General features: G+C 35.1%; 2 protein-coding genes and 1 long non-coding RNA gene across 5 annotated transcripts; 1 reads left to right on the forward strand and 2 right to left on the reverse strand.

Annotated features, from left to right (window-relative positions):
- Nucleotides 1-22519: 22519 nt before the first annotated feature.
- On the reverse strand, nt 22520-27339 carry LOC120071251 (uncharacterized). Its single transcript, XM_039023411.2, has 9 exons — nt 27136-27339; nt 26972-27027; nt 26833-26893; nt 24683-24722; nt 24072-24334; nt 23933-23996; nt 23389-23480; nt 23055-23288; nt 22520-22944 (listed from the first exon to the last, which is right to left on the reverse strand). Exons 1-9 carry the CDS (start codon nt 27169-27171, stop codon nt 22792-22794), a joined length of 999 nt encoding a protein of 332 aa, XP_038879339.1. The 5' UTR covers nt 27172-27339; the 3' UTR covers nt 22520-22791.
- Nucleotides 27340-32967: 5628 nt separating this feature from the next.
- LOC120082034 (splicing factor-like protein) lies at nt 32968-36880 on the reverse strand. The gene is made up of 2 exons (XM_039037252.2): nt 34370-36880; nt 32968-33304 (listed from the first exon to the last, which is right to left on the reverse strand). Exon 1 carries the CDS (start codon nt 36771-36773, stop codon nt 34407-34409), a length of 2367 nt encoding a protein of 788 aa, XP_038893180.1. The 5' UTR covers nt 36774-36880; the 3' UTR covers nt 32968-33304; nt 34370-34406.
- An 852-nt stretch (nt 36881-37732) lies between these two features.
- On the forward strand, nt 37733-39452 carry LOC120067489 (uncharacterized). 3 transcript variants are annotated; one of them, XR_005478989.2, is made up of 3 exons: nt 37733-38078; nt 38162-38241; nt 39229-39452. It is a non-coding gene; the product is annotated as an uncharacterized LOC120067489 (long non-coding RNA). The 3 variants fall into 3 exon arrangements; XR_016525165.1 differs by having other exon boundaries at nt 37750-38078; nt 38162-39105; XR_016525164.1 differs by having other exon boundaries at nt 37750-38078; nt 38162-39452.
- Nucleotides 39453-72089: the final 32637 nt, after the last annotated feature.

The raw sequence follows: 72089 nt of genomic DNA on the forward strand, positions 1-72089 counted from the left end.
TTATCCATTACAAGAATTTGCATTGTTCTGAATCCTATGATCAGGCCCTCCGAAGGAATATTCGTTCCAGGTTGACACACAGGTAGACCATAGGAATCTCACGGTGCGACCTAATGGAGAAGACTGTAGGATATGTTTCCATGTATCCTTCCCCCACTTATTATGAACACTTTCCCTATTCACTCTGGTATTGGCCCATGCAAACACTTTTCGAATGAAGGTCGCGCTTAGGTGACACGAAGTCGAGCATGGATCTCACAGTGTGAACTCTTAAAGACGTGAGAGCTAAAAATTGATATATCTCATATACAATTTTTATCCCATTAAAGTATTCTACTATTTTAGGGTTTTATTCTACTTAGTTAAATTCCGAAAAATGAATCTATCTAAGTCTATGTCCATTATAACTCTTATAATAAGGTCTTTAATATATGTTCTAAGTGAATTAAACCATTTAATTAACCTAGTGACATTGCATGCTAACAGGATTGAGGTTAATTCAACTCAAATACTGGGTCAGTTCCCAGGTAAGAAGTGTTCTGTAAACAAATCTTATGAACCATCAACCTACACAGAACTTCATCGTTAGAGTTCCCTTATTTGTCCTATTAGTCATATTTTAAATCTATTAAAACAAATAGGACGAAATTCCAATCTTATTAGAATTAATGTGATCTAAGGTCTAAATTAATTTTAAACATTTTAAAAACTAAATCCAATTCCCTAAGATCCTAAGTTTGCATACAACTCTTTATTATAGGTGACGGTTACTAAATATTAATTTTATAACTATTACAAAATTAATTATTAACCCTATAATCATGCTTTCTATGGTTTACTTGAGTAACAATCAAATTCTAACTAACAAGAAAACCTTATTACATACATTTCATGACTTTAATTTAACAATTATATTAAATTATGGATGTGTCATGCTCAATGCAAATTGATTTTCAATTTTATTAATATAACACTAATATTATACAACTCGTGAAAATTTACCAAGCATATACAAGACATTAACAAATATAACTCTTTATATTTGCCTAAGTAATGTCATGCATCATGCTTTTCCAATTTAATATATTTAACATATCATAATACATTAAATAACTCATGAAATCACATCCACATCATGTATTAAAATCATACATTATAACACTTATAACATATTAAAAATGCATGATCATGCTTAACCTATGGTAGGATTTATCTAAATGACATATATAAAGTATTTAAATAGCAAATGAACCGATAATTTTTGCCCTTAGGATAAAATAAAGCAATAAAATACAATAATATTGCTAATTTTATATTAAAATAAGCTTCTGCCGCTCCAAAATCAGACCAAACCAACTTGAACTAACCAGAACAGCTTCGAATTAGACCCCAAGACTACGAACCGAACCAAGCCAACCCAAGGTTAAACCAAACCAAACCACTTTGAATCGACCGAACATGACCGAACCACCCTGGATCGCTGCTGTAACAACCCAACCCCCTAGGACTCAGCTAGACCATTACTAAACACATGCATGCATTAAAGTTAAAACGACATCCTTTTTATAATGAAATAAATGCTAAATAAATAAGGTAGCTTAAAAGATGTTCATTAAATCCAAATAATAAATTCAAATGATAGAGTACCCAAAAGTCAAATAAATAAGTCTAAAAATAAATCTTAACAGCAAGTTCCAAATACCAAAACTGAAAGTGAATAAAAACATAAAGAAAATCTTAAAACATGAGCAGAACTTAAAACTGATCCCCTCAAATTAAATTAATTCTTGACATTCAATTCAATTTAAATTTGGGCGACATAAATTTCCAAAATTACACTTAAATTTCCAACATTTCAAAAATGCCCTCAATTAATATAAATTACTGAAATTACGTTACAACAAAATTTTGGGGTGTTACAGCTGCTAAGCTGCATGCAATGCAAACCTAGCGTTGCATTGTCGTAGTGTTGTAACACCATGAGCAGAGTTGCAATGCTGTGACACCAGGTTGTGTTTCTGGGCAAAATCTGCGACTTTTCTTCATTTTGGCCAAAAAGGGTTTCGATCTTCATCAATCACAACCCTAATTCTAGACGCAAATTTACAGAATACATCGAATTTCATGATAAATGCCCAAAATGTAAGGGTCTTGAAAGTTTTTTATCAAATCAAAACATGAAAATCTATGGCCATAAAAATTATTGTAAACATTCATTCGTAAAAATTAACATTCATGCAATTTAAACCTATCGAAAACCTGCAAATTTCAGACACCTAAATTACTATAATGAGATGACTCTGATACCAATTGTAGAGATGAAAGCCCTAACACAGCAGCAATCACAGAACAAAAACGTTATTAATTTGAGGTTTCTAAAATATCCATACACTGGGTAATTCATAAATAATACAGAGACCAAATTAAACAAAAAATTAGTCTATTGTAAAATTAGAACCTAGGTTAAGCATGTTTAAAAATAAATTTAGAGAAAGGGAGAGGAAATCTTTACCTTTGTAGAATCCAACCAAAATCAATTCTCCAATTAATTTCACGAAATCAATACCACCATAAGTGTCACCTCCCTATCCTCTGGGAATTCTTTGAGGGCTTTAGTTTGTAGGAACCAATTGAATTGAGAAAAGTAAAAAGAAGAATTTTTTAGATAAAAACAAAAGTCAAGAACTCTTATGTAGAATCTCACTTCTCTGTGATCAAAAGGCAATGCTTTTGATCAACACAGTGAGAGAGGAACGTGGGATCATCCATGTTACAGTCAACCATAAAAATTTAATTAATTTAATAATTAATTAATCATTAATTAAATCTAATTTAATTATTGATTTCATTTAAATCATATTAAATGAAACATCTCTTACATAATCTATAATTTTAATACAATTAATTTAATTAAATCAAATTAAATAATTACTTAATTCTCAAATTAAATAATTGCCAAATTAAATATCAAATATTTAATTTAATCTACATTTGAATCATATTTAATTGTATTTCTTAGCTTTAATATGAATCCAATTCACATTAAATTAATATTTGAACTCTTTCAAATATTTAATTCTCTCATAAATTATTTTTGAAACATACCCAAAAATTAACTTTATATTACAAAGGTCAATTAAAATATAAACTTTATATTATAATGTATCATTCTTTTCATTCGTTCTTTTGCGCTAATAGTTTAGCAGCTATGATGACTTGTATGTAAACACTTAATGAATCTCATTACCATCGCATGCTTCTTTTGATCTTAGAACCTTCTTCATTACTTATCAGTTTTACCTTATTTTTGCACAAGCCTCTACTCAAACTTTTTTTTTCTTTAAATTTGGACTAAGTCAGTTTCCTTTTTTCTTTTAGCAGTGCAATAAGAACCTTGCACCTCTACAAATTTGGGGGTGAGAGAGGTCTGAGCAGATGCGTTCAATCAAGAACATGTGTTATCCTCTCAAAATAAAAAGAGAAAAAGAGAAAAATGATAATAATAAAGCTCCAGTATCAGTGCAAAGGAAAAATCCTAACCTGATATGAGTTAACTTGAAAAAGGAACTTGCCCGTAGTTGGATATTTCACATGACACCCGTACAGATAAGCCAAAACAAAGGTAGGTTACAAGGATCAACGCAATTCAAATAATGAAACAAAGATAACTCCACTGTCTAGTAAAAGTCAAGACTTAGCTAAGAGAGTTGAGTTGAGTCTGGAACACAACCATAGTTGGATATCAATTGAAGGAACTCGTTTTACAGAGATCCTTGAGCGAAAACTGATTGTCCAAATTCCATTTTGATTGAAAAACTCAATTTACAGTAAACATGCAAGATATGCATTTTATATATAAATTACAACATTTTTTTTTATAAAGAAAAAGGGTTCAAGAGATATTACCTTTGAAAAACTTTTCTTCTTGTAAATCCCTCGAATGGTTACGAACTCGAACACATTAACCCTTGAAGACTTTCTTCAAGAACTTCATGAACCAAAATAGATATTGTCATATGGAGCCTTTGGTATTCTCAGGATGAGAGTCCAGGAGAGGTGGACTTTGACTATTTTTATTTGGAGGGTTTGTTTGAGTTTGAAGGAAGAAGATTGAAGAAGACAAAACGTTTTTGTTCACTCTATCATATAGAAAACTTCAATCGTGTAGGTTCTCACGTAAGTCTGTAAGGAAGAATAGAAATCAAATTCTTTTATTTCATTTGCCATATTCGATTCCTATCTACTGTCGGTGTTAAAGGGAGAACTGCGAGGAGCCAACCCTAGTGTTAGCGTAACAAGAATGAATTTCTTGATTGTGGTGCCCCTTCCACCAACAGGAACCCTATCATCAACCAATAGGCCAGGAGCGGAAACGGAAGCCGGGGAGCTCTCATAAGAATCCAACTAGAAAGCGGTTCTTATCTCAGAATTGAGAAATTCTATGGCTCGAATCTTTAGTATTCTCTTATTTATTACCTGTGTCTATGCTTTGGGTACTACGGACCCTTTGTCATCCATTGCAGCGGAGCCGTTTCATGGCCCACTAAGGTGGTTAGAGAGAAATTAGGAATTATTATCCAAAATAATAAAATTAATATAAATAAATATGATAACTAACTTATCATATCTTATTTATATTAAACTATTTGTTATATCAAATATAACACATAAACTATAATTTTAATATTGTATCATATACAATATAAACTATAGTTCTTTTTCTCTATTTTATGACATTTAATATAAATCATATTTATATTAAATTTAACAACTATGAATCACATTCATAGAAAATATATTTGAATCTCATTCAAATATTTATTTCCTCTAATGAAACAATAATGTATTAAATAAATTATGACAATTATATCATATATAGTTGAATCAATTTAATTATATCATATATAATTAAATTCTCTCTAATAAATTTGAACAATTCAAATTAACCCAAAAATTGATTTTCAACTAAATCCTTTTGAGCTACCAAGGGGACCTTATGGACCTGTAACTTGAAGCTCCAATGGTACGTGAATAATTAATTAAACTTTTTAATTACATTATCCACCATCCATTAATTGTCTGGCACTCTACTAAAGACCGATAATTGCACTCTTTGCACTACATATATATTTCTGTGTCCATTGGATATAACCAGTCAATAGTACGATGACCTTTCACAAATTGCTTATAAGTACAGTTGGGCCAAATTATCGTTCTGCCCCTGTAGTTACATCTAACTCCTTAAGTACCACTGATCCCTCTAATGAATCATAGTCCTACTATGACTAAACCCTTTTTGGGCCAAGAGAGGGTGTGGCGCTACATTGTTCAAGACCTGGAATCAGCTTTTAAGGGAGCAATTTATCTACTTACCCCTACTTTGGAGGAAGGAGTGAATTTCATCTTGTGTAGTTATGCCCAATCAGTTGAATCCCCAAAATGGTAGGCTTGTTGAGTCAACGATCTGGCCACTCTCACTCATACAAATCAAAGGACCGCTTTCATACAGTGGAAGCAGTGAATTCCATCTTGGGCAGGATTAAGGTCATATTACCTATGGTCATTCTGATGAAATGAAAGTCTCTATTATGAACAGTGTTATATAATGAGACTAAACATTTTGTGGTCTGGTCTTATACAAACTCCTTTGTATAAAATGTCCCTGCTCGCATGTCTAATACATGAATAATTAGGATCAGATCATTTATAGCACTTTATAACACTTGTAACACCTACAAAGCGGGCATACTCGTAATGTCATCAGGATAAGGTACCCAGCCTTATCCATATACTTCAGATCATTTAGATTATCACTTAAACATGATCCACCTGTATATCTCCACATACATGTTTAAGTTACAACGATAACCTTGGATGTTAGTTTATTGGTTTGTGGTTAATGCAACTAAAATATCACATATTTTATAGACAAAGTGAATAAAAATATCATATATTATTAATCACATAAGAGTTTATTCATACAAAGTTTACAAACTATAGGACCCTACGAGATTTAAGGCATCAATCCCAACAAGCATGACACTCATGGAGGCAAGCCAAAACGAAAAGTGTAACCAAGCCCAGCGTTCTTTAAATCAAAACGCAAACCAAGCTCCTTTGTAAGTAACGCATAGTGTTTTAAAAAAAAAAAGGACGCAAAAGAATTGTCTAAATCAAGAAAAGGACTTTTGAGCAGAAGTTTGTTGAATTTAAGACTAAAAAAGATTTACTTGAAGAAGCAACCATGTGTTGGAACAAATGATTTTAAAGAGATTATGTAAAATTGAACATTCTGAGCAGCTAATTGGCGCATTATGATGATTTAAGTGAGTTTGAATTTCTTTAGTATAAGATATGCTTGAGGACAAGCATAATTCTAAATTTAGGGGTGTGATAACTGGTAGAAATACAAGCTATTTATGCCTTTTTCTTAGAAATATGCGACAATAAAAAGGAAGAAAATGCGCCAATTATGGTGAATTTATATAAGAAAATCAAAATTATGCTAAGGTACTTAAAACACACCCACTAACCACATTTTATGGTCAAAGTGCACCAAAGTTTATGTTTTTGTAGGAAAACAAGAATCATCGCATGCGTTAATCCTTCAAGGAAAAATGCAATCAACGCATGCCTCGAGATTTCTAAAATAGTACAACAGATATTCTGACGTACTCCCTGATCGTTGACCATGATGTAGCACTGACGTTCTCACCTACCTTGACAAATGATAACAACCAATCAAAGCATGAATTCCAAAGTAGAACAGCACAAGTCTCTATAAATAGAGCCTCAACACATTAAATGAAAGGATTAGAAGGCTGACAATCGGAGAGAACATTCTATTCCAAAATTCCATTCCTTTCTAGGAGGCTCACCGGAGAAAGATATTGGGCTTCCACCACTCCATCCATCACATCAAGTCGGCAGTCATTACCACCATCATATCATATCAAGAGATTGATATTGATAGTGAATCCATTTCATACCTTTTATATTAACGAGTTGTAGAACTTGCTTGATTGATTTCGCGAACAACTTGTATTCAAGTGATTCTCTTATCTTAATATTATCACTATGTTCATCTTTACTTTATTACATGTTCATGCATTTTTCATTTCTTCTTTCATGAATCACTAAACCCTTAGGGTAAGGGGGAAGGTCACTTTTATGATTTAGATCACTTCACAAGATACTACCACGTTTGCTTAACATATGTTGAAAGATACTTACCTACGAAAGTAATTGAGTTATACAATCAACTCCATGAAAGAGAACAGTTGATAGAACTTGTTAAGCGAAACAAGAGGTATTTCTAGAGATAGAAACAACCTTGCCTTCTATAGCATTCCCATTTATATCTCATATAAAAATGACCATTGAGGCAACCACCGAAAGGTATGCGCCAATCGAGAACAAGAACTGTGGTAGTATCTATAATGAGATTTATTGATTCTTTAGTTTCTTCCCTCTAGCCCTTCCTTCTCCATGTAGTCCCTTGTTTAGTCTGCGACATTACTCACCGATCTCCATCTCCTGAATATTAGGCTCTCGGTTACTTAGAATTTCATTATTTGCATTTATTTTATCATTATCGCAACAAACAACGCATATTTACACCATTGCATGATTCACTTTATTTCAACAACATCGCATCAAATCACCGTGTTCGACCTCGGATCATCTCAAGAAACATACGATCTCGTTATACTTGATGAGAGAGTGAGAAAACTTGTGATAGGAATGCTTGATCATCGCATACACACTTGACGCATAATGCATACTCTTCAAACCATCGCAAGATCATCGCATGACAATTAACGCATATCAACAAACTAATTTATTCTCAACAGAAGTCAAATAAAAAAATGGTTGGTGGCTGATAAGAAAGCTTCACGACAGAACCAATAAACTTCTGACGCGCAGCAAGTGGCACATCAAGATATGGCATTTAATATGCCTTATCAGCACAATCATTAGTTAGAGAAAAGAAGGTGCTTCTGGATGCCTATATACTCCACAAAAATGCCATGCAAAAAAGGAAAAGAATTGAAAGAGAACTAGGAAATTGGAAGAAACTGAAGGAAATCTGACATGAGGATTTCCATGAGCAGCCGAATGATCGTTCCAAATTTCATTCGTATTTGAACATACACAATTACAATCAAGAAACGAAAACTTATAGGCTATGCACAATACGAAATTACAGCATGCTTTACCAGATAATCAAGGGAAGAATATCATACCTTTGAAGACTCATCTTCAATCTCCCTTGATCATGAACGCTTGTTCATTCTCTAAGACTGCAACTCATGAATGCTCGAACCCAGCGACCGCAACACAGCATGAACACCACGAACACAATGAACGGCCTTCAAAAACCTCGAACTATGTTGAGTTGAGTATGACACCACCACAATGGCTACCTTGGTATTATGAATCCAGAAGTGTGGGCTCTGTGTGAACTTGGTTAGAGGACAAGACTAGAGGAATCACAATCGTGTAAACGATTGAACAAGTGGGAGATGACAAAGGTCTATCGTATAGATGATGCCCAATCGTTTAAAAAATGTTATGCGATCATTTAGCAAAAGCTCCATGATCGTTTAGCTAAAGGCTAGCTGAGTGAATTATCGTCTAGTGTCACTCCACGATCGTTTGGTCTCTCTTCAGCTATCGTTTAGTGAATTCTATTCACTTGACAGCCAACCGTGAGTAATTTCGAGAATGGAAAATCTCAATTCAACAACTACTAAATTTAGGAAAACATTTTTCCTTTTATGTCAAAATTACCATGAAACCACCAATAACCTCTCACTCAATTGGTTATTAGAGAAAAAGATATAACTATCCAATAATTAATATTATTATAAATAAATATGATAGCCAACTTACCATATTATATTTATAATCTATACTTTTAATATTTCATCTTATGAAACATATAAACCATAGTTCTTTTTCTATCTCATGGTACTTAATGTAAATCTCATTTACATTAATCCTCCACTTGATGTATCTCATACATCACACCGATCATATCATATATAATCGAATTTTCTCTTGTAAATTTGAACATTTCAAATCAACACCATGAACTGATTCTCAACTTGAATCCATTGAGCTACCAAGGGAACCTTATGAACCTGTAGCTTGAAGCTTCAACGATACATGAATAACTAACTAAACTCTTTAGTCACAAGATCCACCATCCGTTAATTGTCAGGCACTCCACTAAAGACCAACAACTGAACTCTCCTTACTACAGATATATTATGTGTTCATCTTAACCAATCAATAGTGCAATAACCCTTCACAGATCGCTCGTAAGTACACCTCAGCCAATAACCGTTATGCCCCTGTAGTTACATCTGACTTCTTAAGTACCACTGATTTCTCTAATGAACATAAGTCATAGTCCTACTATGACTGAGTCCTCTCTTCCAAAGAGAAGTTGTGGCCACTATGTTCAAGATCCGAAATCAGCCCTTAAGGGAGCAATCTATCTATTTACCCTACTTCGGGGAAGGAGTGAATTCCATCTTGTGTAACTGAGTTCCTAGTTCCCAAATCAGACAAGTCCCCAAAAAGGTAGGCACGTTGAGTTAGCAATCTGGCCATTCTCACCATACTAATCAAAGAACTGCCCTCAAAGGCAGGCGTTCCCAAAACACTCAGAATTGAAGTCATGTCACCTATAGTCGTTTAGGTGAGATGTAAGTTTCCAGTATCAACAGCGTTATATACAGAGACTAGTCATCTTGTGGTCCGGTCTTATACAAACTCTTTGTATAGGACACCCCGTTCGTATGTCTCCACATGAATGGTCAGGATCTACCATCTGTAGTAGTTCACAACACTTGCAAACCTCTACAAAGTGGGTTGTATCCGTAGTGTCACCAGGATTAGATATCCCTCCTTAATCCTTATACTACATACCTTTTTAGGTTATCACTTAAGGTATGATCTACTTATATATCTCATATACATGCTTAAGGTTACATACAATAACCATGGAGCTTTGTTTATTGGATATGAGTAAATGTCAGATAAAATAACTCTTATTTTATTCATAACAATGTATACAAATTACAAACTACAAGACTCCAGAGAATTAGGACACCAATCCCGACAATCCCCCACTTGTCCTAATGCCTTGGGAGACTAATGTACAATACATGAAAAATTACAAGTACAATATACAATAAATTAGGGCATACTCTATATCCAGTATCATCTCTCACTTGCCCTAGACAAGATGTCGCATGTCCTGCAGACTCAGACTCTCCAGGTGACCCTCGAACACTTTAGCCATGAGAGCCTTTGTAAATGGATCAATAACGTTGTGCTCCGATGCGATCTTCGTAACTATCACATCACTGCGATGCACAATCTCCTTGATCAAGTGGTATTTCCACTTTATATGCTTGCCTCGACGATGACTCTGAGGTTCCTTCGAATTTTCCACAGCCCCATTGTTATCACAATAAAGAGTGATTGGCAAATCCATATTTGGAACAACTTCCAAATCTGTAAGGAATTTCCTCAGCCAAATAGCCTCCTTAGCTGCTTCACAAGCAGCTACGTATTCAGCTTCCATAGTAGAGTCAACGATGCATCCTTGCTTGATGCTTCACCACACTACAGCCCCTTCATTCAAAGTGAACATTAACCCCGATGTCGATTTGCGAGAATCTCTATCGGTCTAAAAGTCAGGGTCTATGTATCCTGTAAGGATCAAATCCTTATCTCTACACGAGTATGTAGTCCCTCGTTCTCCGAAGATCCTTGAGGATTGTCTTGACCGTCGTCTAGTGATCAAATCCTAGATTGGACTGATAACGACTGACAATCCCTACTGCATAGAAAATGTCGGGTCTGGTACACAACATTGCATACATTAAGCTTCCTACAGCTAAAGCATAAGGAATCTGTCTCATCTCCTCAACTTCTTGAGGTGTTTTAGGACATTGATCCTTAGACAAACCGATTGTATGCCTAAAGGGTAACAAACCTCTCTTGGAATCCTACATCATGTAACTGTTCAATATTTCGATGTACGATGCCTGAGACAAGGCTAACCTCTTGTTCTTACGATCCCGAATGTTTTAGATCCCTACATACTGTGTCTCACCCAAATCTTTCATTTGGAATTGGGCAGCTAGCCACTTTTTAATGTCAATAAAAAAAAACCTACATCGTTCCCAATGAGTAAGATATCATCCACATACAGTGCCAGGAAAGCTACTGAGTTATTGATATTCTTCTTGTAAACACAAGGCTCATCAACGTTCTGATCAAAGCTAAACGATTTGACCGTACTGTCAAATCTAATGTCCATGATCTAGACGTTTGTTACTATCTCCAAAATAACTCATATTCCGATAGTCATTTAGCTACCACTTTTGGTCAGAAATTAATAACACTTTTATAATTCTGTAAGTGTAACCCTCCGTTTTCAGACGCCAAAGGTCGGCCCCAACTATGCTACTGAAATGGAGATTCAAGGTTGGGAATGGACCTAAGAAATCCTATCTATTTCTGGAGTTTGAGTAGTTCCGAATCCTATATCACAACCCTCCATGGGGATACTCGTTGTTAAACGACTAGCAAACGGTCGTTTAAAACAAACCAGCAGATGCTACGTAGGAATCTCACAGTCTAAACTAATGGAAGAGACTGCAGGATATGTTGACACATATCCTTCACCCACTTACTATAAATAACTTCCCCCGTTTACCTTGTTATTGACTCATACATACACTTTCCGTATGGAAATCACTCCCAGGGTGACATGAAGTGTCATAAGAATCTCATGGTGTAAACTATGTGAGGACGTGGCAGTTGAAATCTATTATCACATAATTGATTTATGTTTGAACCACTTCCCTTTATTCACCAAAATCTATATTACATAAAAAATACTTTTCGTATGGAGGTCACTCCCAGGGTGACACGAAGTAGCGCTTAAATCTGGATTGTGAACTCTTAAAGACGTGAGAGCTAAAAATAACATATCATATATGTTATTAATCTCCCACTAAAGTGTTCTAATAACTTTATCATATAGAAGTTATTGAACTCCCACTGACGTGTTCTATTAATTGGGTAAATTTATACTTAGGTTCCTTCCAGCTAATAAAAATAACCCTAAGTCTAAGTGGTTTATCCAAGTATAACACTTATAAATGGATTTAAACCTATGATGTCTAGGTGATAAACCGTTTTATTACCTCACATCGCTCACGTATGCTTATAAAATTGGTTAACAATACTCAATAATTCAGCCATAATCCCCAAATAGAAGGTGTTCCGTAGACCGTCAACTTAAGTACCCCCATCCTTAGACAGGATTATATACCGATTGAGTTTGTTACTCGAGTGGTTAACCTACGTGAGCCTGCAGCTGTTCTTTGTTATGGATTTTAAATGTCTAACTCAATTTTATAACAACTTACAAAATTTTAGACATGCTAAACATCCACAACATACATCAAAGGTATTCAATATTTAATACAACAATAATATTAAATACAAGAAACCCTAACATGCATACTATATATTATAACATATTATAACATACTTTCAATGCATGTAACATGCTTCCTATGGTGGGATTTTAAATCTACATGGCATACTGTATGCACATTGTTTACATACCATGAGTTTTAGGATATAAAACCCAACAAACTCCCACTTTGACCAAAACTCCAGTGGTAACTTTACATCTGATACATAAGACTGAGTTCCTGAGTTTTATAGAGAAATACAATAAACTAGGGTATCTCATACCTATCTTTTACCATTCGGTATCTATATACCCGCTATTTCTCCCACTTGCCCTAGGTTATTTGGTATTCCTAGTCCTACTAAGTAATTCTCAAACACTTTAGCCGAGAGAATTATTGTAAACATTTTAGTATACAATAGGCTTTAGATAAAACTATAAGAGGATTGCATCTTAATCTCAATAATGGCCAGGAAGCACACTTTCCTCCCACTACATTAAGGTACTCTCAACTCTTTGAGCAAGATGCATCTGACCAGTCTCAACAACTCTTTGTTAACAGTCAGATCTAGAAATCTTTAAACTTTCTATACTTTGATCTAGCCTTTTAAATATCTGAATATCTACAAATGGCATTTAACAATTTGATTCTCAACAGAGGTTGCTAAAACAAACATAATTTTTTAAAATGAACATTTCATTTATCCCAAAAATATATATAATTTTTTCTATATAAGTTTTAACAATTAAAAACAAGTAGCAACTTCTCCCACTAGATGAGCTGAGCAAATGGTCCCAGGGTCAAGTTAGCCCGCTTACCTTTTCTCTGCTCTCTTCTCGACAAGATATTGAGGGCAGTATCTCCTCCAGTGCCCTTCTTCATTGCAGTGGAAACATTTCCCTTTGCATTGGTATCCTTGCCTTTCAATCCAGTAGGCTTCCTCTTCCCTTTCCCTTTGCCTTTCTTCATAAGAATACTCTTATTCTTTGAAGAGGAAGCAACTTCAGGCTTGGAGGACATTCCTCATTTCTTAGCAGTAGTAACATTTACTTTTAGCACCAGACCCTTTGTTCTCAACATTATCTGGTAAGCCTGTAGCTCATTGAGTAGAGTAGTCAAATTTTATTCATTAATGCATTCAAAATTGCAAAAACAAAAACTCTTCAGAAGAGATTTTAGAATAAAACCAACTTGACTTCTCTCATCCATGACAGTACCGTTTACTTCTGTCATAGGAAAGTGGACCATCATGTCCAGGACATATTCACAAATATTGGTCCCCACTTTAATGTAACTGTTGTAAAGGTGTTTAATGGCATCCTTCGCAGAGATTCTATAATCTCTTTGGCAGTACTCATATTCTCATGCTTCTTTTTTCAACACATCAGATAAGCTGGCGAGGATATAAGAATAGGCTATATCATTAGCCTTAAACCATCTGTCATATACATCCCGAACATTTCGGTTTGTGTTAGAGCGAGGAATGGAAGGACAGTCCTCAGTTAAGACAAACCACAAATTGTCTATCATAAGTATCGTGTTCAAATTTGATTTTCAATTCACATAATTATCCCCAATAAATTTATCTGACGCCAACACTTGTATTATTGAACTTGTCATTCTGAAATTAAATATCCAATCAAGTTTTAGCAATTTTAATATACCCAAGATTATTCTTTTGCAACGATACTACATCAAGACATTCTTGACTAAATACTACTTCCAGAATAACTCATATTCTGATAGTCATTTAGGTATCGCTTTTGGTCAGACATTATTAATACTTAATAATTCTGTAAGTGTAGACCCGCCATTTTCGGATCTTATAGAACGGTATGAGTATCGCTCCGAAATGGAAAACAATACCCAAGACAGAACTATAAAACCCTATTCATTTTATTGAAGCCTGGGTTGTTCCGAATCCTATGTTACAACCCTCTGTGGGGATAGCCGTTGTTAAGCGACTAGCAAAGGGCCACTTAAAGCTAACCAGCAGGCGCGACATAAGAATCTCACGGTTCAGACTAATGGAGGAGACCATAAGATATGTTGACACATTTCCTTCACCCACTTACTATGAACTACTTCCTTTGTTCACCTTGGTATTGACGCATACATTCGCTCTCCATAGGGAGATCACTTCGAGGGTGACACGAAGTACCACTTAAATCCAGACTGTGAACTCTTAGGGACGCAAGAGCTAAGAATAACATACTGAGTAGGTTATTAATCTCCCACTAAATTTTTCTAATAACTCTATCATATAGAATTTATTCACTACCACTGAAGTGTTCTAATATTTGGGTAACTACATACTTAGGTTCTTTTTCGGCTAATTAAAAATAACTCTAAGTCTATGTGGTTTATCCATGTATAACTCTTATAAATAGACTTAAACCTACGATGTCTAGGTGATAAACCCTTTTATTACCTCACATCGCTCACAGATACACATAAAACTGGTTACCAACGCTCAATTATTCAGCCATAATCCCCAGGTAGGAGGTGTTCCATAGATCGTCAACTTAAATACTCCCAACCTTCGACAGGATTATATATCGATTGAGTTTGTAACCCTAGTTTTACAAGTTTAACAACCTATTTTAACTTATTAAAAGAAGTAGTTAACCTACGTGAGCATGCAGCTATTCTTCGTTATGGATCTTAAATGTCTAACCCAATTTTATAACAGTTTATAAAACTTTAAACATGCTAAACATCCACAACATACAGACATTCAATATCTAATATAACACTTATATTAAATATAAGAAATCCTAACATGCATACTATATATTATAACTAATTATAACATACTTTCAATGCATGTTGCATGCTTCCTATGGTGGGATTTTAAATCTAAATGGCATATTATATGCATACACCAGATTTATTTAATTATGACATACATCCAATGCATAAATAATTAAACACGTACTGATATGGTTTTAGTTTTGGCAAAAACCAGCAAGCAAAAGCCTAACTATTACAAAAACAGCTTCAACACCACTCGAACCGCTCCAAAATCGCTTGAATCGGACCAGCAGAGACTGAACCGAACCAACCACAAACCATTTGAAGTTGAACCGGACCAAACTTCAAGAGAATCGGCCAAACCGGTTTCTCTTACTCTCGCCCAAAATCTTTCTAAGTCAAATCGTTTAGCAATGATAACCATCGTCATGCATTTGGCTTGATCGTTTAGTGTTTTCTTGATCGTTTAGCAACCAATGCCTATCATTTAACAAAGCTACACAATCGTATAGTGTTCGCCATCTATCGTATAGAGTCATCGTCTAGCGCCGGAGGATGCTACATGATCACTCAGTGTCAAACACTATTGCATAGCTCTTCGCCTCATCACTTAACTCTCGATCAAAGGTAAACGATCATGTAAGCGATCGCTCAGTTCCATCGCATAGCTCTTCGCCTCATCCCTTAGCTCCCACCCGAAGCTACACGATCGTGTATTGCCATCGCATAGCAAAACAACGCATCGCTTAGCTCCAGAGGTAGACGATCTTCTAATGCATAACGCCTAAACGATTAACGCCTAAAGCTACACGATCGTTTAGCTTTTCCTTCATATCATCTAATGTATGAAGCTAAACAATCGTTTATCTACTGAAGCTTAACGACGATATGAACAGAGGCTAATCGTCTGGAATCTGCAACTTGGCCCCTTCGCTCGTTTCTTCGAATTACAACTTAATTTCAACTCTAGTGACTCCAAATAAATTACAGACTCTTAGGAAGGCATTAAAGCTCATCAAGTAAGAGCCAATTACAAATTTAAACGGCAAATCAAAGAGAAATTAAAGGCCAAATCTCAAAAAACAATATCATTACAGCAGTTTCATATTTTCATACAAAACACCCACCAAACCAAAATTAATCCGAACTGAATGCTTATAAGATGCTCTGATACCAATTGTTGGATCGACACCATCACGTAGCGGAAGGGAACAGGATCCATAAGCATTCTAATTCATTAATTTTGGTTGAAAAGAAACATGCTAAAACAGAGTATAATGGGTTTCAAGAACATACATTGGCCGAATCAACGAAATCTCCATTTCCAGCTACAAAATCCTTTGAATCCTTGTGTAGACCACCACAAGATCTTCAGTACTATCCTCTTGGTGCTCTAGATTGAGTTGTGGGACTCAAAATAAGCTAGAATAAAATGGAATATGGAGAAAGCTCACTGAACAGAACCCATTGAAGAACACCTTCTTTATCCGAATTTTTCAGCAAAAATTCAGTCAGTCCATCATCTTTTCTTCACTCCAATCTCTACAATATATTGCAGACTATCATGCAAAGAGATGTGCTGCATAGGATGCAGCTCATGCTTGGAGTAAACCAAAGAAGAAGATGGGTTCCTTGTAAGCTAGTTGAAGATGAAAAACCCATTTTCAATTTTGTGTAATTTTTCAATTTTCTAAAACTATTTTGATTTTAAAATCATATTTTATTTCTAAAATTAAAATTTATTAATTTTATAAATTAATTTTCTAATAAAATTAATAAATAATTATTTAAACAATTTAAATAATTCTAATTAATTTAATATCCAATATTAAATTAATTTTTACACTAATTCATCTTCATATATTTAAATCATATTTAAATATATTTTCTCCAATTCCGTTTGATTCTAATTTGAACATTTCAAATTAACTTATCATGCTACTCTAGAGCTAATCCATTTTCGAGCTAGTAGGGGGACCTCATGGACCTACAGATCATGGGCTCCAATGATCCGAGATTAATCAGCTAAACTCATTAGATCTATCTAACCCCCATTCGTTATAGGTCACTCCACTAAAGTCCATAGTTGAACTCCCCTCACTGTAGATATATTATGTCCACTTGATATAACCATGATTAGTAAGTTAACCCTTCACAGGTTGTTCGTAATAACGGTTGGGTCAAATCTCTGTTTTACCCCCGAAATTACCTCTTGTTCCTTAAGTCCCCATTGATCCCCTAATGAACAATTGTTTTGTGATCCAATCATAAAACCAAGTCCCTCTCATACCAAATAAGAGGGCGGGATCCCTAGTTTAAGCCCCAGAATCAGCACTTAAGGGAACAACCTCTCTACTATCCCTAAAGCAAGTAGGAGTGAATTCCCTCTTGTACCCTATGTCCCCAGCTATCTATCTAGTCTTACCCCTGAAATGGTAGTCATATTGAGGCGGCGCTGTTGAGCCAACCCTCACCTATGCAAATCTAAGGGCAATGCCAGATAAATAGAAGTTCATAGTTAGCTCAGGATTAAGGTCAAGTTACCTAGTTCATTGCTTTGAAATAGTCAGTCTTAAATAGTAAACAGCGTTATAAAGTAAGAGTGACTCATTTCGTGGTCCGATCTTGTACAAACTCTTTTACACAAGGACACCCCCACTCCTCATGTTCAACATGAACGAATTAGGATCACTTCGTTTGTAGTACTTTACAACTCCTTGTAACAACTACAGAGCAGCCCGTATCCAATAGTGTTACCAGAATAAGGTGCCTAACCTTATCCATGTATTGTAGATCATTTTGACTATTTACTTGAACCTGATCCACCTTTATATCTTCACATAAAGTTCAAGTACTCATCCAATAGTCAAGGAACTTTTAGATTTATTGGATTTCTATTCAAGCAATAGATTTATTCAATAACACCTTTATTGAATTATCAGAATAAGCTCCATTGTTTACATACCACGAGTTTTAGGATATAAAATCCAACACTGATATGGTTTTAGTTTTGGCATAAACAAGCAAACAAAAGCCTAATTATTACAAAACAGCTTCAAAACCGCTTCCGAACTGCTCGAAACACTTCAAACCAAACCCAAACAACTTGAACCGAACCAGAAAAGTTTGAACCGGACCAGCCAAAAACCTTTTGAGGCTGAACCAGACAGGACCTCAAGAAAATTGATCGAACCGGCTGCTCTCGCTCCATGCTCGAAATCTCGCTAAGGCTCATCGTGTAGCACTAATGTCTATCGTCTAGCGTCTGCCTAATCTTGAAGCACCATCATATAGCGCCTTTCGCCATCATCTAGCGCTCGCACAAAGCTACACGATCGTGTAGTGCTATCGTATAGCTCCTCTACACATCGTTCATCGCCCGCACAAAGTTACACGATCATGTAGTGCTATTAAAGCACCTCTTCACATCGTTCAACGCACACGCAAAGCTACACGATCGTGTAGTGCTATCGTATAGCATCAGGCAAAGCTACACGATCGTGTAGTGTTATCGTATAGCTCCTCTACACATCGTTTAGCGCACACCACTACATGATCGTCTAGCGCTCAACACTTCAACGACCAGTGCTCATAGCTACAAAATCGTCTAGCATTTCTTCTCATTGTTTAGCATCCATAGCTACACGATCATTTAGCATTTAAACCTCAACGACGATATTTGAGCAGAGGCTGAAAAACTGGAATCTGCAACTCGGCCTTCTTCACTTATTTCTTCAATTATATCTTAATATCAACTCTAATGACTCCAAATAAATTACAAACTCTTGAGAACACATATAAGTTCATCAAACAAGAGCCAATTACAAATTTAATCAAGAAATCAAAGAGAAATAAAATGCCAAAACTCAAAAAACCATATCAGTGTACCATTTTCATATAACTCATGAAAAACACCCACCACACCAAAATTAAACCAAATTGAATGCTTATATGATACTCTGATATCAATTATTGAAGTGTATCAGCAAGCAGTAGAAGCAACAAGAATCAATAAGCACTCTAATTCATTAATTTTGGCAGTAACCCAAGCATGCTTACATAGTAACAAGTGGGTTTGAAGTTATACCTTTGTAGAACTTCTTCAAATCTTGATTCTCAGTTGCAAACTTCTCCAAATCTTGTTGTAGACTACCTTAAGATCTTCCCCACTATCCTCTTGAAGCTTTAGATTGAGTTGTGGGATTCAAAATAAGCTTGAATGAAGGGAACTTGGAGAAGAACTCGCTGCAACAACCCACTTGAAGAACACCTTATTCAACACGAATTTTTCAGCAAAAATTCTATACATTGCATGCTTTAATTCCAGTACTCCAATCTTCTCAATATATTGTAGACTATCATGCAAAGAAGATGGTTGCACGAGATGCAGCTCATGCTTGGAGTTATTGAAGTCAAAATCAGTGGGTTTTATGTAAGCTACTTTGAAAGTGTAATGGAAAAAACCATTTTTCCATATTGTGTTGATTTTCCAACTTTTCAATTTTTCCAAATTGATTTCAAAAAATAAAATATTATTAATTCTACAAGATTAATTTTTCTAATAAAATTAATAAATAATTATTTAAACAATTTAAATAATTCTAATTAATTTAATATCAAATATTAAATTAATTTTAAAAATCCACCTTCATATATTTAAATCATATTTAAATATTAATTCTCCTATTCCGTTTAATTCTTAAAATTAATTGTGTAATTATATCTCATATAATTACTAATTCTTTTAATTCTAATTTGAACGTTTCAAATTAACTTATCACGCTACTCTAAAGCTAATCCATTTACAAGCTAGTAGGGAGACCTCGCGGACCTACAGATCACAGGCTCCAACGATCTGATTGGTTAAACTCATTATACCGAATTAACCCCCATTCGTTAACTAATGGGTCACTCCACTAAAGCCCATAGTTGAACTCCCCTCACTATAGATATATTATGTTCACTCGATATAACCATGATTAGTAAGTTAACCCTTCACAGGTTGATCGTAATAACGGTTAGGTCAAATGTCTGTTTTACCCCCGAGATTACCTCTTGTTCCTTAAGTCCCACTGATTCTCTAATGAATAATTGATTTGCGATCCAATCAACAAATCAAGTCCCTCTCGAGCCAATGAGAGGGTGGGGCCCCTTGTTCAAGACCCAGAATCAGCACTTAAGGAAACAACCTCTCTACTATCTCTTAAAAGCGGGTAGGAGAGAATTTCTTCTTGCACCCTATGTCCTCAGCTATCTACCCAGTCTTACCCCTAAAATGGGAGTTTATTGAGCCGACGCTGTTAAGCCAACCTTCACCTATGCAAATCTAAGGGTAATCCTGAATAAACAGAAGTTCATAGTTAGCTCAGGATTAAGGTCAAGTTACCTAGGTCATCGCTTTGAAATAGTCAGTCTTAAACAGTAAATAGCGTTATAAAGTAAGAGTGACTGATTTTGTAATAATAATAATAATAATAATAATTATTATTATTATTATTATTATTATTAACAATTAAAAAAACTAGGGCGGGGACAAGAATCGGGGTTGAGGTTGGAGATAGGGCGGGGATCCCCTCCCAGTCGGTTTAAATCTCCGTCTTGACCCTCGTCCCCGGTCAAACCGGGGATTCCCGCCCCGATCAGGTCGAGGACCCACAGGGACCCGACCTTGCGGGGAATTTTGCCATCCCTAGTTCACAACATATGCAATATCAGGTCTGGTGTAGTTCATCAGAAGCATAACACTTCCTATAATCTTTGCGTATTCATATAAAGAAACACTATCACACTTATTTTCCTTAAGACTCGTACTAGCATCGTAAAGTATTCTTATAGGAACGTCATCAAAACTATTAAATCTCTTTAATAGTTTTCATGTGTGATTGACATAAAGAAAATCCATCTTTAGTAACACTAAGTATCACATTAGCCACACCTAAATCTTTCATTTCAAATTGTGGGGACATAAATAATCTAATATCATTACTTACATCTATGTTTGTACCAAAGATCAGTATATTATCAACATACAAACAAATAATCACACAATCAACTTAAATAAATTTGAGTAAACACATGTATCGAAGAATATTTACATACTGTTAAAGTTCTCACACCATCATTTGATAGCTCATCTATTTGATGTATTATTTAAATGCTATCAAGGCTTTATAGTAGTTATTTCAAATATTTTAGTCATATGAAAATATGTATCAAAATATCTAAAGATATATTTAAACCTAACCATTTTATTTCCTTTAAGAAATTATACTAAATCCATAAAGATCAATTTTCAAGATCCAAGATAGGCTTAATACAATAAAGACTTTATACTTTCAATCAATTGACTATTATATATATATACTTGTATACCCATTACCATCTCCTTATGTAACCAATGTGGAACTTTGGTCGCATTCTCAATATACATTGGGCATATGCCTCAAAGGGAAATTTATATGGATAACCCCTTTTCAGGGGCATAAATAAAATTTGACTCAATGCTTAAAATCAAATGGAAAATAGTCTTCTACTTGCATTAGCCACATGTGAAATTAACTACTTGACCCCAAAACACACATGATGGCCTACCACTCGACATTGGTCTTGTTCCTTCCTCTCACATCTCATTTCTTCCACTCGCTTCTTCCTCTCGTTCCTCAATTTATGTCGCCTCCTTCTTTTTCAGTTCGCTTCTTTATTATCGTTCTTTCTCCTTGATCTTGCTCCAGTGTGATAACGCACTCCTTAATAATGAATGGTGATAATTGTACCAAGCATTTCTTCTCACTTACGATTTCATCCTATATGCTTCAAGGCATCCATAGAACCTCAGCCACCATGGAGAGACCTTGGCCATGGATACCTTCATCCAACCAATCGAGTACCATTGAATAGCTCGTCTCTGAAATAGCATCTACCTACAAGAACTAGGGTTTCTTCTAGGTATTCAACCAAGTGGAGGAAGGAAGAAAAAACAAGATAAAGGTGCGAGAGGCAGGAGGAAGAAACAAGATCCATGTTCAAGTGTCAATTCATCAAGTATAGTCATGGATTGAATTGGTGATTTCATAACACGCTTGTGTGAGTAGAAGACCAAATTTCATTTGATTTTAAATGTGGTTTGGACTTCTAAAAATAGGTCATTAGTGCCGGTTTCAATTCGTGGTTAATAGGCAGCCTATTATTTGTTTATATCTATTGTGGTGAAGATAGGAGTCAATCTAAGCATAAGTTACCACCATCAAGAAAGATCATATACAAAAGGCATTTACAACTATCAACATTGTTGGCTAACAACCTACTCCACAGCTAGAAATGAAAGAGAATGAATACGTTTTTGTTGCAATTGTCAATAGAATTAACAAAGGAGAAAGTCTAGTCAAGAATTTGACATCCCAACTTCCTTACTAAAGTGAGCATCTTCAGTATACAGCCAGATGTCAGTTCCATTTTGACATAGTAAAAATTTGCCCTTCTTTGCTGTTTCCTTTGTTGGTTGTTCTATCCACAGGCTTTTTCTTCACAATCATCCCAAGTTAGTCATTGAATTCAAGAGGGAACTAATATCCGGTGTTACAATGACTCGTTTGCCGATGTCTCCGAGATCGCAGCACTGTCCCTCTTTAGTGTTGATTGCTACAACATGTTGAAGAAAACTGCAGTCTGAACCAGAAGAAACCTGCAACGGCCACAAAAGAGAACCAAATAAAATCACAATGTATGATCTCTAAATTACATGAACTCGACGATGCTTGATTTCGGTCATAGAAAGCTAACGACATTACTCACGTCATAAAGAGTATCTCCTAGCCTCAACTTAATAGCTCCACTCTTGTATATCAATAGTTTCCCCATACATCCAGCAGACAGTTTCTTCAAATCGCCGAGCTCAGATGAGCCCATGCTCTTTGAAGATCTCAAATTTCCTACTTTCTCCTTTCCCGTTGCAGTAGATGATTGTTTGGGTAAAGGAAGACGTGCAGGAAGCTGAAAAAAGTACTTAGTATTCTCTGTTTTTTCATCCTGTGTCAAAACACAACCGTATTATAACTAGATTCTGCATAAAGAAATAACTACCGGTTAATATATGAAATAAGCCACAGTTATCAATCAATTCACCAACCAGCAATCCAAGATCCAAGGCAGGTATTACAGAGTCCTCGTCATACTCTCGATCCGTCGCATCCTGCCCAAACTCAGCTTCATCAAGTTGTTCTAAATCCAACAAAAGGCAGGAGAGTTAGCTGAACTATAGAACAAAGCCAGAGTGATCCTCCACCAAGGTAAAAAGTTTATTTCAGCATAAATGAACAATCCCTTATCTAAGGACTCATAAAGGTCTGCTTTTGTTTTCAAGATTGATTATAAGCATTCAGAGCGATTAATTATGAAAACCACTTTTGTCATTTTAAGAATTACTCCAAAACATACTTCTAATGATTCAAAATCAATTTTGATTATATATAAATTGGCAGTTGAAGTGTAAAATCAAGACAACTTTGAACCTGACAAAAGTTATTTGAATCATTTCAAAATCACTCACAAACATGCCTTCTTAGATGCCTTAGAGATCATTTTGTAACATAAATCACTTTTCACAAACCAAAAAATAAAGGTGGACAATGTGATAATTCTGCTATTCCTCACTGGGGAAAGATTAGACATACCAGGGTCTCCAGAGTAAGGCATCCGTATAGGAAGTGTGGTAGGATAATTAGAATTATGGTAATCCTGAAAAGGTATCATGAAATCAGGAAGTTAATCTTTGTGTGTGTGCCAACAGTGAGATAGAGAAAGAGAGCTTACCCAAGGTTCTTTGTAATCCTTCTTGGTCTTGGTTACTATAGCCGAACTAGAGGATTCGGCTATTCCATCTTTAGTTTTTTTATCGAAAATTTTCCCATTTTCTTCAACATCCATAGGCAGAGGCAAGATAAACTCCTCATCTTCATCAACATCAGGCTCAATGTCATTTTTTCTGCTACTGTTTTCTACTTTGGGAACTCCATATGTTCTAATGGAAGATGATGTTGATGCCGCACCGGGACCGAATGCAACTTGCACTGAAGCTGCAGATATGCACATGAAAAATAGAGATCATGTAAAGGCAACAATGGAAATTTCATCTTTTATCTTCATCTTCCCATGCTAAAAACTTGGGATTTTCTTTTCTCAAGCTTTTATAGTCCGCTGTGACAACAAATTATTGAATCGTTGATGTAGATTCAAAATCTGTATGCCACTAATAATCATTAGATGCAAATTTAGGTACTTTTAAAATTTCTCCGTTATACATTCAACTATGCAAAGTCGTCAACCACATCGTCGCAGCCGACTATCTTACGAATGAAAACAAATCCCAGGAGGACAATACAGAGCTATTGATATTAATTCAAAATTTTTTAAATAAGCTTTACATTTTCTTTGGACCTTGTTCCCTCGTTTTCCGAGATTCTCCTGCAAAGTGGAAAGAAAGTGAAAATAAAACATTATGAGTCCATAGTTTTAACTTTGAACTTAAATAGCCATTAGAAGTCCATAGTTTTAACTTTGACGCCTAAACTAAAACTCGTAACCCAAAAGCTAATTGATAAATCACTATTCATGAAAGAAAGAATCCAAAATAGAGTAAAGACAATGCTCAAATGTAGCCCAAACATTCAAAACTTATCTACAAAACCAATTAGTAAAATCAAACTCAACTACAGCAACAAAATGTTCAAACATAGTTTCAGAAACAAACACCAAACTTAAATGTACTTCAGCTGTTCAAACAACTGAAAATCAATTTACAAATAGCTAAACGAATTAAAGTACTATATCGTGATTAACAGGTAGTTTGGATCTCCAGCGCTCACATATTATTTTACTAATTAAAAAAATTAAAATAAAACTAAATTTGAGGTTAACAGGTACAAAGTGTTCTTCTTCCTAATAAGAAACAAACACTATCCTCTCTGTATAGTGTCTCTAATATAATCATACTATATAAATACATATTTTGGCTTCTTATATAAATAAATAAATAAATACGAGTTAAAACACAATACATGAACTTTTGAGCTTTTTGCATGACTTAAAAAAAAATTTAAAATCCATGCATCTACTAGTTATAAAATTTAAAATTTAAGGCACCTTTATATCTAATACTCTAAATAATTTTTAAACATTTTTTAATTGGAAATAACCAATTATACACAAAACTAAAAGTTTCGAGACCAATAGATATAAAGCTAGAAGTTTAATGTCTAAAATTGTAATTTAACCTAAAAAAACAATTTGAGTTCAATCATTGTATGGAGAAAATTAAACCATCAATGTTTTGAATCCTAATAGTGTCTTATATGCTAAATTATACATTACATAGATTAAAAACTAACATTAGTGAATGTCATGTGGTCATATAACACCCAGCAAGATTTCTTTTTTTACCACGATAGTATATAAAATTTTTCATATTTACTAACATAAAAGTAGCATTTAAGAATTATGTGGGCCATGAAACAAATAAAGAATAAATTAATATATAATTGGATAAATTATCAAAATTATGAAAGAGAGTAGTAGTATTGTACGACCCGATTCTCGTTAAAAGTTAAATTAAGAAAGGTCGTCGTACACGTGTCAACTAAACACACAAATTTTCCTCCAAAATTAATTTAAGATTAAAATATCATTTTGCTCTGTACTTTAAAATTTGTTCAATTTTAGTCCACATTCGATGTTCAATTTTAATCCACATACTTTTAATCAATCTTACATTTAATCTTTCAAAGTTAACTTTTATTTTAATTTACTAAATAATAATAATAATAATAGTATAATTTTAATACAACAGAATCTAAAATGTTTTAAAAGTACGTAGACTAAAATTGAACAATTAAAAATATATACTCAAATTGAACAAACTGCAAATTTTAGGGATAAAATGATGTTTTAACCATAATTTAATTTAAGTTTAAATATTACTTTGGTCCTTATACTTTTGTTTTTAGTTCATTCATGTTCCTATACTTTCAAAATGTTCATTTTAGTCCTTATACTTTTAACTTTGGTTCATTTTGGTCATAATACCTTCAAAATATTCATTTTGGTCCTTCTACTTTCAAAAAGTAACCATTTTAGTCCTTTCATTTTTATTTTTACTTCATTTTTAAGATAACAAAATAGTCACGATGAAAATGAATATTCTAAAGTACATTGACCCAAATGAATTAAAATAAAAAATAGAACAAAATCAACCATTTAAAACTAACTAAAATGAACTTATTTAAACCTTTAATTTATTTTCCAAGAGAAACCCCGAACAGTTCTTCGAAAAAGGAAAAAGGAAAAAACGCTGTCCGAGAGTGAATTCATTTCTATAAAACAATTTTCTCGGGAACCAAACGGAAACCAGTAGTAGAAGCGTCGCTCACAACTAAGAACAAAAAAAAAACTTCCAAATGTTTTATCCACAAATCTCAAATCCTCCAAAGCTAAACTTAGAACAGAAAATCATCTAAACATCAAACCAAAAAATACACAGAAGTAATCGAAAATCAAAGAAAACAACAAAGAAGCTTACCGTTGCACGGCGTAAGAGGTACCGAGTTTGAGCAACATAACCATCACCATCTTCATCTTCACTGCAATTCGCCAAACAAATTAGGTTTTTGCAAATTCAGAAACTAAAATGTGGAAGAAGATGATATTCAGAGGATTACATTTTTTGAACCGGCGGTGGCCTTCTGCGCGGTGCGGATTTTGGGGCGAATTTGACCTACAGAAGGAAGAAAGAGAGAGCGAGAAGAGTTTAGATCCAAATCGAGTTAAATATGAACAAGAAGCAAACAATATTTAGCTGTAATTTGAAAATTATATTGATTACCTTTCTGCGTGGAGGAGATGAATCGGGATTCTTCATGAGCTCGAGGTTGAAGATGACGAAGGGAGAAGGGAAAAAAATGGAGAAATGAGAAAAGGGAAGGATCGAACCCTAGATCGGGGGAATGAAGAAATGATGTATTGCCAAGGAAGCCGAATTGATTACACAAGACCAGGCTTGAACTTTAATAATAACTATATTGACAAACAAATTAGCCCCTAGAAATATTTTTAGTTTAAAAAACACTTTTAGTCCATAAGATTACACCATTTTATTTTTTATTTTTATTTTAAAAAATTAAGCCTATGAATACTATTTTCATCTCTAAATTTCTTCTTTTGGTATATATTTTTTACCAATGGTTTAAAAAAACAAGCCAAATTTTGAGAACTAAAAAAACAGCTTTCAAAAAGTTCTTTTTGTCTTTGAAATTTGGCAAAGAATTCAACTATTATACTTATATATATGCAGATTATTGTAAGAAATATAGATGAAATATGCTTAATTTTCAAAAACTAAAACAAAAAATCAAATGATTAACAAACGGAGCCTAAATTTTTATGAAGGTAATAATTTATTCCATTAACTTTTGAATTGACTTAAGAAAAAAATTGTTTTTCAAAAAACTCATTTTTAATTTTGACAAAAGTTGTTGAAAACACACTTAAAAAAAACTATTTTGATTGTTTATGAAACACTTTAATTTAAAAAATAAATTATTTTAGAAAAAATCGAACACTCGGAAATGCATTCCAAATACACCCTTAATCCCCATACTTTCAATTTTATAACAATTTAACCCCTAAACTTTATTACCTAATAATTTAGGTCTTATATTTTCAAATTTGTGATAATCTAGTCACTAACCTAAAATTGTATATATATATATACGCATATGAAATTATATGTCAATTATTTTTAATTATATTTTGATATAGACTTTGTATTTTAAAAAAATGTTGAAATGCTAATTAGTTTATTGGTTAATTTATGCAAAAAAAATCATTAAATCTTAATCCTAATTTTTACAATAGGGACTAAAGCGTTACAAACCAAAATTCAATTACTAAATTGTTACTTCTATTAAAGCTCAGGGACCGAAAATAATTTATATTCTTTTCTCCATCTAACTTTCAAATTTATAAATCTATTTCATAAATTTTATTTTTTTAAATTTTCAAAAAAATTAATATAAGATTTAAAGTTTAGAATATATTAAACACACAATTTAAAACTCTCCATGATAGAGGGATTAAATTTTAGAATATTTTAAAATTTTATAGGTCTATTAAACGAGACAAATTAAAAGAACATTTTTAAAAGTTTAAAAATCAGATAAATACGTACTTCGGAGTTTAGAAACTAATTATAATAGAGAATTTGAGAATCTTTAGTTTAATATCTTCCCCAATGGTGTAGATATATTTTTGTGTTTTATTTGGATTTCATGTTTTTTTTTTTTTAACAATATGAAACCTTTAATTTGAAGTTGATAGTCTGGAGGAGAAATTGTGAATACAATTCTACATTTATATTAATGTGGTCTATGTAAGTACTCAACAACCCTATGAGTTTTTCTAAATTACAAACTTTATGGTTACATTTTTTAAGTTTTAAATAAGTTTAAGTAGGGGAGAAAATAGTTAATATCGTACATTTTTGTCGAATACATATAGAGGAGAACAAAATTGTTTATGCTAATGTACCTTCGACATCCTCTCAAGGTGTCCTTTATGAAAACTTGGAAAGAAACATTTCGATATTGTATTCTCCCTCACATTTTTATTGATTATTGAGTGTGTATTTTATGTTTGCTAGATATACCATTATCTTATTTATTTTTTATATTTTTCAATAAAAAAGGTTATAGCTATACATGGTTATATTTAAGATCGCTAATCTTTTTCACGTAAACCTTGGCAAAAGTAAATGAAATATTTATAGAATTTTTTTTACCAACAATGTGAGTGAAAGATTAAAACCTTTAAACGGTTGATTGATAGATATATCTTAATCAATTTAATTATTTTAAGCTCGCGCTACATGATTTTCAAAATTATATTTATAGTATATGATAAAACCAGAAATCAATCTTCAAAATTCAATATTTATGTGAAGAAATGATAGTACAAATCGATATGTTATAGGACATTAACCTACATCAATTACAATTTCCTACTATGCCAATTCAAGGATCATAGATAAATCACGTATTGTTACTATTTCTTTACTTATTTCTAAATAGTTTTTTTATTAAAAAAAAATAGATAAGTAGCTATTTGAAGATATAATCTTTTAATGCTATCCTTCTTTGCTACACCACTGAACTTCCATCCAATCTATGAAGGTATTTGAATTGCATTTCAAATGTTTAATTTAAAAAATTAGATCATTTTAAAAAAAAATTGGAACTTTTGACAACCATTCAAAATAACTTTTGAATTGTATTTTCAACTATTTTTGTCAACTGTGTTTAAATAAAAATTTCTCAAATCAATCAAATAAGACCCTATGATTTGATTTGTTAAGATGAGAAATTTATTTTCCCTTTTTTATGCTAAAATAGATAAAATTGTTTTCAATAGACTCGAACAAATGAAGATCATTTTAACATTTGTATTCCTACCATATCTAAATTTTCAATGAGCAACTCCTTGCGATCACCAACAAATGCTTAACATCAATGCATGCTAAGGATCAAGATGTACGTAATCTAAATCATCCAATCCCAATTTGTACTAAACCTCTTAACATTTGTCCATCTATTTTGAAATAAAAATTAATCAACCTTTAATTGAGGATAAAATGTCTTGGCCAAAAATAAAAAATAGTATATGATAGTTGAACTATACAACTTCTCTTATTATATAGGTTCTAAATTTTGTTAACACATTAGAAATAGAATCACATTCTAGCCATTGAACTCAAAATTCAAAAGAAACAAAAAAAATAAATAAAGATCACATTACCTAAAAGAATAAGAACCATGGGCGTAAATAACTTCAATATCTATGGTTTTCTTTTCTTTGTTCCCCATTTTCTCAAATTATGGACGCCTATTATCCCCCAATCTGCCACTACTACTTCCCCAAATATTTAACAAGCTCTCTCCGAAAACTCTGGTCAAATTTCATTTATAATGTACTCGGATGTAATTTTTTAAAGGTTAAAATCACTTACGTTGTATCAAAAACTACTTTGAAACGCCTCTAACAATTAAAAATTAATTTAGTACTTAAAAATTTCATATTGACGAAAAAGCATCATTCAAAATAATGTTAAAATTGCCCAAAAAAAAAAAAGGTTAAAAATTTTAAAATGACAGTCTAACCCTTTCAAAATCACCCAAAAACATGATATTCCTTATCCACCAATCTATGCACATTTTCAAATAATAATTGTGTTCCTTTCTTCGCTAACTATGTAAATTGCAATCAACACCATCAAATTATCAGAAACCAAATGGCCTGTCAGAAGCCTAAAATAATAAAACGTGGATCATTGGATATAGAATACAACAAGAACGAACACAGGATAGCATACATCTTACAGACTATCAAAAGGCAACTCAGAAGAGAATGGTTTCAATACGATTGAAGTTCTCATCACTTTCACCAACTTAAAAGGCATATTTTCTTGTATGTCACTATTATGTCCACGTTCAATTTTGATGGAATGAAAATCCCATTTAAAAGAGAAGTCAAACTAAAAAAAATTAACCAAAATCACTCCAAAACATACTCTTAACCAACTAGCTTGACTATAATGAGCATGATGAAAAATGAATGGGAACGTATAAAATTTTTGGTCTCCAGGCATGTAACTTCACTGCAAGTTTATCATATTGATAAACCAAAGATGATCCATGCAGAAGAAAGATAGAAATGGTTATAAGACTCCAAGAGTAACAACACCAAGTAATACAACTCTCCCAAGGGTAATATTTGCAATTAACATTACCCTCAAAACACCAACCACATCCACCAACGCATGAGATTCCTGTTATGAAACAGAGAATTGTAAATCAAATTCTTCATCAGCAAGAATCCACAACCTCCGTGGCAGACACAGCAGGAACCACCCAGTGCCACTTTTATCATCTAATAATGACGATTAACATTAAGAACTCACAATCGTTAGCAAAGTCATAAAAACATCTCAGGAAAATCCTAATAATCATCCTCTAGAGACACAGCCTTTCTTGTCTCGAAGATTTAAGCCCATTAAATTGTAGTTTATTCCTACAAATACCTAAACGATGCACAAAAGGGAAATAAAACCCTCACAAAAGAAAGCATAAGAAACTTTGAGGATGGAGTTTTCCTTGATAGATTACTCTCCTTGTTATTCACAACTGTGACCACCACAATCAACTGGCATATATTCTAAAGGTAATCTATTGTAAGTGGGAACTTCATGTATCAAGACAAATGCCCGATTCCTATTTTTCAGACGGAAAATTGAAACTTTGGGAGAGTCGAGAAAAACTTCCATTACTCTACAGAATCGGAGGTGTAATCTATTGAGCAAAACAAAGAGGATATGGATAATTTAACAAAAGCATCCCTGGCACAAGAACACGACCAGCGATACATGCTAATCTGACAAGAACTTAAAAAGTCACGAGAAGCCTGTTGAATAGGGCCAACCAACTTTGGGAAGTTGACGACTTTGAAGTCACAAAAAGCTACATGATTCAGTAGCATCACTTATTTCCGGAGAACATATATGAGACCTTATCATTATTATTAAATACAATCTTTATTTTGTTAATTAATTAAAGGTAGTCACCTATTGCTTAAAATTCTACAGTAGTATTTTTTTTTGTGCTTCTCCATGATTCAACAATAGAGAGGAGACTATTACCCATTCCCGGGGTATTTTCAAGACTCTCAAAGGAATAACTGGAATGTAAGTACGAAAAGAGCACAAAAAATATATTGCTCTTGAACAAAATAAAAGTTGTAATTAATAATAATGATAAGACATCATGTATGTTCTTCGGAAACCATGATGGTACTCAAACCACTTGGCAACACTTGTTTGGATTCTCCAATCATACTAAAGAAGTACCCATCGTCCATCAACAAAACTAATCTCTTCATGGAATGTATAGTATCAGACTTTAGCTCCATATAATCATATAGACAACATAAAATATCAGAGAAAAATCAGGAGCTGAATTCAGTAGGATCGACTCAATTTGAACTTAATAATCTACTACACGAACCACAGAACTTGACTCAAGTTGTTAGTCTCTTGAACCCTATCACTATCCAACTGAATGAACAAGTCGACACAAAATAGTTAAAGACGCCAAAAGAAGTTACCTAGCACTTGGCCACAAGCCAACAAATATTTAGCAATCAATATAATATACAAACTGACTAGCCTGTAGTTTAACAAGTCCGACATCTTTAACCTGCCATAAGAGAACTGGAAAAAGTGATCAGAATATATTATAAACGTGAAGAAAGGATAAAGACACTATAAATCAAGATAATTTTTCCACATACCCCCATGTGTCAAAACTGTAAGTCACGATCCCTTCAAGATGGATTGATGGAAGGCATGAAGAATACCATCACCACCACCACCACCATAATACTAAACTAATTTAGAACCCTCAAAACAGGAAGCATATTATGCTGAACAGAAACATGTTAGCCCAAGCAATCAACATACATCGACTAGAAGAAATGTTAAATCAATTCTTCCATCTACCACACCATTCACATGGAAATTGAGGGCAAGATTACCTGGTGGATCAATTGATGGAAGGCATCAACACCATGACAATAAGGGATTAGTTAGAACAGTCAAAACAGGAAGCAATGATCAATAAACTGTTAGGATAAGCAACAAGTATGAATCAAGAAGTATCATTACCTAAATCTGTGAAGTAGGTAATGAAGAAAGTAATAATAATAATAGTAATATAAGAGCAAAAATTAACCAGATATTGTTAGATAGCAAATGCATAAGGAACAGAACCAAATCCTTCAATAATACGCTCAAATTTTGCTCCTTCAATACAAGGCAATGTGACAAGGACTTCTAGCCTGAATCTCTGCAAATGTCAAGACAGTACAGCAAGGTTAAAGAGGTGAGTCCCAAACTTCCAACAAAGTCATGGCAAGAGGTAAGTAATCAGCTCCAAGAAACATCAGTCCTGTAAAATTTTACATGATACCATTGGATGATTAATAACTGCGAGACCAGCAACAAATATACATCGCCAAAAAAAAGTAATAACAAAACTACAAATTATATTAATGGGAAAGGTGAGTGCACTTTCACACCCAATTCCAACAATGTGAGGACAGCAGATCAATTGGAGCAGAGAAAACGACACATATAAGCCACATCATTCCCAATATTCATCAGCATGTTAGAGGAGAGCAGATATAGGAAAGAAAGCAGTATGTGCCTAGTAACCTATTTTATCTTGTCTACGATAAGTGCAGAAAAAGGAAGTAATTGCTTTGATAATCTTTAAAGAGTTTCAATTATACCCCTTATATATTGGTTTTTTAAATTAAGTCCTTATTGTCAAAAAAACATAAAAATTAACCAATTGGAATGAAAATACTATATAATTTTAATTAGATAAAATAGACCTCACTCGCCCATAAAATCAAATTTGAGGGCAGATTTATATGTTGAAATACTTTTTAAGATGACTTGAAAATAAATATTCCAAAAAATGTACTACAATTCTAGATATGCTCCATAAGTGGAACTTTTTTAACCATACTTGCAAAAGCTAGGAGAATGAAAACAATGCCAAATAATTAGCAGCCCTGTGTTTCATAATAACTTCTTTTAAATAAATCAAAATTATGTGGACCAAATATATATATTTTTTAATATATAAAAACCAGATATGTGTTAACAAACAAAAACAATATTCTATTCCTACAGCAGTATGATCCCTCCACATCCAGGGCTACAGAGATAACTCGATCCTGTTTGGCTGTTCAAAAATCAGAACTTATCCTACTGGAGGGAGAAACATATAAAAATTGATTAGTAAAAAAAACCAGTTAGGAATTAGAAAAATGGAAGTTAGAAATTAAACACCAAGAAGAAGAGAAACCCAACAACGTTAGTTTCACCAGATGATTGATTTTCTTTTTTTTTTTTCAAGGGTTCAAAATTGTGGAAATGAACCCGTCTCATAGAAGTAAGTTCAACCAGGCTTTATAAAAACAATAAAGAGAAAGTTTCAACATACCTCCTCCAAATTCAAGCATGCTCAACCAGAACTCGAATCATTTCATATCTGCCATGAACTTTTCGTATTCGGCATCTGCACCTGAAGCTGTCTTCTCTGCAGAAGGCATGGGAGGAGGCATTGGAGGATTCGTAGCCCAAGGAGCACTCCCGCTGGGTGGCTGAGGTTGATCTGTACTTGATGTCGACATGGGCAACGGATGAGTAGAGACTGCACTATAATAAGGCGAATAACCATACGAAGGCGGGTAAGAGGGTTGAGCAGTTGGTGGCATCGAATATAAAGTGCTCCCATATGCTGCAGTTTGTAATGGCTGACTAGTAGGATTTTCAGATGGCAATCCTGGAGGAAAACTCTGTTGTGCTTCACCTGAAGTCACAGGTTGAGATGGAGCACCAGGAGGACCTGTCTGAACCTGAGGATACGGAACTCCATAAGGAGGCATGACCTGACCTTGAACAGCCGGATAGACGTTAGAACCTGGAGGTGGAGGGGGATAAGAAGCATATGGAGAAGGAACCGGAGGACCCCATGGAACCGGAGTTCCTGTATAACTTGAAGGTGGAGGAACATTCCCAAGAGGACCACCCGGCATAAACTGCTGGGATGGATAAACACCAACAGGCTGACTTGAAACAGGATAAGTGGGCACAGTCGATGCTGGAGGGCAAGGAGGCACAGTAGGCTGCGGCGGCTTGCCAGCAACTCTAACAGCAATTGTTCGGCCCTCTAGACGATAACCATTCATGCTGGCAATTGCATTATTAGCCATCTGAACATCAGAATACTTCACAAATCCATAACCTTTGCTCAATCCAGAAACCCGATCCTTAATAACCTTAGCCATCACAATATCACCAAATGTTGAAAATAATCTAATCAAACCATCATCATCAAAAGTCGGAGGCAAATAACCTATATACAAGTTTGTATCATCATATTCCTTAGCAGGCTTCACTCCATTCGCACCAACGCTTGCTTGTGGTGTACTGCTAGCACTAGTTGTATTGTTAGCCCAAGGAGGGTTGCTTCCTGAAGTCCCAGAACCTATTGCCAATGTAGGGGTCTGCTTGGTTGCTGATTCGGGAATCGTACCTCCTAACTCTGCCAAGAAATTTTGATATTCATCATCCATTTTTTTCCCAGTTGTCCCCTTCACTGGGCAATCAATTGTTGGATGCCCACCATCACCACATATTTTACAGAGTACATCACTCTTGAATGTCGACGTCCGCGATGGACAAGCATATTGACGGTGGCCAGCCTCGCCACACAACCTACAGAATTCTTCATCCCTAATAGTTCCGTTCAAGGCAGCAAGTTCCCTAAGCTGCTGCCTCTTATGCTCATTCAATACCTCATCAACAGGCTGTAAGAGCTTCTCTACCATTTCCGCCGCAGCTTCTAGTGATTCCTGCGTTTCAGCCTCGACTAGAACATGCAAATCCTCGTTCTCTGCTGGATCATGCTTTAAGTCCCTCTTCTGTTGCAGTCTACCTTCTTTTACAGACCCTTTGCCCCTAATTACAATTTTTGCACCAGTTTGTTTCTCCATCCTCTTCTGGGTATTACCTCTAGGACCAATAATCAGCCCAATAAAATTGTAACCTGGGTATTCCTTCATCGGTATATAAAGCTTCTTCTGAAGCTTCGGTGGCCTATAATCTGCTGGGGGCTTAAAAGCAGGATTCTTCTTGATTATTTGAGAAATTATCTCTTGTCTCTCTGTGTTCAATTTTTCTCGGGCACGATACTCCCTAGTATTAATTCTTATTCCCATATTGTCATATATTGGCTCGGGGGAAGGCGAACGAGCACCTTCAGGCCGATCATCCAACGGCATACCAGATTGAAGCATTCTACTAATTTCTAGAAGCCTACTATTCAAAGCTTGAATTTCAGGATCGAACTCAATACCTCCCATAAAATCAGGAAGTTGAATTACAGGCTTGGGATCATCATCAGCCCATCGGGACTTCCTCTTCCGCGTACCGCTCCCAGATTCACCGCCACTCTGATCATTACTCTCAGGCTGCGGGTCCCATCGGCTCCGACGTCGGCGCCTACTGGTGGTCTCCTCTTCACCACCGGAGAAGTCCTTATCGGTGCCACTATGAGTGTTTGTAAATCCATTCTCCGACACCAGCGGCCTCTGAATCTCCACCTTTGGCACATGATTGACACCATCAGCCGCTTGTTTTTCCGCATGTCCGTTTCCAGAACTAAACCCCGGATTTTCACCTTGGGAATCCTTAATTTCTTTCCCCGGAAATAAGGAGTTGGGCGGCAGAGAAGAGTCGCGATCGTGGTCTTCGAAATTTTCGGGAGTAGAATAATCAGGAGGATAAGGAACCAGGGTTTCAATGGCGGAATTAGGGTTAGGGTTTGGGTTGATAGATTCCATGTGGAGTTTCTCTAAGGGGAGAAGAAGAGACCGAGGAGAGAAAGAAAGAAATCGTTCCGCTGTTTACAAGAAACCCTGACTGAAGGCTTAAGCGTGCGTTTTGATAGGACGTGGTGATAGGGTCCACGATTTATAGGCCGTTCCAAAACCGCCACAAAAAAATAAATAGATTCTTATTATAAATATCATAAAAATAGATATTCAATACATAAAAGTTATGGATCATTTTTCATGTTATTCGTATTTCGTAATAATTCATGTTTAGTACAAATGTAAGTCCACATCGTATTATGTACATTGATGAGAATAAAAAAATATATAATGTATTTTTTTGTTTTATAAAATCATATTTTCTATTTCTATTATTCCCATTTTCATAAAATTATAATTTCAGTTATTTTTAATTTATTTATTTACAAGTTTAGTTATATTTTAATATTATTATATTTTATTTATTTATTATTATTATATTATATTTTCTCCATATTCGTTGTGTTCCATTGTGCTCTTCAATTTCACAACACAGCACAAACTCCGTTGCTTCCATCGCTGAAGGTAAGTCCTAAAGGTATGTCATTTTTTCCCTCTTTATTATAATTAATAAAATAAATGTTATTTTTGTAACACCCCGATTTATTTTTTAATTAAGCTTTAATTTATTTTGTAATCAAACTTTAATTTATGTTGGACTACTTGGATAAATTGGAATCTGAGATTTATGTATTTGGCTAAGTTAAAATACAATTTAATTATTTAGAATTAATTAAGTTTTAATTTGACTTGGAGATTTGATTATTTATGGAGATAATTCAATTTGTTTGATGGAAGTTTTAAAAGAAGAAAATATATACTTTTTGGAAAATGAATGGGGAATTTGGAATTTAAAAGGAAAAGAAAAGGAGTTTTAAGTGATATATAAATATATATATATATATATATATATATATATATACACACACATGTGGGAAAGGAAAAAAGAAGAAAATAAATTAGAATTTCCCTCTCTCTCTTCAGCCACGCACAGACCCCCCTAAACCCTTTTCGTCGCTGCTGTGAACATTCAAGCGAGAAAAGTCGCCACCTCGTCTCGTCGCCGTCGTCGAAGCCAACGTCGCCATCCTCTAGCCACACTGCGCCTGACGCCATCTCGTCTGGGTCTTCGCCGAACGCAGACAACCCCTCGGCGTCCATCAATCGGAGCCCACGCGCGCCTCTCCCCTCGCCAGCAGTTCGCGCTGCCACTCGACACCTGTCGTCGCTTGCTGTCGTGGATTGGTGTGTTATGCCAGAATTTTGGAGTTACAGGTAAGTTCTTAATGGATTTTGACAATGAGTTTTAGATATCTTGGATGCCCATTAAGTTTTGATATTGTTTGGTTAACGTTCAGTGCAACCAGAGTTTGGATTGAAGATTGGGCCATTCCAAGTTGTCCAGCGTTACAAGGATTGATTTTTTGGAGGATTTTTGGTAAGTTTTATGGTGTTTTATGAGTTTTCTTTAAATGTATTGATTGCCCATTTAGTTCGGCTTGAATTTAAGGTTACCCATAATGTTTTGGATGCATGATTTTAGATCGTGGTCGCTAAATTAAATTTAGCAATGTATGTTTTAGGATTGATTCAAGTTTTCCAAAGGTTTTAAGGAAGATTAATTTCGTAGACTAATATTCGTGACCAAATTTGAGGTAAGTGGTACTATTACCGATGCCTTCGTGCCAGGCGGCCTAGATTAGATTTTCAAAGTTAATTTATGGACTCTAGAAGCCTGATTTTGTCTTTGTGATATACTTGTTGCATGACAATTATGAGTATCATGAGCATGTTTGAATTTCTAAACAGTACTGAAATTATGTATGTGATGCAGGATTAGATCAATAGGGTAGTTTACCGTCTCGCCTTGATGCATGTTTTATTTCAAAGGACCAACGGGTCTAGTTTCATGTTTGACGGTGTGCCTTCGGACCGCTAAACATGCGTGAATCTATAGGTTCACGTTCATGTTACTTTTCCATATTTGACGGTGTGCCTTCGGGCCACTAGACATACGTGAATCGATAGGTTTACATTCATGTTACTTTTCCATGTTTGACGGTGTGCCTTTGGGCTGCTAGACATACATGAATTAACAGGTTCACGTTCATGTTACCTTTCCATATTTGACGGTATGCCTTCGGATCGCTAGACATGCGTTAATCGACAGGATCACGTTCATGTTACTTTTCCATATTAGACGGTGTGCTATCAAGCAATTAAACATGCAAGTCAAGGCAAGATAGTACGTCATTTGGTTTCTTCTCATTATCTGAGACAGTTGTAGCATAGCCTGATCTTGGTAATAGGATCACTTACTGAGTATTTTGTACTCAACCTTTATCTTTACATGTTTTTCAGGTAAGGGCAAGGATACTCTTACTGAGTATTTTGTACTCAACCTTTATCTTTACATGTTTTTCAGGTAAGAGCAAGGATACTCGGGCGACTGACAAGAGGAATCCGTGACAGTACCAAAGAAACTAAAAACGCTTCCGCATTTGAACCTTTATGTCTTCTTATGTTTTTATCTTTTTTCTATTTTTTATTTATTTGTTTATTACATGTTAAGGGCTACCCCAGATCAAACGATTTGAAATCTTGAGCTAAAGTCAAAATAGTTTCTTTATACACTTAAGCAGTCCAAAATCCTATTATTTTATGTTTCCCTCAATGTGAACATTTATGCATGCATGCAGTAACGATTCCCCTTTTTAGTTGTCCTAAGAAGTCGGGTTGTTACAATTTTGCATATTTAGTACATATTAAATTTGTAATATAAATACAATATTTTGTGACAGTATTGCTATGACAAACCTTACAAAATTAGAATTCGCAGCTCTTGACATTAATGGCAATAATTATTTGTCATGGGTGCTCAATGTCGAAATTCACATGGATGCTATGAACTTGAGAGAAACAATTAAAAACGGAAATACGACATCCAACAAGATCAAAGCAAACGCTATGATTTTCCTTCGTCATCATCTCCACGAGGGATTAAAAATAGAGCATCTTACAATAAAAGACCCCCGTATCTTGTATGATAATCAAAAGACAGTTATTATTTCTGAAGCCCGTTATGAGTGGGTGCATTTAAGGCTACACGATTTTAAATCAGTAAGTGAATTCCACATTATTTAAAATCAGTTCAAATTTGTTGTTATATGGAGAAAAAAATACCGATGTTGATATGTTAGAGAAGACATTTTATACACTTCATGTCTCGAATATGCTCCTATAGCAGTAATATCAAGAGAAGAGTTTTAAACAGTATTCTGAATTAATATCATGTCTTTTCGTGGCCGAACAAAATAACAAGTTATTGTCATAAATTTCAACCAACTAGAACGACACCATTCCCTGAAGTGAATGTTGTGAATTTTAATAATAATCGTGGTCGAGGTCATGGTTGCGATCGAGGTCGTGACCGTGGCAGAGGAAGAAATAATTATTATTTTCATGGTGGTCATTTTAATCATTCAAATTTCAAAAGAACCATACAAAATGATGATCATAAAGGAACAGCTCCACAAGATAAGAGTTCAAAAAGTGTTGAAAATAAATGCTTCAAATGTGGAATGACTAGGCATTGGTCACGTACCTGTCGTACATCAAAACACTTAGTTGACCTCTATCAAGCCTCCCCGAAGGAAAAAGAAAAATGTAGAAACTAATTTTGCATACCAGGATAATGATATATTTGACCAATTCCATGTGATAAATTTGGATGTGGTGGACTTGTTTGAATCTTCTGAAGAGAAGATTGGCGCAGTTGATGGAACATCAAGTGTTTCTTTTGATTTTGCGAAAATCTAGACTTAATATTGCTGTTTTCTTTTATCTATCTTCATTTTTTTTAGTAACTTTTGTATATTTTAAGTGTTTTTTTTTTCTTATTGTAATTATTTTCTTTTAATGAAGAAACATAGATCATTTTCATATGTTGGGTGTTTAAAAAATAAACAAATAAGATCTATGTCTAGCAGACAATGCAACTACACACACAATACTCACAAATAAAAAATACTTTTTCAAATTAACAATGCCGAAAGCAAAAGTAAAGACAATATCAAGTTCTGCAAACTTGATTGAAGGTTTTGGAAAAGCAAATATTATTTTTCCTAAAGGAACAAAACTTATGATTGACAATGCATTGTTCTCTAGTTAATCAAAGAGAAATCTTCTAAATTTTAAAAATATACATTGCAGTGATTATCATATTGGGACTAATAGTAAGAATAATGTGAAATATCTATATATTATATCTACTGTCTCAAATGAAAAACATATATTAGAAAATTGTCTGCTTTATCTTCTGGATTGTATTATATTTATATATGATTAATTGAAACATATGCAACAATGAACCTGAAGTTCATGAATCTAGACATACTTACAATTTGACATGACCGATTAGGTCATCCAGGATCTATAATGATGAGAAGAATTATTGAGAATTCAAATGAACACTCATTGAAGAACCAGAACATTCTTCAATTTAATGAATTATCTATCATGTGATGCTTGCTCTTAAGGCAAATTAATAATTAGACCATTACTAGCTAAAGTGAGAACTGAATCACTTGCATTTTTAGAATGAATTCATGGTGATATATGTGGATCTATTAACCCACCAAGTGGACCATTTAGATATTTTATGGTATTAATAGATGCATCTAGTAGATGGTCACACGTGTGCTTATTATCAAGTCAAAATCTTGCATTTTCAAGATTACTTGCTCAAATAATTAAGTTAAGAGCACAATTTCCTGATTATACAATTAAGACCATTCGTCTTAATAATGCTAGTGAATTTACATCCTAAGCTTTTGATAATTATTGTATATCAATTGGGATAAGTATTGAACATCCTATAGCTCATGTTCATTAACAAAATGGTTTAGCAGAATCATTTATAAAACGTTTGCAATTAATTGCAATACCATTACTTATGAGAGCTAAGCTTCCTTCATCCGCATAGGGACATGCTATTTTGCATGCAACGTCATTTGTGCGCATTAGGCCAGTAACTTATCATAAGTTCTCGTCATTACAATTAGCTTATGACCATGAGCCAAATATTTCCTATCTGAGAATATTCGAGAGTGCAGTATATGTTCCAATTGCTCCACCATAACGCACTAAGATGCGTCCTCAAATGAGGTCATGAATATATGTTGGATATGATTCTCCATCAATTATTAAATATCTTGAACCCTTGACGGGTGATATATTTATTGCACGATTTACTGATTATCATTTTAACGAGACAAAATTTCCAACATATGGGGGAGGAATTAAAAAATTGAAAAAACAAATTACATGAAATGCATCATTATTGTCTCATTTAGATCCCTGTATAGATCAATGTGAACTTGAAGTTTAGAAAATAATTCATTTGCAAAATATAGCAAATCAATTACCAGATGCATTTATAGATGCAAAGAAAGTAACTAAGTCACATATACTAGCTGCAAATGTTCCATAAAAAATTGATATCCTAACACAACAAGTTGTCACTAATGAGTTTGAAACACGCGTGGTAGACCAGTGGGTTCCAAAGATAAAAATCCTTGAAAACGAAAAATAATTAATAGTGAAAAGAACTGGTTGAGGATGTAAATACCCATGAAGAAATCCTGGACATGACTAGTGAGGAAGGTGAAATACCTAAAGATAATAATGAGATTTCAATAAACTATGTCATGACAGGAAAAAGATGAAATCGAACTAATGTAATTATTGACAACATTTTTGCGTAAAATGTTGCTTTTGATATTATATTCTAAAATGAGGATCCTGAACCAAAATCTGTTGGAGAATGTCAACATAGAAAAAATTGGCTTCAATGGAAAGAAGCAATTGAGGCAGAATCAAAATCACTTTCAAAACGGCATGTTTTTGGACCAATAGTTCGAACACCAAAAGGTGACAAACCTGTGGGATACAAATGGGTATTTGTGAGAAAAAGAAATGAAAATAATGAGATCATAAGATAGAAATAAAAACTAGTTGCATAAGGTTTTTCACAAAGATCTGGTATTGATTATGAGGAGACATATTTTTTAGTGGTGGATGCAATTACACTAAGATATTTAATTGACTTTTCTGTGTTTGAAAGTTTGGATATGAATTTTATGGATGTAGTCACAACATATTTATATGGATCTCTTGATAATGATATTTATATGAGAATCCAGAAGGATTTAAGGTACCTGAAACATATACATCAAATTCCTGGGAATAGTATTCAATAAAGTTATAGAGTGTTGGTTTAAAGAGACATAGAATGGAAGAAAACAAGATCATTAAGCATTCTAATTCTTCAATTTTGGCTACAAATTAAGCATGTTCATTAATTAAGAAGAAGGTTTCATTACGTACCTTTGAAGATCATCTTCTTCAACGAGATGCAGCTGCAATTTTCTCCAATTCTTGCTATGGACCACCACTAGAGCTTCCCTACCATCCTCTAGGAGCCTTAGATTGAGTTATGGGACTCAAAACAAGCTTGAATTTGGGAAAATTGGAGGAGAGATTCACTGGTTCACCATGGTTGAAGAAGCTTTTTTCAACCCTGAAAACTTCAGCAAAATCAGGTGTTTTTGCACCCACTCAAATTTGAGTGTTTTTATCTAGGGAACTCATGCAATTCTAAACGCATGATAACATTCTAACTCCACCTTTAATTTGAGCTGGAATTTGGTAATGGAATTGTGAATAAGCTAGTTAAATTGAAAGCGAGAAAATCCCACATTTTTTGGATTTTCCATTTTCAAATTCTTTTTAATTTTTTCAATTTTTGAAAAATTTTCAAAATAAAAAATCATTATTTAATTTCAATTTTTTTATTTAAAACTGAAATTTTATTAATTTTACAAAAAAATTAATTCAATAATTAATTTTTTCTAATAAATAATAATTAATTTAACAATTTTAATTAATTCTATTAATTTAATATCAAATATTAAATTAATTTATCACGAATTCCACTACTATGAATCTCTATTCATGAAATTAATATTTAAAACACATTTAAATATTAATCGACTCTCCAATTTTGTTTAATTCTACATATAATTACTAATTCCCTTAATTTAAATTTGAACGTTTCGAATTAACTCATCACACTATTCTAAGACTTATTCCATTTGTGAGCGACCTAATGGACCTACAGATCATGGGTTCCAACGATCCGAGATTAATTGGCTAAACTCTTTACACCGAATTAACCTTTATTCGTTAACTACCGGGTCAATCTACTAAAGCCCAATAGTTGCACTCCCTTCACTGTAGATATATTGTGTCCACTCGATATAACCATAATTAGTAGGTTAACTCTTCATAGATTGTTCGTAATAACGGTTGGGTCAAATGAATGTTTTATCTTCGAGATTATCTCTTATATTTTAAGTTCCACTAATCTTCTAATGAACAATTTGTTTGTGATCCAATCAACAAATAAAATCCTTATAGAGCCAATGAGAGGGTAGGGCCCTTGTTCAAGATTCGGTGTCAGCACTTAAGGGAACAACCTCTCTACTATCCCTAAAAGTGGGTAGGAATGAATTTCATCTTGCACCTTATGTCCCCAGCTATCTACCCGGTCTTATCCCTCAAATGGGAAGTTTATTGAGTCGACGCTGTTGAGCCAACCCTCACCTATGCAAATCTAAGGATAATCCAAAATAAACAAGAGTTCATAGTTAGCTCAGGATTAAGGTTAAGTTACCTAGGTCATCACTTTGACATAGTTAGTCTTAAACAGTAAACAACGTTATAAAGAAAAAATGACTTATTTCTTGGTCCAATCTTATACAAACTCATTGCACATGATACCCCCACTCCTCATGTCACCACATGAACGAATTATGATCACTTCGTTTGTAGCACTTTACAACTCCTTGTAACAACTACAAAGTGAATCGCATCCGATAGTGTTACCAGAATAAGGTATCCAACCTTATTCGTATACTATAGATCATTTTGACTATTTACTCGAACCAGATCCACTCTTATGCCTGCACATAAAGTTCAAGTACTCATGTATTAGTCATAGATTTTTTAGTTTATTAGATTTATTTCTGAAACGAAATAAGCAATTCATATATTCAATAACAACTTTATTGAATCCACACTTCAATAACAACTTTATTGATTTACAAAACAAGTTCATTGTTTTACAAAACCACGAATTTTAGGACATAAAACCCAACAACAAAGATCCCTATACGGATTGAAACAATTAGAACGGATGTGGTACAATCGCTTGAGTGGATATTTATTGAAAGAAGGATATCAAAATAATTCAATATGTCCGTGTGTTTTTATAAAGAAATCATAATCAGGATTTGTTATTATAACTGTATATGTTGATGACTTGAATAATTGGAACTCCTAAAGAGTCAAAGGCAATAAAATATCTAAGAAATAATTTAAGATGAAAGATCTCGGAAAAATAAAATTTTGTCTTGGTTTGCAAATTGAGCATTTAGCAGATGGAATATATATTCATAAGTCAACTTATATAGGAAATTTTTTTAAAAGACTCGATTACAATTCATTATGCCAAAAAACGCAAATGAATATTGACTCCATTGCAAGTCATTATGCCAAAAAACGCAGGGTCCTTACAAATTTCCTTTTGTAAAAGCAAAGGAAAGCATAAACAGAGACGAGTCTCCAGAAATATTCATCAACAACATCCACAAATATTTAACACTTAAATGCATTGTAGAAAGTTAAAACCCACCAAAACTGTAAACGAAATTCAATATAGCAATGAAATTTGGAAATCAGAACACAACCTGGCTCTGATACCAATTGAAGAAACTCCGTTTACAGAGAACTTATGAGCGGAAGCAGATCGTCCAAACCCCAGTGTGAATGAACTCATGCGTTTACAGTCATATAGAACAAATTATGCATTATGAATTAAATTACAACATGCTTTTAAATTAAAAACAAAGGATAATAGATTATACCTTTAAAGAACCCTTCTTCAAGATAATCCCTCGATCGTTCACGAATGCAGCGAACAACACGATCTCCCTCGAACAAACAGCAAGTAGCAACCGGACACTACCACTAGATTACCTTAGTATTCCCGGTGTGAGAATCCATGAGAGGTGGGCTCTGGCTTATTTTGGTTAGAGGGAAGATTTAGAGTGGCGGAGGGAAACGATTGAGTAAACGACAACAATATCATGTAGATAGGAAAGTCTATCGCATAGACTAGATACTTGATCGTTTAGATATTGAAACTATTGTATATTCTCTTAAAGTGATCGTGTAGGCACTCGATTGATAATCTCATCTGTTTATCACTTGTCTCATGGAATAAAAAAATTATTTTATCCCAATTTGCCATAAAACCGTATAACTACCCACTAAGGGTGGTTATGGAGAAAAAGAAATTAATTATTATATAATTAATAAATATGATAACTAACTTATCATATTATATTTATAACCTATAGTTTTAATATTGCATCACATACAATATATAAACCATAGTTCTTTTTCTTTATTTATGGCATTTAATATAAATCATATTTATATTAAATTTAATAACTATGAATCTTATTCATAGAAAATATATTTGAATCATATTCAAATATTTGTTCATCCAATCAAACAATAATGTATCAAATACATTATATCAATTATATCATATATAATTTAATTAATTTAATTATATCACATATAATCAAATTCCCTCTTATTAATTTGAACATTTCAAATTAACCTAAAAACTGATTCTCAACTTGAATCCATTGAGCTACCAAGGGGACCTTATGGATCTGTAGCTTGAAGATCTAACGGTACGTGAATAACTGACTAAACTCTTTAATCACATTATCCACCATCCGTTAACTACTGGGTATTCCACTAAAGACCGACAACTGTACTCTTCATACTACAGATATATTTCTGTGTCCATTGAATATAACCAATCGACATTATGATGACCCTTCACAAATCGCTCATAAGTACAGTTGGGCCAAATTACCGTTTTGCCCCTATAGTTACATCTAACTCCTTATGTATCACCGATCTCTCTATTGAACAATAGATCATAATTCTACTATGACTAAACCCCTCTCGGGCCAAGAGAGGGTGTGACGCCATATTGTTCAAGACCCAAAATCAACCCTTTAGGGAATAATTTATCTACTTACCCCTACTTTAGGGAAGGAGTGAATTCCATCTTGTGTAGCTGAGTTCCCAACTCCCCAATCAGACGAATCCCCAAAATGGTAGGCTTGTTGAGTCGGCGATCTGGCCACTCTCATCCATGCAAATCAAAGGACTCCTCTCATAGGCAGGAGTTCACAACTCATTCAGGATTAAGGTCATGTTACCTATGGTCATCCTAATAAAATGAAAGTCTCAATTATGAATGGCGTTATATAACGAGACTAAACATTTTGTGATCCGGTCTTATATAAACTCATTTATATAGAATATCCCCGCTCGCATGTCTAATACATGAATGATCAAGATCAGATCATTTGTAGCACTTTACAACATTTGTAACACCTACAAAGCGGGCCATACTCGTAGTGTCACCAGGATAAGGTACCCAGCCTTATCCATATACTACATACCATTTAGGTTATCATTTAAAACACGATTCACTTGTATGTCTCTATATACATGTTTAAGTTACAACGAAAACCATGGATCTTAGTTTATTGGTTTGTGGTTAATGCAACTAAAATATCAAATATTTCATAGACAATGTGAATTAAGTATCATATATTACAAATCACAGAATGTTTATTCATAAAAGTGTTTACAAACTACAGAACCCTACGAGATTTAGAACATCAACCCCAACAATCTCCCATTTTTCCTAGAGCTAGTGCCTAGTGGGGTGTACAAGATAATCAAATTACAAGTACAAAAAACAATAAACTAGGGCACAAGTGCTCAGTACAAGATCTCCCACTTGCTCTAGTCCAGCCGTGGTCTATCCCATAGACCCATACTCTGCAGGTGACCCTCAAACACTGTAGCCGTGAGGGCCTTCGTAAACGAATCAGCAACTTGTGCTCCAAAGAAATCTTCATGAAAATCACGTCCCCTCGATGCAGAATCTCTCAGATGATATGGTATTTCCACTCAATGTGCTTGTCGTGCTTATGACTCCGAGGCTCACGAGAATTCGATGCAGCACCACTATTATCACCTATGAAGCATAGATACTTCATGTGAGGCAAAAAATTAGTATTAGACACGTGATTTAATGTATCTATACTTTCAGATACTTTTCAGATACGTATCTAACACGTGATTTGATGTATCTATACTTCCAGATACTTCCTAGATACGTATCTGACATGTGATTTGACGTATCTATTTCTATGCATATATATATATATTTTTTTTTTAAGAAAAAAGACAAGTAACTCATCTAATCTTTTCCAATCTAAAATTAGGCAACCTATTTAAAAATCTCTCTACTCGAGTCCAAAACTAAAAGAGGAAAAAAATAAATAACGGACCAAACCCTAGACTAGAATCATCTAATCTCCATCTTCACATTTAAGTCCCCACAAAGTCCACCAAAATATAAACCATTTGGATATCTTCAACAATAAGTTCTTCATTTATCTTCATACTTCTCCCTCTAATCTTCTTCTTCTTCTTCTTTACAATATGAGTCACTTTTCTATTGCATTTTATTAACTATTGTACTTCAACATCTTAGATGTTGCTTTTTTTGTATTGTATTTCTGTGTTTATATTCTATTTTGTGCTATTGTTATTAATTTGTATGCTAAATTTATCTATATCCTAGATATTTTTAAAGAAAAAAAATTGTATCTTCAATGTATCGGTATCCTCGTTTTTTAGAAATATATATATTAAAAAAATATAAAAGAATGACGCATCCTTAGACGTATCCATATCTTAGTTTTTTAGAAATTGACTAACTGCCATATTCGATCGCATCCGTATCGTGTAGCCGTAGCCGTATCTGTGTCTATGCTTCATAGATTATCACAATAAAGGGTGATGGGCCTAGACATGTCTGGAACAACTTCCAGATCAGTCAGGAATTTCCTGAGCCAAACGGCCTCCTTAGCTGCTTCACAAGCTGCTAATATTCGACCTCCATGGTGGCACGATGCACCCTTGCTTGGTGCTTTGCCAAACTACAACTCCTTCGTTAAAAGTAAACATTGATCCTGAAGTGGATTTCCGAGAATCCCCATCAGTCTGAAAATTAGAGTCCATGTATCCCGTAAGGATTAAATCCTTAGAACCATACACAAGCATGTAGTCTCTCGTTCTCCGAAGATACTTTAGGATGTTCTTGACGACTATCCAGTGACCATATCCTGGATTAGACTGATATCTATTGTCTATCCCCACGGCGTAGCAGATGTCAGGTCTAGTACATAACATCACATACATCAAACTGCCTACAGTAGATGCATAGGGAACCCGTCTCATTTCCTCAACTTCTTGAAGTGTCTTAAGACACTGTTGCTTGGACAATGTAACTCCATGCCTAAAAGGCAATAGGCCCCTCTTGAAGTTCTGCATCGAGTACTTGATCAACAGCTTGTCAATGTACGATGCCTGAGATAGTGCTAGCATTTTATTCTTTTGATCCCGAAAGATCTGAATCTTAATAACAAACTTAGCCTCTCCCAAATTTTTCATTTGGAGTTGGATCGCTAGCCAGTTCTTAACTGAAGTCAGTAAGCCTACGTTATTCCCAATGAGTATGATATCATCTACATATAACACTAGGAAAGCTACTGAAGTGTTGATGATTTTCTTGTAGACACAAGGCTCATCAATGTTTTGGTCAAAGCCATAAGATTTGATTGCATTATCTAACCTTATGTTCCAAGATCGAAATGCCTATTTCAATCCATAAATGGACCGATTCAGCTTGAAAACTTTTTGCTCTTGACCTTGGACTATGAATCCCTCAGGCTACACCATATAAATGGTCTCCTCAAGATTGCCATTCAGAAAAGCAGTCTTGACATCCATTTGCCATATCTTATAGTCATAAAATGAGGCAATGGATAGGTGAATGCGAATATAATTCAACATGGCAACATGCAAAAAAGTCTCCTCATAGTCGACTCCCTCTACCTGGGTATAACCCTTTGTCACTAGTCTAGCGTTGAAGGTTTGCACCTTTCCATCAGCACCCCGTTTCCTTTTGTAGATCCATTTACAACCTATAGGTTTAACCTCATCAGGTTAATCTACAAAATCCCAAACTGAATTGAAGTACATAGACTCCATTTCAAGATCCATAGCTTTGACCCATTCATCTCTATCAACATCCTCCTTGCCTTCTTGTAAGACAACAGATCCTCAACCTCACCATCAGCTACCATAGCCAAGATTTCAGTTAAACCCATCTAGCGAATAGGTGGGTTCGCAACGCTCCCACTACGTCGAGGTTCCCTCAACACTTGAAGTGGATTTGACCTACTAGATGAACCTACTTCAACAACTCTTGTTGAGGTAGTAGGCTCTTCAACAACTCTTGTTGAAGATTTAGTAGTTTCTTTGGAAAGCTCATTCAACACGATTTTGCTTCTAGGTTTATGCTCTCTTATATGATCCTCCTCAAGAAAAGTAGCATTAGTCGATACAAACACTTTGTTTTCTTTAGGATCATAAAAATAACCACTTCGTGCCCCTTTGGGGTAGCCTACAAATAGGCATAACCTCGAACGTGGTTTCAATTTCTTAGAATTAGCCTCAAGCACATGTGCTGGGCAACCCTAGATGCAGAAATGACGTAAACTAGTTTTATGACCATTCCACAACTCCAAAGGTGTTCTGGCAACACTCTTGGAGGGAACACAATTCAGGATATAAGCGACAATCTCTACTGGAAAATCCCAAAACGAGTCAGGTAAGGAAGTGTAACTCATCGTCGACCGAACCATGTCCAACAAGGTTCGATTTCTCCTCTCTGATACACCATTCTACTAAGGTGTACTAAGTGCTAAGAGTTGGAAAACTATTCCATGTTCTATCATATAGATCTGGAACTCAGAATCCAAAACCTTTCCACCTCGATCATATCGAAGCGTTTTAATCATTTTACTTAATGCATTTTCAACTTCAACCTTGAACTCTTTGAAATTTTCAAAAGACTCAGACTTATGTTGCATTAAATAAACATACCCATACCTTGAATAATCATCAGTAAAAGTGATGAAGTATTCATAGCCTCCCCTAGCTCGCACATTCATCAAACCACAAAGGTTTGAATGCACTAACTCTAAAAGCTTTTTGGCCCTATAACCTTTTCCAGTAAAAGGTCTTTTAGTTATTTTTCCTTCAAGGCATTACTCGCACACAGGTAAAGGATTTTCTTCTAACTCGTTTAGAAGCCCATTCTTCACCAACCTCTCAATCCTATTGAGATTAATGTGCCCTAAATATAGGTGCCAAAGTTGGGCATTTTCTTTAGGAGAAACTTTATCTCGTTTATGTTGAGTTACGACAATTTTAAACATCTCTATATCATGGAGGGAATTTGTTGCTAACGGCTTTAACATATACAGATTATTTTCCAGTTGAGTCGAATATATATCAACATCATTTTTCAAAATAAACACTTTATTTATCGAAAAATTTAGCGTATAATTACATTCGAACAAAGACTTTACAGAAATTAAATTCCTTTTTAACTCAGGAACTACATAAACATCATTCAGAATGATAAACCTATTCTGTAAAGTCAATCAAAGACCTCCCACTACCACAGCTGGGACAGCGTGCTTGGTTCTAACTCGCATCGTCATCTCACCTACACCAAACATGAAGAACAAACATGGTTAGTGGCCCCAGAGTCAATAATCTAGGCAGAATCCTCATTTTTCACTAAACAAGTTTCCAAAACTAGTAAATCGTATTTACCTTGTTTGGCCTTGTTCTTCTCAACCAAATAACGTGGGCAGTTTCACTTCCAATGCCCGTCCTGGTTGCAATGAAAACACTTTCCCTTGTCAATCATCACTGGTTGCGTACCCCGTGGAGCAGTAGGTTGTGGGTTAGCAGACGCCTTCCCTTTACAACTCTTCTTCTTCTTCTTCCACTTGCTGGTGCCAGAAGAAGAAGGTGTAGACTTAGTTCTTGAGGTTAAACCTTTATGGAACCTTTTAGAAGGTGAAGCAACATTTGCCTCACCAACCTTCTTTTCCTTGATTTTTAGAAAAGATTGGAAAGTTTGCAAGTCATTGAGTAGAGTTGTAAGGTTGTAATCAACCCTATTCAGAACAGTGTTGCTTACGAAGTGAAGGAAGCTTTCTGGTAATGACTCCAGAATTATGCTAACCTGGCTGGCCTCATCGATGCTCGACCCGTTCATCTCCACCACGTTAAAGTGGACCATCATATTGAGAACATGTTTCCGAACAAATGTTTCCTTCTTCATCCGTGAGTTGAAGATGTACTTCAGAGCGTCGTGCCTGAGCTACGCGAACGATTATATGAACATTCCCCTCAGGGACTCTATGATCTCGCATGTAGTGATCATGGGCTCATGCTTCTTGGCTAAAACGTCGTTAAAGTTGGTGAAGATATATGCTCGGGCCTTTTCATTCGCTCGTGTCCAGCGCTCGTACGCGTCTCGAACGTTTCGAGCAGCGTTAAGAGGTGGAATAGGAGGACACTTCTCCATAAGGATGAACCTTAAGTCATCGATGATCAAAATCGTATTAATCGTGTTTTTCCAACTAGCATAATTTTCGCCAGTCAATTTACCAGTGACAAGAAGTGAAAGAGTAGCAATAGCCACAATAAAATTGTTGAAAAATTGAACAAACTTAATGAGTCTACTAGAATTAAACCACTTTTAACACCAATTAAGTTTTAGCAAAATAGTTCTATTGTACCCTAAGTGACATCTATTATGCAATGATGCTCTAGTGAGGCAGGACAAAAGTCACCGTAGGGTGATCAGATGTCCCTTCACTAGAGTGAGACAATCTCAACATTAGACAGAAACAACTTCTTGTAACTGAATCTAACAGTCACCATTGTTCGATCCATAATTTGTTAACATCCTAAACAATTCTGTGTAAGTGTAGCCCCTCATTTGAGGCCCTAGAGTCTTGCCCTAGTGAGCCAACTATAGGGAAAAGCACATTAAGACAAGAGACTAAAGCAACTCTATCCATTTATGGAGATTAAATAAAGAGTTGTGCAAAATATCCATCCTTTAGGGGGACACTCCTAGGGTGCCACGAGGCGATGCACTAAAACTTTATCCAACTTGATGAGAGAGACCGAGGGATGTGTTGTCACACGTCCCACTCCCACTTACTATGAACATTCTCTCCATTCACCTTGGTATTGACCTACCCAAATGCCATCTTAGGGGGACATTCCCAGGGTGCCTCGAGGCAGAGGATAGGTCTCATGGTGTGAATTTTTTAAGGAGAAACGTGTAGAGGTAAAGTGAAGTATCATATACCCCAATTACTTTCTACTAAATGTTCTACCTAGGGATTCATTAACTTAGAAAATCTGGCTACTGATTTTAACTAAGTGGTTTATTTAATTTGCTTAAAAACAACACTTGTTTTTAATGATTAAACAGGTTTGATTCAAGTTTTATTAAACACTTTAACAGATTGTCATCAAATTTGCATGCATGTAACAAATCTATCTAATTCACCTTTCCAGGTAGGTTCTTAGATAGAGGTGTGACGTTTCCATCGACTTAAGTACCCCAACCTAACCAGAACCATCGTTAGCCAAAAGGTCCCTTATAGATACGTTTGTTACATATTTAATCTTTTATTAGTCAATTTAATCCTATTAAACTGAATTAAAAGATTAAACTTAGGTATCTAATCTCATTAGAACCGTGATCTTAGGTCTACCTCAATAAAATTTTAAAACACTTTTAATGTTGGGATTGATGCCCTAAACTCTCGTTGGGTCTTGTAGTTTGTAAATACCTGTATTGAACAAACGCTTGTGATGTAATAATATAAGATATTTTCTTCTCTATTGTCTATGAAACATGAAATGTTTTATTTGCATTTGTGATAACTAAAATGGTTTGTAGTATATGGATATAGAAGGAAAACCTTATCCTAGTGACACTACGAATGCGACCTTCTTTGTAGATAGTTACAAATGTTGTGACGTGCTATAGATGGTCTGATCCTGATAATTCATGTGGAGACATGCGAGCGGAAGGTGTCCTATACAAAGGAGTTTGTATAAGACCAGACTATGAAGTGTATAGTCTCGTTATATAACTTCATTCATGACATAGACTTCACTTTACTAGGATGACCATAGGTAACATGACCTTAATCTCGAGTGAGTTGGGAACTCCTGCCTTTGAGGGCAATCCTTTGATTTGCATGGGTGCAAGTGGCCGGATTGCCGACTCAAATTACCACTATGGGGATTCGTCTGATTAGGGAGCTAAGAACTCAACTACACAAGATGGAATTCACTCCTTCCCCAAAGCAGGGGTAAATAGAAAGATTGCTCCCTTAAGGGCTGATTTCGGGGATTGAATGATGTGGCCCCACACACCTTCTCAAGGCCCGAGAGATGTCTACTCATAGTGGGACTATGCTGCATTGTTAATTAGAGGGATCAATGGTACTTAAGGAGTTAGATGAAACTATAGGGGCAAAATGGTAAATTGGCCTAACTGTACTTACGAGCATATGTGAAGGGTTATCGTATTATTGACTGGTTATATCTGATGGAAACAAAAATATATCTATAGTGAGAAGAGTGCAGCTGTCGGTCTTTCGTGGAGTGCCCGACAGTTAACGGATGGTGGATCTCGTGGCTAAAGAGTTTAATAAGCTTTCACGTATCGTTGGAGCTTCAAGCTATAGGTCCATAAGGTCCCCTTAGTAGCTCAATGGATTTAAGTTGAGAATCAGTTTTTGGGTCAGTTTAAAGTGTTCAAATTGACAAGAGGAAGTTTGATTATATATGATATGATTAAGCTGGTTCAATTATATATGATATAGCTAACATGATGTATGAGATACATTAATTGGAGGAAAATGATATAAATATGATTTATATCAAGTAAAGGAGAAATGAACTATGGTTTAAATGTTACATATGATGTGATATTAAAACTATAGGTTATAAATATAAAATGATAAGTTAGTCATTATATTTATTTATAATTAAAACAATTATGAGATAATTGTAGATGGTTTCTCCTTTAACCGTGTGTGAAAATGTGAGGTTTGATTCAGTTTTCATAACTGAAGGATAAAATGAAAAATGTTTTCATTTTGGAGGAGAATTGAAGGATCGCATCAGTAAGTACACAACCTATCGTTTAGCTCACGAGAGACTACACGACAACCTTCAAGTGTTTGTCTAAACGATTGTGTACATACGCCATTCTCTAAATGATCATGTAGCTTTTTACTAAACGATCGCATGGCAAGTGAGCTTCACTAAACGGTCATGTAAACGATCACACCTGATTTTCTAAACGATCGTGTACCTGCTGAAATTTTACTAAACGATCAAGCACAAAGTCTGTACGATATACACTATACTCTCCCACTTGCTTGGTCGTTGAGTTCGATCGTTGTTTCCTCCAACCTCTACCAAATCCAACAGAGCCCACACTTTCTGGATTCTCACTCCGAGAATACCAAGGTTACTAAGTGGTGGTGTCTGAGAGGTTAATTGTTCGTGGAGAAGGTTGTTCGTGATAGACCAGACGATTAGGCAGATGATCGTAGAGATAGCGAGAGGTTGTTATTCCAGACTCCACGAGAGCGAGAGAAAGCTAGAAGAAAAGTTCTTCAAAAGGTAAGTCTCTCATTCCCTTTGTATTTATTTATAAAAGCATGATGTAATTTGTTAGATAATGCATAACTAGTTTATAAGTTTGTGAATGCTTATAATTCTGTCACAATGAATTTGGATCGATCTTACTTCCGCTCATGGGTTCTCTTTAATAAGAGTTCCTTCATTTAAAACATGATTAAAGCCTAAGGTGTGCATACGAATCTTTATTATTGATTTTAATTGTAATTTCATTAATTATAACTCTTATAAAGAATGAAACAATTAAAACCATTCACATTGCTAAACTAGGCATTCACAAGGTATTTGTAACTCTTATAAATAAACCTAAGTGTCATGCTTCATACAATGTTCATTCATTACTAATATATAACTTTTATATAACGAGTAATGAACTAAGCATACATTCCATGCTAACATACAACCTTATATTATAACACTTATAATATAAATAATGTATGGATATGCTTTAATGCATGCATATATTATAACCCTTATATTATATGAAACATGAGCATGCTTTAATGTAATTTAATCATGCATACTAATATATTATAACACGTATAATATAATGATGATGCATGAAAAATGCATAACCTATGGTGGGTTTTAATACTATATGACATACATTATGGCATATAAAATAAATATCCATCACATGCACATTTAATAAAAGTTGATGGACTGGGATAAATTGTCTTAGAACCAGAAATAAAAGCTAAACTATTACAAAAGATTCAAGTCAACCAGTTCGAACAGGTGAACCAAGTCATGAATTGCCCGCCTTGAAGCCTCGTCACTTGATCATGTAGCAAATCCTTTGATCGTTGAGTAATGCACGTCGAGTGTAAACGATCGTTTAGCAATGATCACGTGGCTTAGAACTATGCGATGATCATGGAAGCCTACACAATTGTTCAACGCACTTCGAGTAACGCATGCCATGTGAGCGTGTAGCTAATGACTATACGATGAGCATGACAGTCTACATGATCGAGTAACAAGCGTCGAGTATTGTATACCTTGCGATCGTGTAGCTAATGACTATGCGATGAGCATGATAGCCTACACAATCGTTTAGTGCACATGCCTTGCGTCGAGTATCAAATACTATGTGTTCGTTTACCTTCGATCGTCTATGCGATTGATGCGTTATTTTATGCGATGAAATAATGAAAGGTATTGCGGTGGAAAATGCATTGTGCAACAAGTTTTCTCAGCAGCATCCAAGTATAAATCCTACTGAGTGTCCTAGTAAGTCCAGAGTCGAACTTAGGGGCTAAGGAAAACAATATGTGGTAATAATTTTTAAGATGACTTTGCGGTAACCAATAAATCAAAGAGTTGTTGGGTTATTGTTTGCGGTGTAAAAAGTATGTGGCGGAGTTGAGAAAAGAGTTAATACTACGAAAGATGCGATGAATATGCGGGGAACGGGTTGAGAAGGGGTTTAGTTAACACTTCCTAGGATTGCGTTCATGTTATGCGATCATGCTACACACATACAATAGCAAATCATCTCTCAACGCAAATGCTACGGCTTCTAGTTTTAGAACGCATTCGATATATGCAATAAGTCTATAGGACCTACACATAAGCCTCTATTCTTGTCTGTGTGGTGACGAATGACACACACACATATAAGGCGACTGCATAATACCATACCTATCTCTAGGATGCATGCGATTCATGTTAGCAAACAAAGCTTATCTCTAAGTCCCTATCTCTTACTTATACAGATCTAATCTTGCTCTCTCGAGTCTAGATTCTAACCTAGCTCTCTTAAGTCTTAGGTTCTTTCTTTAGATTCTTTCTCGAGTAGCTCTAAAGGGGTGTTGGGAACAACATCAGATAAGATGATCGCATGCAGTGAAAATCCTAGGTCATGTTAGCTAAGTTCTTCTCAACCCATTCGATAGATTTAGCTACTCATGCGTGTTTTTAAGAGAGTGAACAGATGTAGATAAGCAAGTTCCATTTTATAGATATAGAATTGAAATATAGAATGACAATGCGAAATAAGAATAAAGAGTCTGGTAGCAATCTCTTGCTTCCCAAGGCTTTTACACTATTCTTCTCTACTCTGCTTAAAAGATAATCTCGCTCTCGCGAGAGTCGGCCCTCTCTCTACTTTTCCATGTCTTCTGGGTTCTCTCTCGAGCTGACCAGAGTGATCATTCGACGTCTCTTCCCTTCTCTCGCTCCGCCTTCTAAGTAAAAGAAAAACTATGAATAAGGCTTCTTCGTCTAAGGGAAAATTATCTAACTGTCGAACTAGACGAACTCTTTTACTGAAGGTGGCCTCTGGTATTTATAGAGCTTTGGGGTGAAAGGCTTCTTCTCTCGTATAATAGCACTAATGGGATGACATTAATTCTCTGTCTGATGCGCCGAATATTTGTCACCGAAAAGTTGAGTGTACTTGCTACAGTAATTCGTTAACGGCTTGTCAACTTAATTCAGAATCGGCCGTCATCAGCTTTCTGTCCCATCGTGATTTATTACGCTTTTCAACCAGATGCGCCCACCAAGTTACGCCGGCTTTATGCGACAACCTTCTTGAGCAAATATTTGCGAGCGCAAATCACTGCATAGCCTTGCAGTAACGCAATCTTTTGATGCACTCGGCCGTTGATTTCTTTGGATTGCATTTTTCGCCTTGTGTCAACGCATATTCTGCACAAAATACATAAGTTAACTGTTTTAATGCGATGGACGCATGCGACCGTAATATTGTGAACTTAATGCTTTTGGACGCAATCTTGTATATTTTTATCAATGCAAACCTGCATTGTTTTATAACTTAGCACTGTAATAACGTGTATTTCTGCCCGTTATCAGCGATCATGTAGCCAACACAACACGATCTAGTAAACTCTTTACACGATCGCATAGCATTAGCTATGCAATCATTTAGAAAATGCTACAAGATCGAGTAGAACATTTCTACACGATCGCATAGTCAAATCTAAACGATCGTCTAGCTTAAGCTACACGATGCGACCATCGTTTCACCTTCTCCCTCGAAGAAAATAGTAACTCTTTGCATTTGAAGCTTTTTCATGAATGACTCAAAAACCCAAATGAATACAGACTTGATTGCAAGTCATTATGCCAAAAAACGCAGGGCCCCTTACAAATTAACTTTTGTAAAAGTAAAGGAAAGCATAAACAAAGACAATTATCCTGAAACATCCATCAACAACATCCACAAATATTTAACACTTAAACGAATTGCAGAAAGTTAAAACCCACCAAAATTGTAAATGAAATTCAATACAACAATGAAATTTGGAAATCAGAACACAACCTGGCTCTGTTACCAATTGAAGGAACTCCGTTTACGGAGGACCTATGAGCAGAAGCGGATTGTCCAAACCTCATTGTGAATGAACTCATGTGTTTACAGTCATACATAACAGATTATGCATTATAAACTAAATTGTAGCATGCTTTGAAAATAAAAACAAAGGATAATAGATTATACCTTTGAAGAACCCTTCTTCAAGATAATCCCTCGATCGTTCACGAATGTAGCGAACAACACGATCTCCCTCGAACAAACAACAAGTAGCAACCAGACACTACCACTAGATTACCTTAGTATTCCCGGTGTGAGAATCCATGAGAGGTAGGCTCTGGCTTATTTTGGTTAGAGGGAAGATTTAGAGTGGCGGAGGGAGACGATCGAGTAAACGACAACAATATCGTGTAGATAAGAAAGTCTATCGCATAGACTAAATACTTGATCGTTTAGATATTGAAACTATTGTATATTCTTTTAAAGTGATCGTGTAGGCACTCGATTGATAATCTCGTCCGTTTATCACTTGTCTCATAGAATAAAAAAAAAAATATTTTATCCCAATTTGCCATAAAACCGTATAACTACCCACTAAGGGTGGTTATGAAGAAAAAGAAATTAATTATCATATAATTAATAAATATAAATAAATATGATAACTAACTTATCATATTATATTTATAACCTATAGTTTTAATATTGCATAACATTCAATATATAAACTATAGCTCTTTTTCTTTATTTATGGCATTTAATATAAATCAAATTTATATTAAATTTAATAACTATGAATCTTATTCACAGAAAATATATTTGAATCATATTCAAATATTTGTTCATCCAATCAAACAATAATGTATCAAATACATTATATCAATTATATCATATATAATTGAATTAATTGAATTATATCATATATAATCAAATTCTCTCTTATTAATTTGAACATTTCAAATTAACCAAAAAACTAATTCTCTACTTGAATCCATTGAGCTACCAAGGGGACCTTATGAACTTGTAGCTTGAAGATCCAATGGTACGTGAATAACTGACTAAACTCTTTAATCACATTATCCACCATCCGTTAACTGTCGGGCATTCCACTAAAGATCGACAGCTGCACTCTTCGCACTACAGATATATTTCTGTGTCTATTGGATATAACCAATCAACAGTACGATATCCCTTCATAAATCGCTCGTAAGTACACCTGGGCCAAATTTCCATTTTGCCTCTATAGTTACATCTAACTTCTTAAGTACCACTGATCCCTCTAATGAACAATAGATCATAGTCCTACTATGACTAAACCCCTTTCGGGCCAAGAGAGGGTGTGACACCATATTGGTCAAGACCTAGAATCAACCCTTAAGGGAGTAATTTATCTACTTACCCTTGATTCGTGGAAGGAGTGAATTCCATCTTGTGTAGTTGAGTTTCCAGCTCCTCAATCAGACGAATCCCTAAAAGAACAACATTGCAACATTGCCTGAACAGAAGCTCACGATCCAGTTTTCTAAAACTCATCCTTCTTCACTTCATTCTTCAATTACAATTTAATTTCAACTCTAATGACTCCAAATAAATTGCAAACTCTTGAGCACACACATAAGCTTATCAAACAAGAGCCAATTACAAATTTAACTTAGAAATCAAAGAGGAATTTAATGCAAAAGCTGGAAAACCATCAATATCAGTCTAAAACATGCAATATCATAAATTCACCCAACAAAACTCAAATTAACGTTAATTGAGTGCTTAAATCACGCTATGATACCAATTGATGGAATACACAAGCATGCAACGGAAGTAAACAGAATCAATAAGCACTCTAATTACATTTAATTTGAGTTCTAAAGCATGCTATTTCAGAAAATTGAAGTGGGTTTCAAGATGAATATACCTTTGATGATTTCTCCCAAATCCAAGTCGCTCTTCACTCCAAATCAGCTCCAAATTGACAGTGAACCGTCAAGAGATCTTCTCTACTATTCTCAGCCTTGAATTTGAGTGGTAGAACTCGATTTTGAGTGAATTTGGTGAAGAAAATTGAGGGTTCTTGTGAGGAAGAAGATGAAGTAGCAGAAGCTCTTTTTCAACTCAAGAACCACACTTTCTTCTTTAAATCTGAGAGTTTTTATTGAATCTCAATATGCAACCACACTCAATCTAATTGATGGGCAACAACTACTTCCCAATTCAAGTGGGAGTTGTGTGACTGTGCATGAGAAGCACCTCATCCTTGAGAAAAATGGGAAAAACCCACTTTCTCAAATTTAAATTTTAAAATTTAATTTCTTAATTTCCAATTTTCCAATTAATTCAAAATTAATTAAAATCAATTTGATTTAATTCATAATTAATCAAATTCAACATTTCAAAAATATAATTTCTCAAATTGTATTTAAAATTGGAAATTAATTTGATTTTTAATTAATTAAATAATTTAATATCAAATATTAAATTAATCACATATCTAATTTTAAACATGAATCATATTCATGCAACTAATATTTAAATCAATATTTAAATATTATAAACTCTTCAATTTCGTTTAATTAAACGTTAATTGTATCGAATATAATTAAACAAACTCTAATTTGATTTTGAAATTATTCAAATTCAAACCCTAATTCAATTTGAATAATTCAGATCGATATCATTCCAAATTCACTCAATTTATTAATTCAAGATGTTTATGTTTTACGAGCTAATAGAGGGACCTTATGAACCTACAGATCATGAGCTCCAACGATTAAGATTAATTGGCTAAAACTCTTTAGACCAAATTAATCAGTATTCGTTAACTATCAAGTCACACCATTATAGCTCGATAGTTGCACTCTCCTCACTGTAGATATATTTGTGTGCACGTGATTTAACCATAACTAGTAAGTTGACCCTTCACAGGTTGTTCGTAATAACGATTGGGTCAATATGCTGTTTTACCCCCGATATTACGTCTTGTTTCTTAAGTTCCTACTGATCCTCTAATGAACAATTGGTTTATGATCTAATCACTAAACCAAATTTCTCTCAGGCCAATGAGAGGGTGGAGCCCCTTGTTCAAGACCTAGATTCAGTACTTAAGAGAACAACCTTTCTCCTATCCCTAAATCGGGTATGCGTGAATTCCGTCTTGCACCCTATGTCCCCAGCTATCTATCCGGTCTTACCCTTGAAATGGAAGGCTTATTGAGCCGGCATTGTTGAGCCAACCCTTACCCATGCAAGTCTAAGGATAATCACGAATATATAGGAGTTCATAGTTAGCTCAAGATTAAGATCGAGTTACCTAGGTCATCTAAGCGAAATAACGAGTCTTAAATAGTATAAAACATTATAAAGTATGAGTGACTTATTTCTTGGTCGGATCTTATGCAAACTCATTGCATAGGACACCCCCACTCCTCATGTCGATACATGAATGAATTTAGATCACTTCATTAGTAGTATCTTTAAAACCACTTGTAACAGCTACAGAGTAGGCCACATCCAATAGTGTTACCAGAATAAGGTACCCAACCTTAATCATATACTATAGACCGTTTTGGCTATTTACTCGAACTTGATCTATCTCTATGTCTCTACATAAAGTTCAAGTATTTATATAATAGCCATGGATCTTAGTTTATTGGATTTAGACTTTATGAATGCAATTAATAGATTCAATACCTTTATTGAAGAAATGTTGAATAATATCTTTATTGATAATAGAATATGTTTAATTTTTATAAATTGCGAGTTTTAGGACATAAAACCCAACAATAAACTTGGAGTATTCCAAATGTCAAATCCCACAGGATTAGTTTACTTTTAAAATTAATGATGGTTGTGAATTAATCTGACCGAGGTAACCAAGTGATAGATGGAGTTGGAATTAATGAAGGAATATTAAAAGAGACTAAATAACAATAACCAAATAGAGGCAAATAATATTTCAGTTTTTCGGGTTCTATTCTACAAGTGATGTGGTGCATTACATTAAAATAATGAAGTGTGCATGGGCAGAAATCTACTCCTATTCGGTCTAGTGTCCAGTTCCTTTAGGAGTTCTAAGTAGTTATTACCGAATTTTCCCATAGGTAGCTGAATCCTAGAGTAATTAAAGCTCAGTTTCTTTACCTTATGGTGTCCCTTACTCCTAAGGTGACATGACCCTCCTATTTCTAGGCTCTTAGTCCCATATCTCATTATGAGATCCATTTACTCTTTAGCTTTCTTAGTACTAAAGCTCCACTAGATTGTTAAATTAAATGGCTAGTTTAATTTACCAATTCTAACTTTAATTTCAATAAAGGGAATGCACAATTCAAGTTGATTCTAACGCATCATTGCTTAAGCCATAATAACCCTAGGTATCCACATTATCGAACCTCTAGAAGAACTTAGCTCATGGCAGATGATAGAATAGACATTTTTATTAAATCATAAACCATACTACAAGATAATGTTCGAGTGAGAAAATAAAATGACTACAATGAATGAATGAAATAGAAATGTTGGAAAGAAAGTGCAATCTCTAGGTGGGATCTTTGGGCAAACCCTCAACCTTTAGTCTTTCCCTAGGAAGATTCCCCTTTTTCAAGGTGGAATCATGCTTCACCACACGTTCTCACGAGGTGAAGGACCTAGAGTTGCTACGCCTTAAAGGAACTTTCATTCTTAAGGCTACTGACTTGAGAGGTTGAAAATTTGTCTAAAAGACTATTGAAAATGACGGGAACAACAAGGGAAAATGTGGTGACTTCGGGGGACGGCGAGCTATCCTCGAGTGGAGGTCGTTATTGCCTTATATTGGCCCCTTGAATTTCATGCTCATAGGGTTTACCAAGTGAAATCGGGACTGAAAAACAATCAGAATGAGAAAGTCACAACTGCTCTTGACTGGTTCGAAATTTGAAAAATTAGGACATGCTAATGCGGTTTCATTGCCAGTCGCATCGAAGAAAATCCCTCTAAGAACAACCAAAAACCTGTTAAAACCAACAAAATCAGCCCAAAATCAACAAATATAATTTGTAATGCAAATTAAGGCTCTCCTATCCTATTTAAGAAATTTAAGACTAACTTTAAAGGGAAAACACATGCAAGAATACATTTTTCCAAGTAAAAATATGCAAATAAGAGCCTAAAAACATGCATTTCATGACATGTATCACACCCCCAAACTTAAATATTTTCTTGTCCCCAAGAAAATACTATAAAAAACAGTTCCCCAAAGTTTAAAACACACGTGCTTGGAGTGATAAATGCAAAGAGTAGCAACTTTCAAAAGGGGTCTCCAATCTAAATACCCTGCATATGCTCAATCTCCCACAGAATCCTCACAAAGGTTTTGACCCAACCATCAACTCAACTTCCCATAACTATCCACCTAAACATGCCCTACTCAGTCGAGCTCCTAGTTATCAAACCTAGTGAGATCTTTGCCCAATGACACGTCATGATTTTTACAGACCTCCCCCCTCTTAAAAAAAAAAAGAAAAAAAAACTCATATTCTCTTTTAATGCTATATATATATATATTTTGCCTAAGGCAAACCTACCATAACATCCTCACCTTCATTTCAGCTTGACCACATGGGCATCATGCGAGTCATCTGACTATGAGCAAGGCTCACACTCTAGGCTCCATTTACTTCGTACAAAGCACTTTGCTACAAAAGAAAGCACTTGTGTCATGCTAGCCCCTGGCTACTTTGGATTTTTTAGGAAGGAGGAGTGTTATCCTTGTTTTATTCTTTTTCATCCATTTTTTTAATGGGCCTAACATATATATAATGACAAACACACAAATTCTCATAACAGATGCTTACAATGATACATAGAATGCGAAGACTCTCTCCTCCAAACTTAAAATAAGCAATGTCCTCATTTCTTGGGAAAGAGAAACTTCAAAAGGGGAAAAACAAGGGATAAGTGTTAGGGCTTGGTTGCGATGTGCAAGGCTAAGTCTTTCTAGTATGCTAAACGAGTGAACCGATAGGGGATTAGCCTAAAGAGATCTTGCACGAGTGGACAAGACTAAGACTCTTCGTTTTGTATCCTTTAGGGTTGAACGCAAGATACCCAAAAGGAGATATGCTCTAATTATCATTATTAAGAGCTACCTTGCACAACAACCCAAACGACATGCTCAAACAATTTCTAAACAATTCTAGATAAAAACAACCAATCCAGCAGAACAAAAAATAAACTAACCTAGCAAAAGGGAATTCAAACCTAACTGCATAAAAATAATTAAACTAAAAAAAAAAAACTAAAATTAGCAATTTTTTTTTTTACAAAATAAACATAATGTACCTGTACCTTGGGGCTTATACTCATTCCAATTCAATAAGTGAAATAGAAGCCTTCCCTTTATTCACTGTCTCTCCCCAATATGTTTTGATTCTTTGTCCATTGACTTTGAAGATGCGATCATTGTCTCACAGTTTCGTAGCATAATGTGGGAATGTTTTTTGGATTTTGAATGGTCCCGACCATCTGGATTTCAGTTTCCTGGAAAAAGTCTCAACCAAGAATTGAATAGCAGAACCTGCTGCCCCTCCTCGAACTTAGTTGGCTTGATCTTTAGATCATGGTACATTTTCATTATTTCTTTACTTAACTTGGTGTACCCATAAGCTCGATAACGCAGTTCCTCCAATTCATTTAACTACAACATCCTTCTGTCTTTTGCTTGTCCTATATTTAGGTTCAACTTCTTAATTACCTAATAGGCCTTGTGCTCTAACTATAATGGCAAGTGACATGTTTTTCCAAATATGATTCGGTATGGAGACATACCCAGCGTGTTGAGTTTTATGTTCTAAAACTTGTGGTTTGTAAACTAAACTTATTTTGTTAATCAATATAGATGTTATTGAAGTTTAATTCAATAAAGTTGTTATTAAATGTTTGAATTGCTTATTTCATTTTAAAAATAACCTAAATCCAATAAACTAAGATCCATGACTATTACATGAATACTTGAACTTTATGTGGAGACATAAGAGTGGATCAAGTTCGAGTAAATAGTCAAAATGGTCTATAGTGTACGGATAAGACTAGGTACCTTATTCTGGAGACACTATTGGATACGACCCACTTTGTAGATGTTACAATTGTTGTAAAGTGCTACAAACGAGGTGATTCTAATGCGTTCATGTGGAGACATGCGAGTGAGGACGTCCTATGCAAAGAGTTTGTATAAGATTGGACAAAGAAATAAAGTTACTCTTACATTATAACATTGTTTACTATTTAAGACTGGCTATTTCAAAGCAATGAACTAGGTAACTTGACCTTAATTCTGAGCTAACTATGAACTCTTGTTTATTTGGGATTATTCTTAGATTTGCATAGGTGAGGGTTGGCTCAATAGCACCGGCTCAACAAGCCTCCCATTTCAGGGTAAGACTGGGTAGATAGCTAGAGACATAGGATGCAAGATGGAATTCACTCCTACCCACTTTTCGGGATAGTAGAGAGGTTGTTCCCTTAAGTGCTGACTTCAGGTCTTGAACAAAGTGCCCCACCCTCTCATTAGCCCGAGAGGGACTTGGTTTAGTAATTGGATCACAAACCAATTGTTCATTAGAGGATCAGTGGGACTTAAGGAACAAGATGTAATCTCGAGGATAAAAAAGCTTATGACCCAATCTGTTATTACAAGCAAACTGTGAAGGGTTGATCTATTGATTATGGTTATATCGAGTGAACACAATTATATCTACAATGAGGGGAGTGCAACTACTAGGCTTCAGTGGAGTGACCTGGTAGTTAACGAATGTTGGTTAATTAAGTTAAAAAGTTTAACCGGTTAATCTCAGATTGTTAGAGCTCATGATCTGTAGGTTCGTTAGGTCCCTTACTAGCTCACAAACAGATTAAATCTTAGAATAGCGTGATGAGAGAACTAGAAACGTTCAAATTCAACTTAAGGGAATCAGTAATTATGTACGATATAATTACACGTTTAATTGTCGAATTAAACAAAATTAGAGAATTAGATAATATTTAAATTTGATTTAAATATTAATCACATGAATAGGGATTCATGATTGAGGAATTAGTATTTTAATAATTTAGTGTTAGATATTAAATTATTTTAATTAATTAAATTGTTTAATTAATTAAATACATTTGATTTAAAATTAATTATTTGAATTAATTTTATTTTGAAAATTTGAATTTTATGAAAATTCAAAATAATAAAATCAGTTTTGTTTTTAATTTAAGTTTTAGAAATTTAAATTAAAAATTTGAAAATTGATTTTTAAATGAAAAATGAAAATTTGATTTAAAAATAAATTTTTTTCCTTCTTTCTTTCTTTCTTTCTTTCTTTTTTTTGAGTGGGTTTTTCCCACATTCAAACCCTAATTTCCACCCCAAATTCCACCTCCTACTTAGAATGATTGGTGCCACCTCTTCATGGAAAGGTTTGTGCATGATCTTATTGGATAAAACTGGTTAGATTCAGTTGAGAAAATGGGCATGCAAAATTGAATTTTTGCTAGTAAGGGTTGAAGAATTGTTCTTCAACTTCAGCTGAAAACCAGTGTTTTTCTCCACAAAATTCCCTTAAATTTCCATTTATTTTGGGTTCGATCACCCAATCTAAGGTCCAAGAGAATAGTAGGGAAGATCTAGTGGTGGTCTACATCCTTTTGGAGTGAAGAATCAATCTGATTTCGCAGATTAAAAGAGTTCTACGAAGGTATATCAGAAAAACCTATTTTCTATTTTTATGAACATGCTTTCTTAGGTCCTAAAATTGATGAATTAGAGTACTTAATGATTCTATTTATTCCACTAATTGCATGCTAATTCCAACATACAGGAGCCTTGAAAGCTGTCCGATGAGCCTAAAGTGCTTCATCAAGCCTCAGTGACCAGTCTTTTTTTTATGGATCCACCGATTTCTCGAGAATGCTCTTGATTTCTTTATTTTAGAGCTCGGCTAACCCATTAGTCTGACTGTCTAAGGGTGGTATGTTGTAGCTACTCGATGCTTGAAATTGTATTTCTACAATAAGTTTGCCATGGTTTCGTTAATGAAATGGTTTCATTCATCGCTGATTAGTGCTCTTGGCCTGCCATATCTATAGAAGATGTTCTTCAAAAGGAATTTATTCACAATTTTGGCATCGTTTGAACTAGTTTCCACAACCGCAATCCATCCTGATATGTAATCTACTGCTTATAGGATGTAAGACTTCTCGAAGAAGGGTGGAAATAGTACCATAAAGTCTATTCCCCAAACATCAAATATTTCCACTTCAAGGATATAATTCATTGGAATTTCACTTCGAGCTGTCAAATTCCCCGTTCTCTGACATTTTTCACATTGTTGTGCGAACTGATGAGCATCTTTAAATAGTCATTTGTCACATTGTTGTGCAAACTGATGAGCATCTTTAAATAGTGTTGGCCAAAAGTACCCACATTGTAACATTTTGGTTTCTATTTTTGTACCCGCGAAATGACATTCGTAAGGAGCTTTATGACATGCCTCCAAAATAGTAGACATTTCTTCTTCTACAATACATCGCCTCCAAATATGGTCTGGCTCTAATTTGAACAAGTAGAAGTTGTCCCAATCGTACTGCTTGAGAATTTTTTCAACCTTTGGTTTGTGACTTCAGACAGGACAATCTTAACTACTAGGTAGTTATCAAAATTCGCACACCACAAATCATTATTGACAACCAATAACTGTTCATCCATAAAAGTGTTTTAAACTTCATCTGACTTATCCATTATTTCCATGTCAAATTCTTGTGGGAGTAGTACCTATCTGATTAACCTTGGCTTGCCGTTCTTCTTTGTGAGTAGGTACTTTAATGCTAAATGGTCGATGTTGACAATGACTTTGGTCCCAAGCAAGCATGACCGAAACTTCTCAAAACCAAATACCACTGCTAATAATTCTTTTTCCATAACCGTATAGTTCTCCCGAGCTTCCTTCATCGTTTTTCTTGCATAATAGATTGGATGAATGACCTTGTCCTTCTTTTGTGCTAATAGTAGTCACTAGCATCATACATCAGCTCGAATGGCAACGACCAATCCAATTTTGCCATAATAGGTGTTGTTATTAGTGCTTTTTTCAACTTTTCAAATGCTTCCTCACGCTCTTGATCAAACATAAATGGCCTATCAACTTCTAGTAATCTGTAGAAGGGCCTTGAAATTTGTGAGAAGTTTTGTATAAATCTTCTGTAAAATCAACATGTCCTAGAAAACTTCTTACGTCCTTTACTAATGTGGATGTGGGGAGCTTAACAATAAGCTCAACCTTAGCTTTGTCAACTTCCACATGCTTAGATATCTTATGTCGCAAGACGATTCCTTCGGTTACCATGAAATGACATTTCTCCCAGTTTAGGACCCGGTTCATCTCCTTACAACACTCCAACACTTTCTCTAAATTCTACAGGAAAATTTAAAACGACTCTCCATGCACAGAGAAATCATCCATGATGACTTCAACAGTTCTTTCTACAAGATCTAAAAATATTACCATCATGCATCGTTGGAATGTTGCGGGAGCATTGCACAGGCCAAAAATGGTATCCTCCTCAATGCGAAGGTACCATAGAGGCATGTGAATGTTGTTTTATTATGATCTTCTGGTACTATTGTGATATGCTTATAGCTCGAATATCCATCAAGGAAACAATAATACTTCTTTCCTGCCAACTTGTCCAGCATCTAGACAATGAACGGTAATGAGAAGTGGTCTTTCTTTGTGGCTTTGTTCAAATTACAGAAATCCATGCAGACACACTACCTTGTTATAGTCCTTATAGGGATTAATTCATTTTTCTCTTTGGCCACCACAGTCATGCCCCTTTCTTGGGCACACATTGGACAGGACTGACTTGTAAGAACCTAACATTAAATCTAAAGTGGGAAGTTAAATAGAGAAGAAAAATCCTAAGTAAGGATATTGGAACAAAGGGAGGAAAACATCAAAATTATCCAAAAAGGTAACCAAAATCCAAATGCCTATGAAGGGCTTAAAACATGTTGAACGCAAGAAGGCATGGAAGATGGAAGCTAGAAGACTTGAAAAATGGCTAAGGGTTGCACACAACCAACGCAAGGCATACATGAGGAGACGGGCAGCAAGCATACGTCGAAGTGAGCATGCTAGGCGTGTCAGCCATGCGTCAAGGTCAAGTGCACAGGCCATGCGCCAAACGCAAAGGCCATGCGTCAAGGCCAAGTGCACAGGCCATGCGCCGAGCGCGCAGCCTATGCATCGATGGCGAGCGCGCAACCCATACATCGATGATGAGCGTGCAACCCATGCATCGATGAACGCCTTGCCTATGCGTCAAACAGGCAAGCGGGCGAGCCATCCTATGCGCTGCCGAGCAACCATGCGTCGATGTGCCAGGCCAAGTGTACGCTCATGCGGTCGAGCGTGCCCATGCAGCCGAGCCAGCGTGCAAGTGCCTAGGCAGCACACCATGCATCGATGGTCAACACCATGTGTTCATGCCTAGTAGGCCAAGAAAGCACACTTAGCAAGCCATGCGTCGAGGGTGAGCGACCACATGGTGATGACCAACTCATGTGTTGGCTAAGTTGAACTTTGATGAAGGAAAGGTGAGTTGCTATGTGTTAAGGATACAAGGTGAGGTTAATTGATGGAAAACTTCAAGGGAGAATGCCAAGGGTATACGAATATAAGACTTAAATAATTTAAGTAGAGAAATATGTGAGGTATTTAAGGGATTTAGGTGGCAAAAGGAAGATCACATAAAATTCAAGTAGGAGGTGGCTAAAAGAGATTTCATGTAATTAAAGTCTTATCACCCAAGCATGAGGTGGGTGAAGAAGATTTCATGCAACAAAAAGGATTTTGGCTGGCAAGCTGGAAGGAGAACAACTCAAGGCTAGGCTAAGGATAGGCTGGGTAGACTGAATGTTGGCAGCTCCAAAGTGAGACAAATGGGAGTTGTGTTGTCAACATGGGGTGAGTTTAAAATGGCTATAAATAGGGGAGTTGGGCAAGGGGAAGCCATTCATACTAGTACCTAAATCGTGTGTTGAGAGCATATTTAGAGAGTGACGTTTGAGTTATTAGGCTGCCAAGTTGATATTGAGGCAAGGTTGCATTGGTGAGGCATTGAGGCAGCCGGATGCACAGCCAGCCCACGGCCTGCGCGCATGCAGCACTACATCCATCCGTCCGTCCGCGCGCCCATCGCTTGACGCATCCTGTGCGTTAGCCCATGCAGCCGCCTTCCCCGTGCGATGCATCACACTCAATGCAACGCACGCCTAGCGCAGCGTACGCCCAAACGCGCCAGCCCCTGTGCGGCACAACACTCCCATTCTGCCTACTGCCCAACGGCCAGCTGCCTATCTTGGACCAAATAACCTCTAAAGAGGCTAACTTTGGTATTTTTGCTAATTTTGAGTTGGGTAAGCTGGTGTTTTCAATTCATAATGATATTTTGGCTAAATTTGACACTATTTATTGATATAACAAGTATTAATTGAAGAATTTCCATTGATATGGAGGAATTCTCAGGAAAGTAGTCTGAAGGTGATTTTAGTAGAAAAACTTGCTGAGTGTTTACTTAGTTTTATGCTTTGATATGTGAATAAATGCATATGTAAGTGCAAAATACATGCTTATGATGTTATGTTGATTGCCATGATATTGTTTGTGATATTGCTATGGAAACTGAGATTATACCCAGATTACATAATTTAGCATGCTTAACAAAAGGTGCTTGGCGGGAAAATATAGTCAGCCTCAGTCGGCGAGAAATAATAGTTGGTGACGACCGACGGGAAATATAGTCAAGTATCTAAGCATGACTAGCGGGATAAAGAACTGTCGATGTGCACATTGGCGGGAAAAGTGGGTTATAAGAAAGTTTCCATAAAAAGTTATGATGATTGATAATGTGTCCATGATATGAGCATGCCATGTATAGCATGGGATTGGAGGATGTTGATTGGATGAATATATACATGATCATGCATAAATTATACTGGAATTATGATTATGTGATTGATTTCCCAAAAGATATGATTTGCAAAGTGATTACTATTTTAAAAGAACCACTCACTAGGCTTAGTAGCTCACACTCTTCCAAATGTTCTTCTTATATTCCCCCCCCCCCCCCCCCCCCCCCCCCCCCCCCAGGTCGCAAAG

Source organism: Benincasa hispida, chromosome 1 (genome assembly GCF_027475165.1).
Source record: "Benincasa hispida cultivar pf3 chromosome 1, pf3_genome.v1.1, whole genome shotgun sequence".
NCBI classification, from domain to species: Eukaryota; Viridiplantae; Streptophyta; class Magnoliopsida; order Cucurbitales; family Cucurbitaceae; genus Benincasa; species Benincasa hispida.

Coding starts and splice junctions, on each gene's coding strand:
- LOC120071251 (XM_039023411.2), bottom strand. CDS start 27,171: ATGAAGAATCCCGATTCATCTCCTCCACGCAGAAAG. Junction 24,723..26,832: donor ACCTCTTACGCCGTGCAACG/GTAAGCTTCTTT, acceptor TCCACTTTGCAG/GAGAATCTCGGAAAACGAGG. Junction 24,335..24,682: donor GAACAAGGTCCAAAGAAAAT/GTAAAGCTTATT, acceptor GCATATCTGCAG/CTTCAGTGCAAGTTGCATTC.
- LOC120082034 (XM_039037252.2), bottom strand. CDS start 36,773: ATGGAATCTATCAACCCAAACCCTAACCCTAATTCCGCCATTGAAACC.